This window comes from Saccostrea echinata, unplaced genomic scaffold (assembly GCF_033153115.1).
Source record: "Saccostrea echinata isolate AGI-Se365-2 ecotype Australia unplaced genomic scaffold, CSIRO_AGI_Sech_v1 ptg000030l, whole genome shotgun sequence".
NCBI lineage: Eukaryota > Metazoa > Mollusca > Bivalvia > Ostreida > Ostreidae > Saccostrea > Saccostrea echinata.
Window position 1 is genome coordinate 3,252,020 of NW_026889779.1, and position 72,089 is coordinate 3,324,108.

Here is a 72,089-nt window from a genome sequence, read left to right on the forward strand (position 1 = left end):
ATTGACTGGATCATGCGAGAAACTACCAAGAATAAGCGGACGGAAATCAGTTTGGCTCTGTCAGAAATGATTGAAGACCTAGATTTTACAGATGATATAGCACTGCTAGCTCACCGACATCGTGATATGCAAGAAAAAACAACCAGCTTGCAAAAACAGCAGGAAATATTGGTCTAAAAATTAATAACATCAAAACTAAAATCATGAAGGTCAACACTAAATCAGACGAACCCATAACCCTAAAAATGGTATAAAAATTGAAGATGTCACAGACTTTGTCTACCTAGGAAGTAAGATCACCATAGATGGGAACTCCGAGGTAGATGTACTAGCTCGGATTTCTAAAGCCACAGGAGCGTATGTTGCACTGCAAAACATCTGGAGGTCAGCAAAGATCAGCATAAATACCAAAATCAAGATTTTCAAGAGTAATGTGTTTGGGTCCTCCTGTATGGTTCTGAATCATGGAAGTAACAAAAGCCATTTCAAACAAGCTAGATGCCTTCCAGACCCGTTGCATTCGCAGAATACTAGTATTACGCATTGTTATACCTTTAAAAATTTGTTCCTATATAAATCAATACTAATAAAAGTCTAACATTTCCAATGTTTTACTGAGCGGTCATAAAAAAAATCTATGTTTGACCGCGGAGTGAGATATTGGACCTGTCGATGAGATGTTGGACCGCTTACGTCATATAATGGGCGGTGTCAGCTAAATCTCATTTGCATTCTTTGGTAGTCGACATACATGTATGTCAAAAATAAAATAAAATAAATAAATAAAAGGTATAACAAAACATTTATTGACTGTGTTTTCGGGCAAAATGCGTTTTGTCGACCCCAAGAACCAAACTGTTTGCCTGAGGCCATTAGGCCGAAGGTAAACAGTTTGGTTCTTGGGTCCGACAAAACGCATGTTGCCCTCGAATCCAGTCAATACATGTATATTATTTGCCTTAATATCATCTCAAATAAAGAGCTATACAAAAGGACTAACACCATTCCTCTATCCCAAAGATAAGCTGTGGATAGGAACATATGCAGAATGCACCCAACCTCCATCCCAAGCGTTGCATTGAGATGGACACCAGCCGGTAAGAGAAAGAGAGGAAAACCAAAAGAGACCAGGAGATGATCGGTGGAGAAAGAAATAAAAGAGAACCACTGTACATTGGGACAGGTCCAGAGATTGACACAAGACAGACCAGCTGGAAGTCTCCGGTGACAACCTTATGTGCTGGCCAGCATGAAGAGAACTAAGTAAGTAGGGGATTGAAGGGGGAGGGGGCACAACAGATGGTCAGAGTTTTACGTAAGAATATGAAGGAATCATCTTGAAAAATCTGCTCAAGAACAGCAAAGCCATGATTAGTCATATTATTATAGAAGCATCCTCAGGTAGTGTAGATTCAAGTTTGTTCAAATTTGGGGTGGGGCCACAATCAGAGTTTTACCTAGGAAATTTTTTTTAAAATTCTTCTGCTGAAAATCAGCAGTCATGATTAGTAATATTGATATGGAAGCATCCTGAGGTAGTGTAAATTTAAGTTTGTCCCCCTCCCCGTAAACTTTTCAATACCGATTCCTGTTTTTTTCCTAGCCAATGTGCGCAGGTGAGCGATGCGGTCCATGAGCCTCTTATTAAAATGTCAAATCACTTAATAAAACACAACAAATTTCATTTCCAACATCTGAACTTTTGTCAGCAGTTGGAGACTTTATGAAGCAGTCAAGAAAGGTCCATGTATTAATTTTTTTAAACATTATGCTATAAAACCATTTTAACTTTATGTCATATATGTAATTTTGATCTATGTAGTTGTTTGAACCATATGATATAATATGTAAATAAATATATATATGTACAGTAGCAGTTTTTCCAACCAGATACGCATCGTTCGAGGACTAACCGGTTAACTGTTAATCCTTCGCAGCCATAATATCTGAACATTCCCCGCAGCCGTAGGGGTGGGTGGGGTATATTTAGCAGTCATGGTATTTTGAATCTTCTTCTCTTAATTAGAATTCAAATAGGGGATCTTGACCCACTCACCCCCGGTTTAAAAAACAAATTTATAAGAAGGTCGGTATTTCCGAACAAAAAAGTCTAATAAGGGTTCAATATACATTTCACGTACTTAATAATCTCGACCCCCCACCCTCCCCCCAAAAAAGAAATAAAAATGAATAGGGGGTCGATATTTCGCAATCCCAATATCTTCAACCTCCACCTCTTTACTAAAGAGGTCTAGCGCAGGTTCAATATTTTGCAGCCATATTATCTTAAACCCCCCCCCCCCTCCAAGAGCAAATCCTTAAAAAAAACCTTTAGGGGGTTCAACAATTCACAGCCATACTATTTTAAATCCCTGATCTTTTAACTATTAATGTCTTGAAGAAGGATCGAAATATTCTGGCCATAGTATTTTGAATACTGAATTGGATATTATATAGAAATTTCAATATTTTGAACCTAGGTTAAACAAGAGGCCCATGGGCCACATCGCTCACCTGAGTAACTTTGGCCATGCTGTTCTTTACCAGATTTCCACCCTTTTAATATACCTATTGTGGCCCCACCCTACCCCCGGGGGTCATGATTTTAACAATTTAGAATCTACACTACCTCAGGATGCTTCCAAATAAGTTTCAGCTTTATTGGTCAAGTGGTTCTTGAAAAGAAGATTTTTAAAGATTTTTCTTATACATTTCAATGTAAAACTTGGATTCCCTACTGTGGCCCCGCCCTACCCCCGGGGGTCATGATTTGAATAATTTATAATCTACACTACTCCAGGATGCTTCCATATAAGTTTCAGCTTTTCTGGCCCAGTGGTTCTTGAGAAGATGCTTCCATATAAGTTTCAGTTTTTCTGGCCCAGTGGTTCTTGAGAAGAAGATTTGTAAAAATTTTTCTTATGTATTTCAATGTAAAACTTGGATTCCCTATTGTGGCCCCGCCCTACCCCCGGGGTCATGACTTGAACAATTTAGATTCTACACTACCCCAGGATGCTTCCATATAAGTTTCAATATTTCTGGCCCAGTGGTTCTTGAGAAGAAGATTTGTAAAGATTTTTCTTATATATTTCAATGTAAAACTTGGATTCCCTACTGTGGCCCCGTCCTACCCCCGGGGGTCATGATTTGAACAATTTAGATTCTACACTACCCCAGGATGCTTCCATATAAGTTTCAGTATTTCTTGCCCAGTGGTTCTTGAGAAGAAGATTTGTAAAGATTTTTTCTATATATTTCAATGTAAAACTTGGATTCCCTATTGTGGCCCCGCCCTACCCCCGGGGGTCATGATTTGAACAATTTAGATTCTACACTACCCCAGGATGCTGCCATATAAGTTTCAGTATTTCTGGCCCAGTGGTTCTTGAGAAGAAGATTTTTTAAGATTTTTCTTATATATTTCAATGTAAAACTTGGATTCCCTATTGTGGCCCCACCCTACCCCCGGGGGTCATGATTTGAACAATTTATAATCTACACTACCCCAGGATGCTTTCATATAAGTTTCAGCTTTTCTGGCCCAGTGGTTCTTGGGAAGAAGATTTTTTAATGACCCCACCCTATTTTTGTCTTCTCTTGATTATCTCCCCTTGTGAGGGGACTTGGCCCTTCATTTTAACAATTTAAATTCCCCTTCACCCAAGGATGCTTTGTACCAAGTTTGGTCAAAATTGGCCCAGTGGTTCTTGAGAAGAAGTCAAAAATGTGAAAAGTTTACAGACAGACGGACAGACAGACGGACAGACGGACGGACGGACGACGGACAAAATGTGATCAGAAAAGCTCACTTGAGCCTTCGGCTCAGGTGAGCTAAAAATCTTGGTGTTTAATATGTTACATGACACTGGTGTTGTGTCTTAACATCCCCCCTTTTTTCAAATTGTAAATGAATTGACCAACATCTACATGTACCTCCAAGTTTTCTAAAAGAATAAATTTAAACGCATATATTTATTCCTATTTATTATTTTGTTAAAATAATTCAAAGTTGTTAACAACTGGTATGCTGCAGCACATTGCATAATGTTAAACTGGAATACAGACAAAAACTCACAAAATGGATTGCTTCACATATTTTTAACTATCATAAAAACTGGATTGTACAGAGCTGAGAAGAGGCTGGTCTAAAATATGGAATGTACAGGAAACAATAAGACTAACCCAGTATTTAGACATGTCATATTTACTTATTGGATTTGTAGAATAAACAATAAGTCATAGGCACTTGTTCAATAAAAATAATTGTATTCCACATAATGATGTATGCAGTATGCAGAATATATAATTTTTCATCAAACAAACAAATTGAAATGGAGATGAAGTAAGGACAAAAACAACACTTGTAAAGAATATTAAAAATTATTTTTTTAAAAAATGCCCCCTCCTTCATAGTATTTAATACAAATATATAGCACAACCACCTTATAAACTTGTTCCCCTTTCTACACTAACTGTTGTATATATATTTTATATGGAATGCTAGCTGTAAATTGTGTATGAAAATTCTCCACTTGTACAAGTAAGGCACACACAATATTCCTTCTTTCCCATACTAGAATTCTGCTTGATGAGACGTACTCTGAGATTCCACAAATTAGGAATGAATATTAGAATGAAGAAATCCTGTTACAATACACATACTGATGGAAACTAAAGCAGCATTAAACAAGGAGAAATTCTCCCTTTAGTAGTAACAGACAAAATTTCAGAATGTATTGTGTAATCAAATCACAACCTTAAATGAAAATTGTATAAAATGCTAACAACCTTTCAATAGCACATAATGATGTTTAGCTAAATGCACATTTGTCGGACACACAACCAAAAACAAAGTAATTACGAGGATAAGTTGTGACATAGATACAGCACACAAAATTGATCACAAATTGCTAAAAATACCCTAATTTAAATAGTGTTTCACAGAAATAATAAAAATTATGGTATAAACACATGTATATAGTTATTTTGAAAGAAAAATATAGCACATGCAGTCAAGAAAATATATTACAAAAATATACATTTATATACATTTATAATTATTATTCCTGATTGTAGTTGAAATTCTTTGAAGTCTTTGATTAAGTGTACTTTTCGCAGTGTAAATGTTTGCTACATATACAATTCACTGTAGTTGCACGATAAATCAAGAATAAGTGCTTTATATGCTAAAAATTCACTTTACAGGTATATATGTTGAAAGAATTCTTTATATTTGTGTGAATCTAAACAACACTGATCAAATGTGAAGGAAAAATAAGTGAAATTACATCTGTGAATTTAAACCTAATACAGTATTTTATGGCTAATTTCCAATTAATCAAATACAAAATATAGTCTCCATCACACAGTAAATCAAACCATACACATCCAGGTACATACAGGTATACATTTCCAAGCAGAGCTGGATTTCTTGATTTTTAAGTAGCCTAGGTTTTTTTTTTAACCTCTTGATGATTTTCATATAAAATTCTGCATAGAAACTTAGATAATGGACATGAGTTTAATGAGATGGCATTTTTAATACACCCAATCCACAGGCACCCACTGGGTCGCTGCACTTAAATCTGTCAACGCTTTCTTTAGCTCTCGGTAAGTTTCCTCAAAATCATCGTTTACCAGGGTCAAATCAAAGTATTGTTTGTACACACGCTCTATCTGGGCACTTTCTTCCACAGTTCTTAAAAAGTCCTTTTCCTATTGATGGAGGAAAGGTGATATTAATGCATACTCACAGTTCTGTTAGAGTGTATTACATGGATATCTGGATGCACTTGTATTTCTAAATGATTCACTTGGATCCACAATGACATATTGAATTTTTAGCATTTACAAGTGCAAAGGAAGCTCAGACTTTTAAAACGTTTGAGATTCACTGTATTATTTAAGACAATGGCAGTATTTACAAATACTTTAAGAATTATATTTGGGATCACATTCAAATACATTTGAATTTTACTGTTGTGAAGGACTGAAGGTATAACCCCAAACAAACATGATACTTACCGTCCTCATTTCCACCTGTCCCTATACAGGAAAGAAAGATATGATTTACGTCATTACAATGATTATTTGTCATAACAGTAACAAAATTAATGTACAATATGATAATCAGAATCTGGAGGAAAAATTATGAGTTTTTTTCCTACCCCTCTTTTCCCTGCTACACCCCTCCTTCTTCCCTCCTCCCACATCTGTTTCTGGACTTCAGCACTTGGTGCAGCGATAAATACTATAAAAGGCATGTACTCTGCATTCTTGAGGACTTTCAATGACTGGAAAAAATGAATTGTACAACATATCAAACAAACCTGGCTATGCCCTATACCTCAATAAAAACACTAAACTAATATACATATAAGTTACTGGACATAAAAGTACATGTATATCTAAATTACTGGAAATAAAAATCAGTTTTTATGCTGATATGTAGTAAGTTAGTTTCACAAATTGGTGCACCAAATGTGTTAAAACATGATTGATATATTACTGTAGGGCCCCTTCTGTTTCAGAAATGAATGACATTATAAACTTACCGTTGGGTTGACATCAAGGACACACATCTTGCCCTGCTGCACTGTGTAGTGAATGGAGTCAAGTTTAGTCCCATAAAGATTTCCATTGAACTCTCCATACTCCAAGAATTTGCCAGCCTGAATGTCTGCTTCCATGTTTTCTCTTGTATCAAAAAAGTAACCCTTCCCATGCTCTTCTCCTTTCCTGGGTTCCCTTGATGTGTCTGATATAAAATTTAAAAAGATTTATTTTATTTGTCTCATAGATAGACTTCTGCAATTAAATTTCATTAAAAAAACTGTCACTTTTGTCCACTTTTAGAATAATGACTTAAAAAGGTCAGGGTAGAAGAAATCCAATTTAGTGATGAATCACTTTTATTCATAATGTAATTGTTTGGTTTTTCTTCGGTTTTTACACAGGAGAACAGGATGACAAAGAGTTTGTGACAATGATGTCTGTAAGGCACTCCTTTACCATCTAAGGTGAATTACATGGTATAATTAACTATTGAGGCCTCCTTGCACTAATAAATAAAATCACAATTACATTATATCATTCAATAAAAATCTTACGAGGCATGACTGCACCAAATCGTTTGGGATCATCCCGAATCAACCGCTCCTTCATGGACCTCTTGCCTACATGGCTGGCTCCTACAAGGACTAAGGTCTTCCTCTGGAATGGAGGCATCCTTGTCACCTCCTCATAGATTGTAATATTACAATTATCAAAATCTGAAGAAAGGAAAAGGTATAACAATAAGTAAGATATAAAGAAATGATAAAATTGTATCAGAAACAGCTTTATTACATTTTCAACAGTGAAATACTGTGATTTATTTATTGAATAAGTGATATTCTCTCACAGTGTGAAAGGATACCAAAATGATATTCTCTCACAGTATGAAAGGATATCAAAGTAAGTAAAAAATAATTTCTGGCCTGTCATAAGATAGAGATAGCAACTAAACATCTTGATAGAGCTAAAACTGCAACTTTCATCCCAAATATGATGCTAAAATCCATGCCATGTAATGTTTTCAATCTCACAACTGCTAAGCTATGACGTCTTAACCACTCAACTATGACATCAAGCTAGCTATGACACTGTGTTAAGAAAAGACAGAGGCAAAGGGAAAATCAAAGAAAATGTAATAAACAGAAGATTCAATGTTTTGTAGATGAATATGGAATTCATTTCACTCGTGAGACAGGATTTTTTTTTATATTTTCACTCGTGCTTCGCACTTGTGAAAATATCAAAAAATCCTGTCCCACTCATGAAATAAATTTCATATTCATCTACAAAACATTGAATATCCTCTATTTATTTTGATATGGAGATTCTCTGACAAACATTATCTAATCAATGACTTGTTATTTTCAACACATACCTTTATGGTTTCTAGTTGTATATTTAATGGTTCTCTTCTTTCTTTTCTTCAGGCCACAAACTACAAAAGACAGCAGTCATAGGGAATGGAATTTTTTTATGTTATGTGAACATGTACACAAAGTAATGGAGTATTTTGGTACTGAATATTTGGAATCTTACTATTTAACAGTCATTATGCTAAAAGGTTAAATGTAGTTAGATTACATAATTTCATATCATCAACTGGTAAAAACAATCAACAATTTGGTGCTTGAATCAACGAAGAAATAACACATTATACTCTAAACATTGAACCAGTATCAACTGTATCTTCTTTAAATCATGCCCTGTTTAAAGGCTTACATAGACTGCTTTTAGAGTAGTCATAATCAGGCTGTACATAAGCCTGCCGCTTTTCCTCCAGCTGTTGGGCAGGGATTAGTCCTGTGGGTCCATCCCCTTCCTCTGTTACTATCTTAGCCTGCATGTAAGTAAATTACAAAGCATTGAAAATAAGCACTTTTTGATACCCAGCTTATAGACATTACACTCTTTAAACAAGAAAGTTTTTAAAAAATAGAAATTTTTTATCTACCTGCCACCAGTTGGGATCCTCAGTGCTCATGATGTGGAGAATGTCACCATCTTTAAATGGCAGACCAGCATCCTTGCAGGGTATCAGACGGTCTCTTTGAGGATCGTAATTAAAGTGTGCTTTTACGTATTTCTAAAATATAAACATTATTGCACAATATACAATCAGTTAATATCTTCAATACACAAGTAGGATTAGACTTTATTCAGTCTGACTTAAGAAAGAGAAAACTTCTGATAATTAAAGTTTCTTGAGTAAAAAATAATACTCCTTATGCAACAAGTATTGAGCAAAAATAATGAAATTGCACAAAATTTGGAAAAGAGTTTCAAAAGAGAGAAAATCAAAAGTTTCAAAAATTGTGAGGCAGAACTGGAAAAGATGAAGTATTATGTCACAGAAGTTGTGTGCCCAATATGCCATTCACCAAAAAAAAAAAACAAAAAAAAAAACAAACACACTCACAAGCTGATGACAGATTCAAATTTGGAGAGAAAAAAATTAGCTGTTTATTTATACTTGCAACCTACATGAAACTATCAGGAATAGTCCAAGTAAGCAGAAAAAGAACAGGTAAAAAATGTCACTGATATCAGTGTAGCTTTAAAGAATTTCCTACACGCAGATTACTTATATTTTGTAAAGCAATTCTGATGTTCAAGACAAAGCATGTCTCTAATCATACATATTCCAAGATTATTTCTACTAATATATTCAATATGTGAGCACCATTACATTGCATGCAGATTTATTCTTTGTACCAGTTATAGTCTATAACCAAATGCATTGTTTTTGTCTATTTTACATCGGTAAGAAGATACTACTGTTTTATACCTGGGTCTGTGGTTGGTGCTCAGTAAAGTTCTGGACGATTTTGAGTGTGATTCCAGCATCAGTGCTACGTATAATGTCCATCAGTTGCTCTGGTGTAGAAACTGGGATTCCATTTACCTCCTTAATCACATCCCCGACATGCAGGAGACCTTAAATATATATTGTTTAATAAGAAAACTTTCAGAAATCATTTAATATTGTGCTATCTTTACAAAGAGATATTGATTTAATTCACATTTCAACTTCTTTTACTTCTTTTGGTAACTTAAGGACATTGGCAAGTCAGGGTTTTCCGGAGAAAAAAGGTTTAATACATGGGTTTTTTTCCTTATAAAATAGTGATTGAGAGTGATCTCCCGTTTAGAATTCTCTAAGCGGTGAAAACTAATAAAGCGTATGTTACAGAGGTAAACAAAAGCACGTGCACTTCCTTCAACGGGTAGAATCATCTATACAGCAAGAAAGAAAAGTAGTAATGGCTTTGTTGTACATTGTATTCAGGGACAAAGAGCCAACAGGTCGTCATTTACCATTGTTATGCTCAGTATGCTGGATGTCACATATACTGAAAGGTAGGTCGACCATGCCGACTGAGAACAGTTCTTAGGTCGTGTGAAGGAATCAGCATTTAGTAATTACGAATAAAGTTAAAAATAAATCCATGCCAATATTTTTATGACAATGTGTTTCAATCAATTCAGTCAATTACATGATAAAAACAATCAACCAGTCTCTTGACCAATTTTAGATGTTAAGGGACGCAACTCAAAAATGATGATCGGTGCCGGTATATCCATGTCTTGTTTCTATATATACATTTTCAGCCAAAATATTTAGAAGTCATAGGAAATGAAGATACAATAATGTATATAATACAAAAACTGTATGAAATAAATGAGTTTTGAAGAAATATTATGGTGAAAAATTTTGTAGGTCCCTTTTATCAACATTTTACATAGGAAATGCATTAAGAATTGTAAAAACACTAATTTGACAAAATCTAAAAAAGAATGTTGGATTGGTAGGTAAAACGATCCAGAATATAGCATGTTTAGTGCATTTAAACCTACTCAAAAGTTCTAGAAAAATTCTATACAATAACCAGGAACCTTGCCAATGTCCTTAAGTACAGGAGCATGGTATTCACTTCTTAACATAAAGTTAATGCTTTGCACTAACTGTAAAATATTTGAAACATTCAAGGAACTTAAAGTACATCAACATTTATACAGATTTGAAAGTGTTAACCTACTTTTTCAAGAATACTGATACCATAATTGCAGTTTTAGTTTTGAATTGATCTACAATTTCTTTTGCATTGATTGCCAACATCAGTAACCCACCCTGTTTGTCAATCATGCTGCCTGCCAAGATACGAGCAATAACTAGTTCTGCTCTCTCATCTATTTTCACAGTTATACCCTGAAAAAGAAGAACTGAGAATTTAAAAAAAAAACAGTCATTCTACATCTTCCTTTGTAATCACATGCTGGTGCCAGCATACATTCTCATAACAAAAATTTCCTGCTTAACGCTTAATACTGGTATTAAATTTCTCAAAAAAAAGAAGCAAAGAATAGGTACTTCTTTTTAAAGATAAGACAGTGTGTCTTGGAAACATTTCATATTCTTTAAGTAACTTGAAAAGGTTTGGCTTACCAAGGGTGCATTTTTCTCTCTCCTTATTCCTACCAGACGAACCTGGTCAGGCATGTTACTAAACATAGAAAGTGGGGGAGGAGGAGACATCATCTGAAAATCTTCCTCGATCTCATCGCCATAGTTACGGTCAGCCACATCATCATGTGCCCTTAGCAAAGCCTGAATAAAGAAATTAAGAGCTCATATGTATATACTCCATATTCAATGCTTAGAGACATTTAAGTTAATAAGTATTCATAACTAATTGAATTATTTAAAATATACAGTGTATATGACATCATTTTTGTAAGATTACCCCTATGTGAGGATTAGACAAAATGTCTTCAAGTTCTTGAGCCTGCTCATTGTCATCCAATGAGGGCCCAAGAGCATTTACAGCATCAGTTGCCAGTTTTCCTGCACTCTCGTCTGTAACAGGTTCCAGGGGACTGTCGTCCTCTAATTTATCCTTTGCCTAATAAAAGATTTTTTTAACACTGAATGGAAGAATACGAATACCAAATGCTTGTGTTTATCACTTAAGTTTACTGTTACATGTACTTAAAATTCTTATGACTTCAATGTTTTGAACATAATATATATCTGTCTCATGGGACTGTTAAATGATATTTCATGATGTCGAAATGCCTTTATGAGAATGAACTTTATAAAGCATACACTGCAACTCCAACATTTATCAACATTTATCTCTCATGGTAAGTTTATTTCATCTGCTTTACATGTAACACCCCCTTCCCCCTTCCTCCTTTTTTAAGCTGTGAAAAAAAATCTCTCAGGAAAGAGGAATTCTTTTTGTGTCTGGTCATACTTGGTTTTTAAATGTCTTAATGATTCATTAAGTGATAATGTACCATGAATTTTCCTCACCTGTATTAAGCTTTTTACAGCTGGATTGCTTAAGAAATTTTTCAGAAAATCCAAATCATTTTGATCAGCTTCCAAAATATCTCCAATTTCATCAAGATTATTTTTGAGCTTGTGAATAGAGACTGGAAATGGAAAAAAATTATCATGTACAAACTGAAATAAAATAAGATTCATGACAAACACCTGTACAACTATTCAAGATACACACAGATTAATATTTTTTTTAAATGTTTGTTGTCAATAAGACTGGAGGTGGCATATTGCTCAAATAACAATTAATGCAATATCATACAATTAAAAAAGAAATAAAGCAAATAAGAGCATCCAATATGAAAATTGTGCCAGCATTCTTTACTTTTTAAAAATGCATCAAAAACTGCAGTAAATATATTCTAAATACATGTATCAACAATCAATGGATACTAAATTGTTTGCTGCAGCATTATAAACAAATAGACTTAGATGATCTGATCATAAAACAATCCCCTGTTAATAAAGTAGAAAATCAATAATCAGAGACATAATGATTAATAACCATTCACAAGCCACACCTTAATTAGCTTCAGGTTTCCACTATACACATGATTCATGGAGATATCAATCATTCATAAGCAAAAATTTAACCTACCTAGGCCCGACTCACGGGCTTCTCGTGTGGCCGCAGGCATAATTTGTTAGTGAAGATCTCCTGAAAAAGTAAAATTTAAGAAAAATAAACATTATTACACATTTATATCTACTATAGACAAACTGACAGTGACCAGTACATCAGTGATAGAATCTTGAACACTATCAAATTATATATCGAGCTTCAGTACATTATAGAGAGAAAATAAACAATTAATCAATTTTGACAGCACAGATTGAGCGCCAATGTAACGTATGGGATGCAGTTAAGCAAGTTTACATCACAACCACTTCCTGTTTTCGGCCATGTTTTGTTTGGAGGGGATGGATTTGTACACACACGAAGTTTGTTTACCTTCAAACCATACGTTTTGATCAAAAGCATTAACATAAAGCAAAGGATTAGATTAATCTCTCATAGTGCACTTGCTATGAATAAGAGAAGACAAAAATTAAAGCTTTATGACAATTTACGCATTGTAAAATTATTACCTGTAATCAAAAACTTCACCTGTTGCGGTATGCGACACTGATATGCATTCCTGTTTTTCATTGGTTGCTATTTATAGTACATGATTGGTTTATATATCGAGCCCGATTTCTATTTCCACGAACTTTCAGATAATTTCGATACAATTAAAATTCCTTACGCAGTTCCAACTGTAAAGATTAATGCAATGTATTTAAAAAGGATTTTTCTCGTTAATTAAAAAACATTTAATCTTTAAAGGAGAAATTAGAATCTCATCCTTCATCCCCTTCAAAATGTGATGGATGTGATCTATGATTAGGCCTAAAAGATATAATTAAATGTAATTTATATTTCATTTGTTAAAATATAAAAATTTAAAAATATCATGCCCCACCCTTTAGGAAGCACGAATCCCTCTTTAATTGGAAAGGAGAGTCATCATATATCTTTCTTTATTATTTATTTATTATTTCTTTATTTATTTATTACATATCTTTTCTTTATTATTGTAATAATTTCATACTTGTCTGTTATGGGCTCTAAATTAGAAAATAAATGTTCTGTTCTGTTCTATACTTAATTATCATTCAATTGGCGTCATAATTTCATAGATATTATGAACTCTGTCGGAAGATTACGTCGGGCGATGGGCCAAATGTGAAAAAGAAGACCGTGATACTTTGTCAGAGTGGATTGAAAGTATCAGATGGATGTTGAAATCTCGCATTAAACGATTGAGGGGCAATATGAAAACCATTTATCCTTCTGTCTTCAATAATTTAGAAGTAAAAAAAGAAATTAAATAGATTATATATGTACACGATCAATATGTACTGGTTCCAGCTGACAAAGCAGGTAACAACATTGTCTTTGTTTGTAAGGCTCATTATTCAAATAGTTTTTTTAGAGGAACTTGGATTTAATTCTGCAAGTGGTAATCCAACTTATACTTACGATTCCCTTTCTAAGAAACATATTTCCCCAAATCATTTGTCAGTTTTAAACTCTTTTTAATATTCTCAACAATCAAATTGAATTATACATGTATAGCGGGTTCCTATGGAATTCCATATACGACAGCCAACTGGTTACTGCCAACTGCTCACTGCCAACTGCCACTGTTCATAGATAATATTGCCTGTTTTGTTATTTTTAATATCTTTAACACGCATGCTTAATTGAATAAACCCTATGGTGGATTGCAATAATAAAAAAATTTGCGGATTCAGGAACTTTTTAAACGGTGAAGGCAAGGAAGGAATAAATAGGAGGAAAGAGAATTCCTTCTTAAATACAAAACATCTAACTCCCACATTTCCTTGCAGGCAAATAACTCAGTAGATTTTTTGATCTGGGGAGAGGGGGGTAAAAAAGGCTTATATAAGTCAGAAAAAATGGGGGGGGGGCTATTAGTAGAATCTTGGGTTATATTTGTTGGTATATGCATTTATATCAGAAATACTAATAAAAAATCATAAAGGCCTTTTACTCTATGTAAAAACAGTTGATCTCAGGCAAGGAAGCAATTTCAGTGCATGGAGGGGTGGGGGGCACAACCCAACGTAATTCCGTTGACAAGGAATAAAAAAAGTCACAGGCGTCCTTATTGAAGGAGCACTACTGTATAGTATCTGTTGAAAATTTAGTGGGTACCCCCCCCCCCCCACCACCACCACCATTACGAATATATATATATACATGTATCTAACATTAGCCAATAAAATGATTTACATAAGACACGTATAATAATACCGAAATAGAGGTACTTTTCCTAGGGGTAAAAAGAAACACCGAAAGATATTACTAGATATTTTACACCAGGCAAAAGTTATGTTTTTATAATTTTCAATAATATTTCTAGTATAAATACAAATACCAACAAATGTTACTCAAGACCCTACTAAAAATTTTGTTCTTTTGTCGTATGTGACCCCCACCCCCACCCCCCTTGCGTCAAAAAGCTACCGAATCATTTGCCCTGCAAGGAAATACAGAAATTAAATATTTTGTTTTAAGAGGAAATACTTCTTCCTCCGATTTACCCCTTCCTCGCCTTTACAGTTCAAAAATTCCTAAATCTGCCAAATTTTATTATATTGTAAGAATTACACGCTAACTCTCGATTCCCGCCTACATTTTCCATCAATTTAATTCAATATATTTGGCAATTTGGACATTAAAACTTGTTTGAATGCAAAGAAAATTTCATTAGTATTGAGTACTAATTTTAAAAACCAGTGACAAAAAGTTAATTGCTTTTATTTACAACTCCTTTCATAAGAGGGTAGAAAATTTTATCAATTGAAATAAGGCTGAAAACATCATCAGATTTTCAAATACTCATGGAAATGGATAAATGACTCTTAAATCTCACCGTATGTTTAACATGTTCCATATATGTAAAATTCAATACAGGTAACTCTTGATGGCTCGAACTTCGATCTCTCGAAGTTCTTGATCGCTCGAAGTGTTCTTGAGAAGAAGATTTTTGAAGATTTTTCCTATATACACCTATGTTAAATTTTGATCGTCCATTGTGGCCCCATCCTACCCCCGGGGATCATGATTTGAACAAACTTGAATCTACACCACCTGAGGATGCTTCCATATAAATATGACCAATCATAGCTTTGCTGTTCTTGAGAAGAAGACTTTTGAAGATTTTTCCTATATATCCCTATGTAAAACTTTGATCGTCCATTGTAGCCCCACCCTACCCCCGAGGGTCATGATTTGAACAAATTTGAGTCTACACTACCTGACAATAATTCCACATGAGTTTCATCTTTCCTGGCCAATTGGTTGAGAAGAAGATTTTTCAATAATTCCATTAATTTTTTGCTATTTCGTAATTATCCCCCCTTGGAGGGGGGGGGGGGCGTGGCCCTTCATTTGAACAAACTTGAATCCCCTTCACCCAAGGATACTTTGTGCCAAGTTTGATTGAAATTGGCCCAGTAGTCTGGAGAAGAAGATGAAAATGTGAAAAGTTTACGACAACGCCAACGACGACGACAACGACGACAGACAACGGACAAATTTCGATCAGAAAAGCTCACTTGAGTCTGACACATGTTTCATATATGGATATTTTACTAGAAAAAGACGTTAATGGTTACCTAACAACAAAGCTTTATGATAAACGTGATGACTTCAACTTTTCTATCCTCAACTCCCCCCCCCCCCCCCCCACGCTTTTGCGAAAGCGAGGGGATATTAAATCTCATTCATCTGTCAGTCTGTCTAGCTGTCCGTCTGGCTGTCACAAAAACTTTTACTGTGGCCATCACTTTTGAATGAGAGGGGATAAGATTTTCATATTTCACAAGTACATTACCTGTAATAAGACCTTTCCAAATGTACTATGAATGTTGACCCTGTGACCTTGAAGTTTGACCTCTACTTTACAGAATTTTTTAACAAACATTAACCTTGGTCATACTTTTGAATGAGAAATGATAGGACTTTCATATTTCTCTTGTACATTACCTGTGACAAGACCTTTCCAAAAATACTATAATTTTTTACTCCGTGCCCTTAATCTAAGCTTGACCTAGTTTTCAAAAAATTAACATTGCCTATTACCTTTGAATGAGAAAAGATAGAGCTTTTATATTTGACGTCCATTACCTGTGACAAGACTTTTTAAAGATGCTATGATTTTTGACCCCCTGACCTTGACTTCCAAGTTTAGTAGTGGTGATACTTTTGAATGAGAGATGATAAGGTGTTCATGTTTGACAAGTGCATTACCTGTCTTTCAAGACCTTTCCGAATGTGATATGATATTTGATCCCGTGACCTTGAAGTCTGACTTTATCTTCAAAATAATTAACATTGGTGATAACTCTTGAACGAGAGATGATAGAGTGTTCATATTTGACAAGTGCATTACCTGTGTCAAAAAGTTTCCAGGTGTGCTATGATATTCAACCCCTTGACCTTGAAGTTTGACCTAATTTTTCGAACATTTTATCATTGTTGCTAACTTTTGAAGGAGCTAAGACAAGGCATTCATATTTGTCACGTATATTTGCCTGTGACAAGCATTTCCAAATGTAGTATGATTTTTAACCCCTGGACCTTGACCTTGAAGTTTGACTTAATATTCAAAAATTTTATAATTACTGATAACCTTTGATTGAGAGAAGATAGAGAATTTACATTTAACACATTACCTGTTTTGAGACCTTTCCGATTGTATTCTGGATTTTTACCTCGTGACCTTGACCTTAAAGTTTAACCTACAGTCTTTAAAACTAATTTTAAAATGGTAATAACTTTTGAATGACAGAAGATGGGCTTTCATATTTTTACATGTACATTACCTATTACAACACCTTTTAGAAAGATATATCATTTTTGACTTCGTGACCTTGAGCTAGAATTTTGACCTTCTTCTAAAAAAAATTTGACTTTGGCTATACCCTTTGCTCCAGAAGAGATAAGGCTTTCATATTTTTTCACGTGTGCTTTACTTGTGACGAGATCTTTCGGATTGTATTATGATATTTGGTTTATTCCCACTTAGCCAACATTTTGAAAAATCCTATTCCCACATAGCCAACATTTTGATTTTTACACCTGAGTGATCAACAGGCTATAGTCTGTTTTCAGGTATATATGCTTTACCTGAGAATTACTACCTTTGAAAAAAATAGTGTAAAAATAAATTCATATGAAAACTTCAGTCAAAACATAAAAATAAAATTTAAATTAAAAAAAAATGAAGTTCTAGAAAAAAAGAATTAATTTATATAAATGTAGTAAAAAACAAATATAAATCTGCATTTTTTTTAAATTAAAAATTGAATATTGATAAAAGAAAATATTGAAAATTAATTAAGAAATAAAGTATTTTAAATGATACCAAAGAAAAGTGTATATTACATTGCAGAAACAATTTTGAATATTCTAAAATATATTCATCAGTTGAGATTAAAAATATTTATCTGAGTATGTAATATTCGACTGTGATAATGATCACAGTAACAGAATCTTTTGATACAAACTGATTCATTAGGCCAAAGTTTTTATTTTTTATTATTTTTTTTTTTTTTGGTTTACGATTTTCTGTCTCAAAAAAATGCATTGGGTGGTCGAAAAATAAAAATAAAAATAATTTAGGATTTAACAGTTTCATTTTAAAATACCAGCAATGTTTATTTTAATAAAAATAATACACGTCAATAGTACTTTTAAGTTTTATTGTCTAGATCACATAACTCTTTTTTATTTAATTTTAATTCATTTCTAACTTTAGACTGAATGTCATTTTCATTTACATATAGTTCTGATTTTTGTTTGTCAATCAGAGCATGGTTCATGATGCTCAACTTCTTTTTGTGCTCTTCAGTGATAAGTGATGTGTTATAAACCTCGGTATGCCCACAAACTAAAAATAAGGATCCAAATTTAAATTAAATTTAGATTGAAGAAAAATACAATTTAATTGTTTAACAATATCAAAAGTAATTGACATTGAAATAAAGGTTATAATAATTTGATCATGCATCTATCAAATTTAATGTTCAACCTGCGGCACAAAAGCCTAATAATTCCTCAATCAAGTCCTTCTTTAAATTTTTGTTATGTACCTGCACAGTAGGCAATGCTCATTATTTTCTTAGTAATTCAAAGCGCTTTGATCTCAATTGAGTATGAAATTTGCAAAGATTTGTATATTGAATTTACTTCTATAAATTAACAAATGTTTTATACACATTTGAATTTATCCAGTGAAATACTGGTCAGCGTTACTTCAACTAAGATGTATCTCTCAACACTAAATTGGTCTAACTATTATCCATGGATTTATCAGCCTATTTTGGGAAACACCATTTTTGGGGAATTGGGAATAAATTATCGGCTATTTGATGAAACTGGAAAAAATTTTAAAATGTTACTTAAATCCTGTATTCAGGGGTAATTCATTTAACATTTCAGCATGAACTCTAATTTGGGCAACCAAACAACAATTAAATATGATCCATCTTCATCATACAAGATCAATTACGAATAATAGACTAATGAAAGTAAATTGGACTTCAATGAGTGTAAAGCAGTTACACAACGTAGGGTTGTACATGTGTGTATGAGATTTCAATTTAGATCATATAGTATCTGTTTCTGGAGATTATAAACCTCCTGCAAAAATACTAAGTACACATTTTCTAAAAGTCCTCTTTTAATATGTATTAATGCATTGGAAATATATTTTTCTATTTGAAATAATGCCCAAAGTCCTTACCATTCACTCAAAGGTCAATTGAATAGGTGGAAATAACTTAATAAATCTATATAATTACACAATATCATCATTTTTAGAAAAACGGAGGAAATTCGGATTAAAAGTTGGGGATGTTTTTAAACATGTGTTATAATTGTAGCTTTGCTAAATGAGTTAAATAGATGAAAATTACAAACAGTCTGACAATTTTACTTTGTGTTTTTTCAAGATAAATAAAAATAAAAGCATTGTTCACCAATTGGCAAAAAATACTGCCAAATTGGGAAAAACTGAACTCATTTTCAATTGGGCAATTGTACATGAGAAGGCACTGATAAATCCCTATTATCTACAGGTGTAACCGTGTCTGCTAGGTCGATCAGGATTGGGCATTATTTTTATTTTCATGATTGGTGAAAATTAGGGTCGGCGGAATCGTAAACCAAACGAAAAAAAAACTTTGGCCTTATCTGATTTAAAAAATCAGCTAAGAAAATTTCATGCTTGATATTCACAAACCTGTCTTTTTTAACTATATATGATTCTAATAGGGCCTATATATTATTTTATATCATAAAAATGAAATTTTTTTCGGGGGGGGGGGGGGGGTTCCTGTCATTTTGTTTTATTTTTACTCAGCCATGGAAAATGTTAAAAAAAACTATAAATTTACTGAAGAATTAATGTTTGTACTTTTTTTTTAAATTTCATATACAGTTTGAATATTTAATTCTATGTTGCAGCATATTATGTGTTTTACATTCAAACTTTAAAATTTTAGGCTTGATTCAAGTTGAGCTATAATTTATTTAAAAAGAAGAAGGATATAATGATTAATAATTTAAATATATTCAATGATCGATTTTTGAATATTTATTTTATAATAAATATATTTAAAAACGTTTCCCGCCAAAGATGTTACAAATGTGACAAAGAAAATTAAAAAAAAAAAAAACAAATTGTGATACAACATAGCAATAAAGAAGAATAAAACTGTTAATTATTAAAAACAATTAAATCACACTGTAATTAATATATCAATTATTATTATATTGTTAAGAAAAGATATTTTTGTACTTGCACTGAAACTCAATTCATCAAAAAAAATATTACATTCCTCATGGTGTTCTTATATGTACATGCTACAAATTAAATAAATTATTTTATTCGGCTTATACATGTAGCTTAAAACAGACTATAGCCTACCTGTAATTCATTTCTTTTGTTCTCAGTCTGCACCCCATTCCCACTTAGCCAACACACATTTACCTGTGTTTTACCTGTATTTTTTCAAAATGTTGGCTAAGTGGGAAGACACCGATATTTGACCTCATTACCCTGATCTTGAAGTTTAATACAGTTTTGAGAAACTTTAATCTTTGCCATAACTGTTATTAATTCAATAACTCATATGTCTTTTTTGTAGGATGCACTGATATTATATGGATAAGAAAACATTATCATATAATAATTTTAATTTTACTTATTAATTTTTTATTTCGAAAAAGCAAAAATGTCTGATTCTTCTTGAATATAATATGAAATAATCAAGAGCTTACCTCAGTCTTCAATGCTGAAATCATATTTCAAAAGAGATGTTTACATAACGTAAGTCCCGTAAGTAAATTTTTGGTGAGGTACGCCTCCTTAATTTTTTTTTTGTTTAAAACTACATGTACGAGGTTTGAAATGCATTTTTAGAATTCACACTATAATTGAACATCTTAGCAGGTAACTTTCATTTCAACTTTCAGCCAAGATGTTTTTGCTGTGGTTTATATACATGTACATGTATAAGGTTTGTAAATCCTACCCTGGGAAATAAACATGGGGAAATTTGGTTCTAGAATGTGATTCCCCCCATCGAGGGGAAATCCTACTCTAGAGCACAGTTTCTGGGGGAAAAGTGGATATTGGGCCCTGTCCCCCTTTTTCGAGTACAGTATTTTGCTATAGTAAGTTATCCTCTAGATGCTGGTCCCCCCCCCCCCTATATACACACTTTTTGTTGCTGTAAGGTCGAGCACTGGCAAATTCCAGGATTTGGACAGTTAATATATTTTTTTTCCTTTTCCTTTTTTTTTTGCTTGTCAGATTTGGGAAGTTGCGCCCGCCCTCCCCCCACCCCTTTCAAACTTTTCGGACAGTTAAGGTTGTTGTTTTTTTTTTTTGCTTGCTTGTCAGATTGTTTAATGAGGTTGATTTTTGTAGTTTCTGGGAGGAAAGGTGGCTATGGGGCCCGGCCCCCTTTTTCAAGTATAGTATGCTATAGTAAATTATCCTTTATAGATGCTTGTTGTTCTCCCTCCCACTTTTTGTTGCTGTAAAGTCGAGCACTGGCAAATTCCAGGATTTGGACAGTTGATAAGGTTCCCCCTTTTTTTTGCTTGTCAGATTATTTTGGGAAGTCCCCTCCCCTTCGGACAGTTTAGTTTTTTTTTTTTTTGATTGCTTGTAAGATTTTTTTTGAGAGGTTGCCCCTCCTTGAAATCGTTGCTACAGGCCTGCGAATTACAATAAAATATGGTCAAATCAAAAAGTCTCAATTTGGAAACAAAAATAGCGATGTTTTGATTTTTTAAAGCTAATCCTTGATAATAAAATGTATTCTGTTACTCAAGGGATTTTTCACTTTTTTCAAGAAAAGGAAAAAAAAAAAACGGAAAGGGATAGAAAACCCGTGGACTATCTGCACCGAATGACTTGCAGGAAGGGTTCGTTATTTTCATGACACTCAAGACAGAGGATAAGCGAGGAAAGAAGCATGTTACATGTATGTTTGTTGGATCAAACTTAGTTGTTGGACGTTTTGAAAAAATACATATAACTTTTAAGTTATTTAATGCTTACAACAGAATTTCTTGAATATTGTGCTCGTATTTAGAGCTATTGTTTAATCTCTCGAAGTTGTAGTGCATGCAACGAGTTCTGCTGCAAGTAATGGTAAGGATAGACCATGAGAGTGAGGGAAGGGGGCTGTAAGTTACATCCTCAATAAAAATTGAAACAAATGCAGGAAAATAATAATCGAATTAAAGTAAAATTTGGGTTTATTAGGCTGTGAAAAGAAAAAAAGGTGTTCATTTTGTACTGTGTGAAAGCTTCCTTACTAGCTTCCTGATACTTCTTTTATGTCACATGACTTTCAAAGCATAGAAAATCAAAGTACTGAAGGTACTGATGGGAGTTGATTTTAAGGAAGATTTATGTTTTTAACCTTGTTTACAGCTTTTCAAATTATGTACAACATTATTGATTCTTAATTTGGTATGCGAGTATCAAAAGACTAAAAAAATGTCACGATTCTAAGGAGTCAAAAAAGTAAGGCTTGTTTTGATTTGACCACAACTTTTGAATGATATGCAAACACGTGTAAGACTTCTTCATTGCTCAAATTTTTTCAGTAATTTAAGGTATTTTCCTTACCAAAAATTTGTTTAAAAGTGCCAGAGCGACTTTTTTTTCGTCAGAATGTGATTCAAGTTGTTGATTCCGCTCCTATACATGTATATATAAAATCTTAGAATAAATGATTTTTAAGTGTACGTTTGAATTTACATATAGAGAAATGGAGTACGTTTTGCTAATTTGCATAGGCGCCATATTGTTTTCAATATGGCAGATTTTTGTTCAATGCATTATAAAAGAAAAAAAAGCATAGATTAAAAAATATTAATTCGGAATAATTTCTTCCTCATTTGATTCTATCTTTTATTGTGTCCTGTATTGTTCGTTTACAAAATGACGAAAAGTTGAAAGTTCATTTCGAGTTTGAAAATCTAAAGCGAAGCTTCATTACAATGATATTCATGTAGAAAAAATGTGATGAAAGAGCTTACAAGGTCTTTATCAAGCCAATTTATAAATATTTGTCATTTTCCGATTTCATTCTCATCCTGCGTGAAGTTGTCAAATTTGCAATTTCAGTTTCTAAGATACATGTAATCAGATGTTGTTTTCTTTTAAACTGAAAATCCTGTTTTAGACAGAATTCAGAAAAACCTAACAAACACTCCCAGTGTGGAAAATGCAGGGGTTTTTTTGGTTATTTTTTTTTTACCTGAGAAAATATTGAACTTCATTATTGTCATACGATGAGGGATACGATCAAATAATTACTTATATTTCATTATAAAAAGATTGATAATTCATTATTATTATTATTATTTTTGTTGTTGAAAAAATCACAAAAATAATGAATATTCATTTGCGACGGTCACGTTGTCATTAATTCATGAATAAGGTGTACAACATTTAAACATGTGATGTACTCTGACCAAAGTTAAATCACGACAAATACCATCTATATTGGTGATGAGAAAATTAATGGAGCAACATGTATACCAGAAATAGAGATTCTTCTCAAATTTATGCCCTCTTTCCAGATTTGTATTGTTTGATAGATTTTTAGAGATCAATCACTGTCTGTTATCTTCACCTTTTTCATAGTGACTTGGATTTACAATATACATCTTCACTCTTGTAAAGGTGGAAAAGACTTACCAGATTTTCAAGTCTATACCAATAGCTTATCTTTGATCTTACAATGTCGAAGTGTAGGGGAAATCTACCAAATTCAGATAGTACAGCAAAACTATTTGCATATTTATGTACATCAAGTATTAATTTGCAAACTTTCAGTTTATCACAGAATGATTTGGATAACATCCTATCTATTGTACCGCCAGGGATGCTTTTTTTGTAGTAAATGGATTAAAATAAACCCAAATTTCATATGCATACAATAATTAAAATAGGGTTAATTGAATGATCAAAAAAGTGAACAATGGTTTTAATGTCTAAATTTATTGAAACTATGAATTTTTTCTTCCTTTTTTAAAACTTAATTAATTAATTTATATTTTTGATAAAGTTAATATACTTTGAGCAAACGATAAGAGCATGAGAAATGATACACTTAGGTATATATTTGTTTAAGATACACTATATATGACATAACAGTGTATTTACATATAAATAAATTTCGTTCGTTTATAAATTAAACCTTATTGCGTGGCATAATTCATTTTTAAATGTATCATTTTTATTTTTTATTTTTACTTTTCGCTGGAATCTAACTAAGATTGCAGCGAGATGAAATATTTCATTACAGGTACATTAAACCACAAAGCAACATATTTGGTCTTTGTTCGCAAATATATACGAATCACACGGTTTTGTTTTAGAAGGAAATGGGCTATTTCAACACCCCACTCCACTCCAAACATACTCAATGTGCCCAAAATTAGCAAAATTCTGGATCCACTCCGAATTCCGTTCTATCAACAGTGAACTAATTGTTGAGACAATTATGCATGCACAGCATTAATATTCCTGCAAAAATAAAAATATTAAATAAGCCATCTCAATTACACATCTAATAAAAATTAATCCTGTGTATACTATCAATAATTATCATTCCAGGCACAAAAGTAAAAGGCTGCTAAATAAGTTAGTCAAGTAGGTCACGTCTGCTGCAGTTTGGAGATTTAGAACTTTACACATATTACAGATACTGGAGGCCCGCTGTGATAATCAGTCTTGCTCGCATATGTACATAAACATTATAGGGTTTACATCAGTTGTCTGTATCAATCTGATTTTGTGTTCTCTGTATAAACTGACATGCATTTAATCGTATGTCTGATTATTAATCCCGTTATTATGGGACTCATATTGTCGAAGCATGGTGTTTATGCATTGTTTTAATCACGAGGATACCTTCAGCCTTTCCCTACAAACTGATGAAAATGACGTATCTAAGCTATTTTAGGAGCGAGTTTCCTATCTTAAAATTAGAATATATGCACTATTTTCTTATTCGCAATATCTGTAAATCTATTTTCTTACATAAATATTTAGGCCTGCCGTTTACTGAGATTATACATTGCATTTTTAAATCTTCACACCCTGCTCAATTTGTAGTTTAAACTCTAATTTCAACATTTCTCCCATTTTCACAACATCCTGCATTTAATTGAGGACACCCCCTTGGTAGCTGTTTGTCATTTGTATGTATTGATGCGCCTCTGGCGCGCTGACTATGAGGAGTTGATAAAATCAACTCCCAAAAATCTCGGACTCACCCGCCCCAAATGAGTAAAAACAATGTATTTGAGGAAACTCTAGTATTGTTTACAGGAAAGAGAAGTGAATTATACAAAAAATTGCCAGAATGAAGGTTTATTTGTACATTTCCATTTATGTAAATTGTACATGTGGGAAACCAGTCTGGATTCAAGTGCGAAATTACATTATTTACTTCCAATTAACTATAAATAACCTCAGAAATATTTATAATCATTTGCATCCCTGACACATTATTTGGACAGCTTCTGTGCAAAATTTGATGTTTTACATACTAGTACATTCATTAGTTGTTCAGTCCAACACATAATTTACATTTATTGGAATTACGCCGATTGACTGGTTAACTTAGAATCTTCATGTGTGTAAGAATATTATCCACAACGAGCCTATGGACCGCAATGCTTACCAGGGTCACATTTCTCTCATTCTTATTGCAAGTTTTCTCTTGCCCTCTTATTTGAACCTTCTTGTAATGAACAAGTCAACCTACTATACTCTCAGAGAGTAATGAAGCAATAAGTTTAATATATAAAGCTTTTATCCCTTGACTTCAGCCTGGTGCTGTTTAAATACCAAGCTAGCCTTCATCACAGCAAATAAAAAAAATATAGCACTACACTTATCACTCCTCAAGACAAAAATATACACTGTACATATATAGATCTAATACTACAAAAATAAGATATTTGTATTTATTTACCTGCTGTATCTGTACATCTACTTGATTATTGATATTTCAAAGGGTGAAGTAAAATGTTGATGTAAAACAAAATGGCATTTTTGAATGCCTCTAATCACAGGGTATTATCCATAAAAGTTGATCTACACAAATCATGATCATTGAAAGAAACATGGCTCTATATTAAGTAGCTGGATGAAAACATAAAATGCATCTAGCATGAGAAAGATTTTAATATTGAAGACCTTATGAATAAGACATTTGTTAAATTTAAATAAAAAAAAATAATTTATATAGATAAATTATTGTTGTTTTTTTTTCTTTAATCTAGCACCAGTTTAAATACATGTATTAATAGTGCAATATAAAGGCACATAAAAAATCTGATACAAAAATATCCAATAATTTGTAATAAAGATATGAATTATTTACAATATACTGTAAACCAACTTTTAGTCGCCTGCGAGAAATATTCGCAAGTTTCGTGATCTTCTATAACTCGCGAATATTAATCCCTGCGAACCATTTATTTTGCTTTGTATTTGTATACAATAATTTCTCAGTCGCGAAAATTAATCATCGCGGATTGATTTCAAACTGACGAATCATGAATAAAAGATGATGCGAATAATAGTTGGTTTACAGTACTTTCATGTAAGATAAAGTTTTACTGACACACCCCAGCACCTGTTGTACAGTTTGATCCTGATTCAACAGTAAACAGTCTACCACTTGGCATACACACACACATCTTGTACACTGTTATGTTAGTGTCCGCTGAGTATTGACTGCTGTTTGGAGTATCCTTGTTGATAAACGTATGGTTGGATGCTTCAATGTTGATGTTTCCTACCTAAATTTAACAAGGAAAGCATGATTTTTCTTCATCATACCCACCCAAACAACCCTCTCAAAGTGTTTTTTTTTTGGAGTGGATGATCATCATTTACATTATTCATGTACAGATTTAAAATGCTTTCAATTTTACAAAGAATGTACCGGTATTTAAACAGCATATGATGAAATACATATACAAAGGGAATTCAAATTTCTCTTTTACAATGGTTCAATCTAATTGAAATTATAATTATAGATGTTACATGCACTAGCCTACTCGCTGCACAAGGCATATAGCAAGAATGTGAGCAGATCTAACATCTAATTTTACTTAGATTGACAGTGGTAGAAATGATACGTTCATTTAAACAATAAAATGCTTTCTTTGGTTGATAGTATGGGAATTGATGTTGCAGCTGTTGCAGAAAAAATGCATAACCTGCGTAAGCGGGTTATGTGATTTTTTTCCTGCAATGGCTGCAATGTTAATTCGTACTAACAAAGAAAGAAAGACATTTTATTGTTTATATTTATATCTGTGCAAATATTCATTCAAAATAGGATTTAGTAGATGAAATAATGTATTATTGATATGCACGTCACTGTACGTTTCATGGAAGGAACAGCCATTGCTTCAGAAATGTGTAAAGGTGATATGCTTGGCGGTGTTTACGGACTGATAAATGGCAATGGTTTTCTTAAGAAATAAGGGAGATAATATTCAGTGGATGTAAATATTAAATGATGGAAGAAATGTCATCATTAAGCTGAAATTGTCTTTTCTCCCAGAGATCACCTCTTATACAATATTCAAAGACATAAACTTTAACCGGATGGCTATACATGTGTAGCTGTATTCATAACTGAGACAAGAATGACTTACCTTAGACTGAACAAGAAGATTACGACCTACATTGATGTGAATATGTTTATCCCGAGAGACCATATCAAAACTCTCCATTCCTGTTAGAAACATTCTATCGGCCTCCATAACTAATCTATCCACCCCAGGCAAACTCTTTATCTGTATGTATTCAACATCATATGACTTATATTAAAAATAACATTTTAAACAAAGGCTACTCTGGTATTTTAAATACATGTACAAAAGCTTGCAGAATAATATCCTTGTTTTACATGAAAAATAGATGACAAAATGATTATGATTTTTAAGATGAATTCTTAGTTTTTAAAAGATAGATGATTCTAGTATTTGATATATATATGACAATATACTGGTAAACTTACATGACCAGTTGAAAGAAATGGGACATGCAGATTTAATCCAGCATTTTGAACATTGCTCCATTTTTGAGATTTGGTTGAGAAGAAATCGGTTTTTGTTTCCAAGTCAGAAACCACAAATTCATCCAAAGAATGGAACTGAATTCTGTTTGGATTTATTATACCTAAAGATGCAAAGAATCAAGTACTTTTTGGCACAATTTTAGCTGTACTAGAATTTACAAATACCTCTTTTCATGTTGTAACAGATACTGAATACGTTTATATATACACTCAATGACAAAATAAATGTATATTTGAACAATTTACTTTATATATTTAAAATAAATGTGTATTTAATCAAATCATTTTATGTAACTGTTTTAAGGACACTTGCATCAGAACATAAATATATTGCATCTATCTGCCTTTTACTTATACTTACCTTCAGCATCTTTCTTCTTTAAAGAGGATGCATTTAATACAATCTAAAACAAAATTTTATGTATAATTCATAATAAGTTTTCTTCCCATATATGGAATAACCATGAATCAAACTTTTCACAGAATCCTTTAAGTTAATATTTCAAAAATTGTGACCTCCTTTGGAATACTTAATTGCTAAAAAGTTTAAGTACATTGTGCATATACCAGTACTGGTATACCTTTAAGAAATCTGACAAAATGGTGAATGTGGATCAGAAATAAAGCACTGAAAATTTTGTATTCCATTGCATTTTTTTGTTTATAAAAATATACCATGAGATCATCTCTCTGTTATTTGTTCCTTTGACGATGCAGTGTAACATTTTATAGGAAGACAGTCTTGGTCATTTACATGAAAATGAGTTACTTCCCATTAGTCAACTTTGCATTTCCCAAGCATTGGTTATCAATGTTTTTTTTTTAAAGTTTTGTTTAACACATGATAGAATTTACATAAACGGTAACCATGACATGCATATTCATTTGAAATTTATGTTGCACACATCCTGTATGATATTTTATGTAATTATTCTAAATGTGATCAACTGACAAAGCTTATCTTTCAATAAGGTGAAAGAAGAACCATACCTGTTGTCCAGAATCAATGTTTAATGAAGAAGCATGCCTGCTGCCAATTCCACCTTGGTACAAACTGATAGAGGGCAAGGTAGTCTCTGCCAGAAATCGCAGCAGATTGTTTTCTGGGATAAACTCCAGCATTTCTATTCCTTCTGTGCTCACTCTTAGCATGTACAGGATACCTGCTGTCATCTAAATAATTGATAAAAATACCCATATGATTATACAAAACTGCTTTACATCAAGTTATGGGAAAAAAATTATTGTTTTCTAATTGTATCTAATTCTAAAAATCCCCTTCTCATGAAAATTCTCTGTTTTTTTTTTTTTTACTACATTCATGTAATTGAGACATTTAGTATTTTTTAAAATTTATTATTACATAATATATTACGTGTTACAAAATTTTACAAATCAAACTCCTGTAATAGCCATACAAATGACTACATGTAATATTCTCTTCACTGTACTCTTCAACAATTTAATTTTACCAGTATATTAATATACAAAAGAAAAAAGCTATTAATTTATAGCCGTCTCCCTCAATACAAACATCTGATAACCCTTTTCTTCTTTTTTTCATTTTTTTGTTTTCAGGTAACTTCTGTTTGCAGGTGTGTGCCCCCCCCATCCCACCCCACCATGGCTCAACTTAATATTGTTAAACGCAGGTAAGGTAAGAGGACCTGGTTCCATTTGACTTTAATTTTTCCTCCAATTAAATAACACCATTTGAATTTTTCAGTGCCTTTTTATGAATTTGAGATGATATAAAGATGTGGATAGACGATAAGCCTACTACCTTTCTTATTTCACAATAATACATAATGTCATCATTTTTTCCAGATTTTGCTTTTTTCAATTCAAAATAAAAAGGGTATGTATAGGACTCTGTACCAAAAATTGGTTCCATTAAGCCCCGGGCATGCATGGTGCAATGGCACCTTTGTCTATATGCACGATTATGGGTCGTACTTACTACGCACACAAGGGAGTTGGCAGCCCTATATTAATATTTAGTATTTACCAATATATTTAGCAGAGCTAGAACAACCAGAATGAAGATAAGGCAATACAGCAGGTAGACTTTACGACCTCTGACCCCAGTCCTGTGGAGATACTGCTCATCAATGTTGATGTACCCGGCATTGAAATTACTATTGTGTTCCCTGTTAACCCGCCGCTTTACAAAGTATCTACCTCTCCTCGTAACTACTTGATTATCTGGGCTCTGAAAACATTCTGAACAATCAGAAAGGAAAATTGGATAATTCTGTTGATGAGAATTCAATACCCTCTATAAAGAAAAATTATGACAAGTGAAATAAAGCTGTATTTTACAAAATTGTACATAAATGAATTCTACTCACATCATCCAGGTCCATTTTAGATATTTTGATTGCCGAACCCGATTTTCAAATATAAGTTTACAACTTACACCTTGTCCTCGTTTTTACAAAAGAACTTACGACTAAGACCAAGATGTAATTTTGTAAATAACTTTCTGATTTACATTTATTTGAAAATTGTTTTAATCTTTTAAATAAAAAAAAATTAGAAAGATATTTTTATGCAAGCAGTTTTTAACAGAATCATTCATTTTGCAAGATTTTACAATCAACCTAACTTTTTGGTCTTAGTCGTAAGTTCTTTTGTAAAACGCGCCCACGGAAGGCATACTGTATTTTTGATGAATGAATAACTGAGAGTAAATTTTTTACACAATTTTAAGAAAATGCACTCACTTTTACCAAGGCAAACCGGTTTCGATAAGCTGCAGAGTGTTTAGTTCTCTCTTTTTCAAAAGGCTGCAAAGTCTTGTAATTAAATGCTTCATATTTCGTAGGCTAATATACGATAATTCCGCATCTCGAAAGAGATGGTGTGTAAGAGAGAGAGAGAGAGAGAGAGAGAGAGAGAGAGGACATTATTTAGCCCACCCACACCTTTAAACGATGTATATGAATCATTTGTTTAGAAAGCCCAAAATTCATAGAATCAATTAATTGTAAGCTTACTCATCTAGAATAGATCAATGAAGAATGTAAAGCTTACACTATCGACAACATATTGGAATCAAATCATGGTAATGAGGTTATTGTTTTACTCATCTCTTCTATACATTGCGTAATGTACAAATTATATTTTTACTGATAAAATGTTCTGTTCCTCAACCGACTACTTAATCAAACGGCCAATGTTTCACAGCCGAGCACTGTCAGGATGCTTTGGTATAAGGGGTTTTAAAAGGCAAGGGGTATTTTGTATCCTCCGCGAGTAAACAGTAACTTGAATATCACAGTGTGATTTTTGTATGGAATATTGTTATATACAAAGGAGAAACGAAAAACTCCAGATTGCTTTTGATGCCGGGGCAGCACCAGTAAAAATCAGTTAACCGCTGGGCTAATGAATGCAGAAGAGAAGCGCGAACCGCAGTGCAGACGTCTTTTGACAATGCTGTGTCAGTTAATGGATTGCCAGTGTACTTTATCAAAGACCAAGGAATAATTTTGTGTAGAAAATTCTGTTTCTGGAGACTTTCCTATCAATCGGTGTCAACATGAATGGATATACGGCAGTGACTAATTTTAAAGACACCACAAAGACAATAAATATTGACAAACAGGAGCCTAAGATTGGAATTCATAAAAATGACTGTAATTTGGACATTCCCGAGTCAGACAGTGGGGACGATTCTGAAAATACTTATAGACCTTATAGTGACACAGTGGATACTGACGCCAGTAACACCCAGGACGAAGGGGACCCGCCGTCACCGCCTGTGTCCCGGGTAGCGGACAGGTGCTTGTTGAACAATTTGAATATAGTGAGTAGTATAATAAGCAGCGACTCGGACAGCTGCACGGAGGGGGAGTTTATCTTGGACCGTGGTGGGCAGACGACAGACGAAACCAGCACGTCGTCTGAATCTGATGAAACGCAGATGTAAGTACTGATTCCAGTATAAAGAAAGTGAGAAAAGGAACCTTCTAACCACTTCATGTGGATTTTAAAAAATCCCTCGGGGGGGGGGGGGGGGGATTGTATAATTGTGTTTGAATCATTGAATTTTTTTTTTAAACACAAAAAACAAACAATTAGGAGCAAATTTGTTTTACATAAAGTATTTCTAATCATTAGGCATGTTAGATTTATATCAAAAACTGATCTGCTGCATATTATGTGTCTCTTTAAGAGTAAATGTTATCACCATTAAAAGAGTAACTTCAAAAAGAAAACATGTGAAATGAATACATTGTATTAGGGACTTTAAAATTATTATTTACGGTGTAGTTTTAATGAACATGTATTCATGAAAACATTATTACAGGAAAAACAAACTATAAACAGATGTTGGCTCATAGAACGAGCGCGCAGGGGGGAAGAGAAAGTGTTACCAAAATGATTCAAATACTTGGAATGTAGTAATTTCGTTAAAACAAATGTTTCACTGAAATGGATTCGGTACGATTAAATGTTAATGTTGATCAAGGGTTATCTAGTTTTGTTTTATGATGATTGCGCTGCGACACTAATTGATTCGGTATTTTAAGGCAATTACTCAGAGAAGCTTTCTCTGGTTTTTGTTACGAAGTACGGAGCAATTAAAGAATTCCCTAGGGTGGATAACTGTCTGTCTTCCAGGTCAACAACTATCTCTAATGTCCTTGTCAGGTTTGGAAAGTAGATGATATGTGTCTTACCTAAATTATCTATCTTGAAATATAGACATTAAGAACAGTAACAAGTGATATGTTTTAAATCAATGTCAAAGTATTAAAAATAGAGTTGTCGTGTACATGCTGTCCAAAGGAATCCGGATTTCTAACCAACAGTCCATTTTACTTTGGAAAACTTAAGGTTCATAATCGTAGCAAGTGTCAGAGTAGGAAAAAAATGTCTTTAGTAATTTGCTGAAGATCAATATCTCCGATGATATTCCAGATATTTGCAGTTGCACGCATTTTCGTCAAGAAAGGTGCGAAATCGGTGAAATTGCAGAGATCACTTAAATGAAATCCATTAACATCGGATTTGTTTCGTTGCTCTGGGGCTTTTTCCGTATGTCATCCTCACCTCGCTGTGTGAACTTCTGACGGAACGACCGGGACACATGCCGGCCAGACACGAAGGTGGCTAAGTGGATCCCCACGGGTCCCCAATCGATATCACTCACAAAATTACCACACTACATTTTATGACAGCATTGAAGATTATGGCTTATAATTTGATTGAGCTGGAAGATTAGAAAGCAGACATTCGGGGAAAAAATCAACTTTTGAAAAATTTCGAGTTTGTCTATTTTTTTGTCTTGAAAAATTAAGAGATTTTCAAAATTCGAATATCTCACTATCAGGTGGCAATGTACATGTACTGTATAAGATTTCTTGGGGCCCAGTTGGGGACTCATGATGACATTGCATTGATAAATTTACTCTTGTTTCCCAAATTTACATGTAATTCAATATCATTCCATATTATTTCTTTATTTTGATGGAAAACTAACCGTAGAGCGAGATTAAAACCATCGGGTCAACAAAGTCGATACAACCTGTCAAAGTCTACAGGATTGTTATTTTAAAATTTTCCTTAAAAATAGTAACATCTTGTTTCTCCCAAGTGCTAGATAAATCGATGACCTATAGACACGCCTTCACCTATCAGCTTATATGAACGTTTGGTCGGAGTACGAACATTAATCTCTCCTCGCGTCCATCATCCTTGTTTTTCAGTTTTTGTGGACTTCGATAACAATTTTATTTAATTATGTCATTGAAAAGACCTTGCTTTAGGAACCCGAAACTTCCGCCCATTCTTCTTGACGGAGACGTTGTCATACAATTTATCAACATAAAACTAAAGAAATCCCTTAGAAAGCCAGTGTTAGATTCGTCGTTATCGTAACCCTGGTCTAAAAGACATGAAAATTAAGAAAAGGTTGGAAAATTTAGTATTGGTGTATTAGACCCTTCATTTGAACGTTCTAATACAATATGGAGGGGTTAAAGTAAGGAATTTTTTACACTCTGGTCTGTTTTGTGGATCAGTTGTCGAACAAGGACCTGACGTTAGATACTAAGAATTGATTATATGTTATGGGAGTTATGAACACTTAGTAATTAAAATCCTTCAACAACGTTCCATTTTTTGTGTTTGACTGGATATACTTCGAAACTCAAGATTGTCGAAGAGAAAAGGGTACTAGTATAGAGCTGATAAGCAAATTATGATGTTCTTTGAACTTTTATGAAACAAATTTAGATAAAAGATATATATTACTATGTTATTTTGATTCTGCTGAAATATTATGATGCTAATATTAATTAAATACAAGATTATTGACGTAAGTGCTATGTTAACAAATAATTTACTTTACATAGTCTGGATAGTTTCCTAATTTGAGAATTTCGTTTGTATACATGCAAGTAATTCATTTCTGTTGATTTACATACGTACTATACATGTACTTATCAACTTATGCATCTAAGAACTAGCGCTCGATTTAGCTGGTAAATCAAGCAATTGTTCAATAAAACAAAATAAATCACACACACACCCTCACACACCAAAGAAAAAAAAATGAAAAAAGAAAAAAAAAACAACGAAACAAAGACCCCCCCCCCCCCCCAAAAAAAAAAACGAGAAAAAAATAAACAAAAACAAAAACCGTCTGATAGGTTACAATGTACGTGTAACGGTAATTAAGCCTAATTAAAATGCCAGATGAGAAAATTTTTCAATAGAGCACATCGTGATGCCTGTTCTTGTATTGAAGAATATAAATAAATTTAAGTGTACTGCATGGTTCTCAGCAAAAAAATAAATTTACATTTGTTTTCCTTTTACTGCGACAGATGGGTGGGAAACCGAACAAGGACCAGTGGAAGCGTTTCCACTCCTCCACTTCCTAGTTTGACCAGCTCCAATGCCAGTGACAGTCGTGTCCAAAGCCCCAGCAACCGGAATAATACAATTCCACGGTACTCCTCCCGTGAAGTTTCCTCATCTGGAAACGCGTCAGTGGTGACGTCACAAGCGGGCACTGGCGACGAAGCTAACGTGGGCAGAAGTCACTCATGGCATGAACTTCCAAGTGACGTTGAATGTCAGATTCAGAGAAGGTCGTCCAGAAACATCAGTCTTTTACGCCATAACCCAAGGACTGGAAATACAGAAACAATTGTGATTGAGACCCACCCAAATGGAGATTCAGGTATCAGAATTTATACTTAACATGTATCCATGAATTACGAAAGCCGGATAGGCTAACGAGTTAGTTATCTCGTTATAACGAGTTAGTTATCTCGTTATACGAGTTAGTATCTCGTTATAACGAGATAATTATCTCGTTATAACGAGTTAGTATCTCGTTATAACGAGTTAGTTATCTCGTTATAACGAGTTAATTATCTCGTTATAACGAGATAATTATCTCGTTATAACGAGTTAGTTATGTCGTTATAACGAGACAGTTTTCTTGTTATTTTGAGACTTAATAGCAATATAGGAATAAAAATGGCTGCAGTTTTAAATGCCATTGAATTTTTAGCAAGTAATTATCAGTCAAATTTAACTTGAACAATTGATAAATGGTTGAAAATTTAATTTGCTCTGGGGTTTACTTATGATTAAATCTTGAACTATCTCGCTGTCAATAATCATAGCAACTCTAAGGCGAACACATTTACACATTTTCGTGAACTCCTCCTAAAATTGTTGCATTAGGACGCGATATTTTTCTTAAAATAATATTGCCAAACATACTTGCTTCAAACTTTGGCAATTTATTTATGACAACTATTTCTGATGAATGACACTATTTCGATATGTTTTGGACGACTTATACACTTTCATATATCAATTTCTATACCGCTAAAATTAAATATCAGAGACAATATAAGTGCAACATATCGTTTATATAGATTACAGTGTTATACATATGTTACTTCTGAGATTCAGAAATGTTTTGAAGACGGGGGATGGTGAGACATCAGCAGTTAGATCATAGGCGTAGTAATAGAGGGGCTAATGTCCACACCACCACTTTTAAAAAGGGGGCGGTCAAGAGTATCTTTGTGCCCTTTCCTCCATATTTTTTTTTACCTGAGTAAATATCTCCCGAAAATAATGGCGAATACTCGTAGTTGGAATATCAAATCTATTTTTTTTCTTTTTACTTGTCAAATATTTTACTTGGTTTACCCCCCCCCCCCCCATTGAACTTTGTGACTTAGCTTAATATGCATATTGTCCACGATAATGGGGAATGGTGAAGCAAAAATGATATTACATCCTTTTAAGTAATAAGACGTTAAATCTGATCTGCTGATATTGACATTTTATTTAATATTCTGTCATGATTCACTGTTTATATTTTTTGCGGGGGGGGGGGGGGGGTTCCAAGTTGTGGAGATTCACGGAGACCTATTTGAGATTCACGTCTATTTGGCGGATCCTATATGTTTACCACATAGTGTCAGAACGTCATACCAGAGTTTACAAAACAAAAAAAAAAGTTTACAGAGTTTACAAAGCCAGTTGACTTTTATAATCTTTTTACTTAGGATTGATCAACGAATAGGCCTAATACTACATATGTACATTTATATTATTAATACAACATTGAAGCAATGTCGTTAATTATTTTCTTCATCACAATATTTATTATGTAAACTTTACAAGCATATAATTTTTATTTCAAAAAGAGATTGATGCTTTTTTTTTTGGGGGGGGGGGGGGTAATAAATAGAGGATATTCAATGTTTTATAGTTGATATGGAATTTATTTCACGAGTGGGAAAGGAATTTTTTTTATATTTTCATGAGTGCGAAGCACGAGTGAAAATATCAAAAATCCTGTCTCAACATACAATACACATTTCTTGGCAAAATTTATGCTTGAAATACACCTTAAGTAATGCTTATCATATTGTAAACTTTGATATTAAACTTTCATTCTATACCCAAAAAGGATCACATGTCAACTGTTTTTACTAATGCTGACCTTCACCTTTTATCGTGGCTTCCGTAGAATAAAGAGCTCCAAAAGTTTTTTTTTAATTCTACCACATTGATAATAACGCAAAAATTACATATTGTAATTTAAGATTCCATGCCAAATTGGTAAATTAAAATGTTTATTTCTTTTAATAAACAGAAGAAATATATAAATTATTAAGTGATAAGTACAGTATTAGTTCTTGTTATTCATCATATTTATTATTGAGGGGAAGGAGGGATTGATGATAAAAACAACGTGAATTTTGTTTTTTGTCAGACATTGAATTTTGATCTTGCCCCTTTAAGACGATAAAATTGAACTGGTATTCTTTGTTAACAGGCAAGGAATTATCAAAATATGATCGTTAAAGCCTAACAAATGGTTTCATATCCACATGATTTATTCGGAATATTTAAAATAATGGGATTATTTCTATGCATTTTTTATTGCGACAAATATTACGCAAAACATTATTATAATTTTAACAAATTCAAGAAAGCTTGAACAGGGCAGTTAAATCAGCCAGAGTATATCATTTTTTTCTGATCTCTTTGTACAAGTTGACAAAATTTTGATGTTATATACATTCCATTTGAAGATGACACTAATTCTGTTTTGCACTTTTAAGGTATAACACAACAACATGAGGCGGTCACAAGTTTCCGTATATTTGTCTTCGGTCTTTCCAATAAACAATACTAATCAAACACAAAAAAAACTAGTATGCTGTTCCATAAAATCTTTATCACGCACACTTCAAACAAATTTGATCGACTTGCTTCTGTATATTTCCTATAAATAATGGTCTATTCTTTACTTAGATATATCAATTCTAGATCAATTTTTATCTCGTTATAAATTATCTTGTTATAACGAGATAACTAACTCGTTATAACGAGATACTAACTCGTTATAACGAGATAACTAACTCGTTATAACGAGATAACTAACTCGTTATAACGAGATAATTATCTCGTTATAACGAGATACCTAACTCGTTATAACGAGATAACTAACTCGTTATAACGAGATAACTAACTCGTTATAACGAGATACTAACTCGTTATAACGAGATAACTAACTCGTTATAACGAGATACTAACTCGTTATAATGAGATAATTATCTCGTTGTAGCGAGATAACTAACTCGTTATAACGAGATACTAACTCGTTATAACGAGATAACTAACTCGTTATAACGAGATAACTAACTCGTTATAACGAGATAACTAACTCGTTATAACGAGATACTAACTCGTTATAACGAGATAATTAACTCGTTATAACGAGATAACTAACTCGTTATAACGAGATATTAACTTGTTATAACGAGATACTAACTCGTTATAACGAGATACTAACTCGTTATTACGAGATAATTATCTCGTTATAACGAGTTAAATATTTTTTTGTCTTGTCAAAAATGAGCCTATCCGGCTTTCGTAATGAATAAATGGCCAAAAAAATAAATAAATAAATAAATAAATAAATAAATGAAATAAAATTAATAAATAAACATACCCCGCTCACTAAGAAGACAGACACAAAAGATGATACAAGTACCCGTGAATGAATAGTACATTGTATTTTCAATACTGTTTAAGTGAGAGGAAGTACATTTATATAGAGGATTTTCATGTTTTGTGGTTGGATATGAAATTTATTTCACGAGTGGGACAAGATAATATATTTTAATATATTTTCATGAGTGCGAAGCACAAAAAATAAAACAATACTGTCTCGTGAAACTACAAAATATTGAATTTTCTGTTTATTACATTTTCTTTGATTTTTCCTTTGATCTGTCTTTTGGTACCTCAGTGTCACAGACTGTGACATCATAGTTGAGCGGTTGAGACAGCTTCGCAATTGTGAGAATGAACATTGGATTTCAACAACATTGTTGGAAAAACTCTGGCAGTTTTAATCTCTGTCGGGTCGGTATACATTCTGCCTTACAAGAGTTAGGCCAGGGAGTATTTACAACACAATTCAAGAAGGGAAGGAAAATCTCATGTTTTGCCGCACTTTGATAATCTTTCACATTGTGACAGAATATATCATTTTGATATTCTCTCATACTGTGACAGAATATCACTTTTATTCATTTAAATAAATTACAGTATTTCACTGTTGAAAATATGATAAATTTCTTTTTTTTTTAAAGAAATTCTTATGGACAAGTTTGAGTAAAACAAGCTATCTGTTTTAGCATGGGATGGTGTAACACTACCAATCAACACAAGTATTTAACAAAGATGTCTGTGTCTGTGTGTGTAAAAATTAGCAACGAAAAGTACTAATTAAATTAATCAATATCCTTACTTAATTACAGAGTTTCAGACTGGAATAGTAAAAATGTGAATATAACCCTTTGCATAAAAATAAAACACAATGATTCATACGATGAAAATTCGGGTATATTTCGACCTTCAGTCGACCGTAGTTAAACACATCCACTTTAAAGCTACAATGGGATTAACAGCGTCAATCCTATCACTGAAACATCTCCCCTGGTATCGAATGCCTGACACCTTAAAACACTGACACAGAGACACATTTTCTCGCATCTATTAGAGCTCGAAATGTCATTTAATATAGATATATAAATCTTTGCAATTGGATTTAATGAAAGTTCGTTCCTTTCAAGCTCTATGCAAGTTAAAACGTAATTAAAATGAAATTGTGGCGAGGAATGATTTTTTGTAAAACTCGTTATTATGGACTGTTGTAAATCAAACAATTTTTGTTTTGACTCATACGATAGAGGTAAGAAGAATTTTCTCCTAATTTCGAAAAATAAAGAACATTGTAAAACATAATCAATTAACTGTCTAAAGAATAAGAACATAAAGCGTTGATAAAATATTATTTTTCTTGTATAAGTTACACGAAAATAATTAAAATACAAGTTAAAATTCTTTTTTTTCCCTTTGAGATCTGAATTTTCACTGTATATCACCAAAATTAGTTTGGGATTAATTTCATTGAAATTTAAAGTGACAGTACGGCGCATCTCATCAAAAAACTGACTAGATAAAATTTTTCGACAAGATTTGGAATTTTTTTACTACTCATAAATGTATTAACTTTCAGAAAATTACAACTTTTACAATTAAATAATTTGGATTATTTCATTAAAATTAATAGTTATTTATGGGACGTAAATATATACATCGCAACGTGTTCGGGGTTCCACATTCCATGCTATGCAAGCATGCGTAGTTTTCATAAACAAAACAGCATGGTTAGAGAGGGAATCCCGGTAGGCCTGCTACATTGACAAAGTCGACCAAAAAGAAAAAGAAACTGAAAATAGAACTTGAAAAAGCAACTTTCATGACTAAAATTTAGTTTGGGGATTAATAAAATCGCTGGATAAGGAAGAAACGGGAACTCGGCGACACTCACGCAGGGCTCTCGAAGGTTCTATTCGACAGGTTTGTTGATACTTGTTATCATTTCTCATTTTCCCGTCGCTTTCAAAGAAAAAAAAATAGTGTAAACTCAACATTAAAAATACATCTTTGACTTATAAACATTGTTGCCATTTGAAATGCTAATTTTTTTTAACTGTGCAGAAAAATATTTTGTTTGACATTTGCCGCGATAACGTATGATTAGTTGGTTTTCCCTTTCTCGGACCCCAATACACAAAACGTAAACATTTGTACTTTTAATTCTGTTAAATTCGCCTGAATGCAGACTAAAATCTTTACGATTATTATTTTAGATTATTTTATCAGAAAGTTATGATAATTTGTGTTTTTGAAAATTGCTTTCACCTAATATTCATTATAACTGTAAACTCTACAGTGTAGGCACGTGCCGTTTTAGAATTCACGTGGTACAAATAAACAGATCTAAGATTGCTCCAGTTCGTACGACCCTTGATTTTCCGGCAGATTCTAATTACGTTAATTTTGTTTGAGTAGAGAATATTTCTGTTTCTCAAACTGCTTACATCAACTTTATACCTTATTTCTTAATGACATATTGGGTAAATTTGGATGAAATAGCACACATTTTGCAGCCGTACTGTCGCTTTAAGCAATCAAATATTATGCTTAATTTTTCTCCATAAAAAAATCATCAAAATCTGTGAAACGTATTTCAGTATGATATATACATGTACAATGTATATTATTGTTCTGATTTTTTTTTTCTGAGAGAATTCTTCGACAGTAATGCTGTTGTTATTTCAGTTAAATTAATTGACCATGAAACAAGCACATGGTTTAGAAATTACTAAGAAACATGATCTTAAATGTATTTTACAGATACCACACTGTTTACTAGGTTTATATGGAAATGAAATATGATTTTCAAAGCCAAATAAGTAATAATATAAAAAGAAATGCATTCTTTGTTCTTACCCCTATAATCATACTGTGAGAGTGTAATATCATCTTTATGTTGAAGAATTGATTCCCCGTAAAATATTCCTGCCCATGCCAGTTGTAGATTCGTGTCTTTCACTTGTTTAATTTCCTTCATGAGAGCACATTTGGAAGCAACATGACCATCTCACGCAAACCCCGCTTAATTCACTTCTTGTAAAGTTGATGTATTTTCCAAACCATCCAATTATCATGTCGAATTCCTGAAAATCTAATGATTTAGTGCAACCTTAGAGTTTAACCTCATACGTTACAAATAAAAATGATATTATTAAATATTCCTTTCATTTATCACAGCATCAATTAAATTCTGTTTATTCGAAATTTCTGAGACTGGTACTTTGTGTAATTGCAGGACTTGGTCACGATGTCCATTCTAATTCTGAAGAACTCTTCTATCCGGATTCGCCATCAAATGCATCATGGTCCATTCTAAAGAAAAACAATGGCCGATACAATGACGTCAATATTCCTGTTGATTCCACTCTCATGTGAGTAGTGGAAATGCCGCTGAAAACATGTTCATTGTCGTCTACAAATAATTGTACATGTAATTTATAATATTTAGTGGATTTTTCTGTGGTTTAGAGTAAAATGATATGAAGTCAACTTGATCTAGTCCTGCACTGAAGACAAATTCAGAAATTTGGTCTTTATATATATTTTTCAATTATTTTATGTAAATTTTGGTTATATAAATGTGGTGCTCAATAGATTTTAAAAAATTGCTGTCACCGTCTTTCTAAAGTTTTCTCCGGAGGCTTATTCCCCACCTCTTCCAAAGCAGGGCCCTTTTGTAACAAAAGACATAGCATGTACTACTAAGGCTAAACATTTTTTTCTTGACCCTCTGAAAGCCTTTATTATTTCACTTTGAGAAAATGCTAGTATAAAGGTGTATGACCGATTTTTTTTTACATTAAAATAACTGCTTACATTAATTAATCGCAAAAAACAAATAATAATTGTAAAACACATTTTTTTTTAAAAAAAAAAAAAAATCCTTTAGAAGATCTTTTATAAAATGAATCTCCCTGACCTGTAAATATGCTCAGAAATTTATTCAAACATATTTCAAATACCATGTGCAGAATTAACTTTGCCGTTGTAGATGATTATAATAAAAGTATGTTGCACTGGATTTTTTTCACAGTAGCCAAACGTTGCTTTCACGTTTTAACTGTATTTATTCAAATTAACCCAATTTTCTTTTGTCAGGGACAACATGTTCACGAGCATCAGCGGATTATATGCTATGGCGGTTGTTGTATTGGGTTGTGTTATTCCTATATCAAAGATCTTCTCCAAAGAAACTTTCATCTTTTCTTTCCTTTTTGATGTATGTTTTATTTTATTACATTTTATCTCAATTTTCGTTCGTAATATCGTGTGAAAACTCTTCCAAATTACGTTGAAGCTAAGATTTTATAACATGCATCTCTTGTAATTATAATTAATCCCGTGAGGCTCTTGGTAACGTCTTCAAGCAGTAATGTTAAACTTCAATCAAGAATCTATTCATGGTTTATTTTTATCTACGTGAGAAAGTTTTTTTTTTTTTTTGGCAATATTAAAGATGTCCAAATAATTTTTGGGAAATAAAAGAAAGGTAAATTATGCGATTTTTTAAAATCATAGTCTTAAGTAATTATTATTTCAAATCATTATGCATCATAAAATAAAGGAGAATTTTTTTCCAAACTTTTTGAACGTAAAAAAATTACACCTCTTTTTTTTCAGGGTTTTTATATATACATATACACAATCAGTGTATTTTTTCTAATATATGCGTACGTCTACCTCCTCCAAGATAAATCCCTCAAACTTCGGAAAAACCTTCGTAGAGGACAGTACACCACAGCTTCTGGGTCACGTGGTAATTTAAAACGGAAGTACTCATTTGATGATTCCCGAACCTATCATACCGGAAGTTTCTACCTGAGACTCGGTGCAGTAGGTAAGAACACTGCTATTAGTATATACGTATGCTACGTCAAAAGCCACACTTAAATTTTGTAGCGTTCAGATATATTGATAAGGAAGTGTGACACGAATGCTAAACATGCAAATAAACGAATGACCATATCAATTTTGAAAATTTTACAAATTAAAAGAAATGTATGAATACAAATTTGTACCTGTAATTGCTGTAAAGCTGTGATCAAACTTTTTTTTTCTCTCTATGGGTTACGCTGAATATTGAATGAAGAAAAAAATATATATCTGTGCATCATGTGTATATAGATTTGTTTTAAATGTCTGGTTTAAAAAATAGTTTAGAGAGACGTATCTTTGAATAACGTAAAAAAAATAAATGAAAATATATATTTTTTAAATATATATCGTAAAATTATTTTCTCACATCTTTTGAATATAATCGTCATGTAATCATAATTTGGAACTAATTCCATTATTTCTAGGCTTTGGTATTGGTAGTATGATACAGAGTGGGCTTCATTTTGGGGAGTTATTTGACACACACCCAGACCCCCCTTCCTACCCATGTAAAAACATCGCTGAAGGAGCCAGACCTATTTTACATCTCATATTCACATTTGTACAACTTTATTTTGTATTCTTAAATTCCAAGGTGAGATAATATTTTATTTTGTTCTCTTCATTAAGTAAATATAATAAAAGTTTAATTCTTATTATATAACTTCTCGCTAAAGTGAATGTATAATATTTTTTTAAATATTCGGAAGATTGATATTATTATCCAACCAATGCACAGAGTGAATTTTAAAAAGCAGAACAATTATCGTGAAATAAAACCAGTTTTTTTCATTCTATATTTTTTCTCTCCCCATGGAGATTCTTATTTATTAAATATAATTAGTAATTATAGTACTTATATTTTTCTTAGCTGCAAAATTTGTGGTTACCAAACTCAGTAAAATAACCCCACCCTATGAATAAAGAAAGAAAGAAAAACGTCAAAAACAAAGAACAAAAACAAAAAAAAAAAACAAACAAACAAACAAACAAAAAACTGGGCATAATAAAAACTGCACAGAAGAAATAGAATCTTACATTTCAAATGTAAGGAATATTACAATGAATTGTTATAAAATGAAAATTTTCTTGAACATATGTACTTGTATAATATAAGGGACTAAATTAATGTATATATTGAAAGATTCTAAATAACTTTTCTATATAGAGGAAATTTAGTCATACATGTACAGTGTATAGTTATGAATCCAGGCTGCAGACTATCATCCGTTCATAAAATAATAAATGTTTCATGCAGTGAAGATTTTATGGGGTGGAAAGTGTTGATACTAGATCCCTCGCCTGTAAACTATTGGCCAGACTCTGTACACAAGTCAAATATGATATATTGTTTACAGATAAAATTATCTTTTGCAAGGAATTGTTTAAATATTCTGTAAATCATACCTCATGGCCCGATACCTTGGCATTTCTGTTAACGCTGCAAAGGTGCATCCTCTGATAGTAAGGTGAACCATATGGTGATTAAACGGTCACCCGTAGTCAGTCTGCAAAGGGAAACTTCAAAGAACATTTTAAGATATTAACATTTACACATGCTCTTCGTTACTATCGGCGGGAACGGAAGGGCAAGCAAAAACCACCTAACATATGTTGTGATTTTTATCGACTCCCGGATGTTTTTAAATTTATCAGTATTTGATGGAGTAATAGAATATAGGAAGTTACCTATCCAAGGATAAAATGTATAATAAAAGCTGTCTTTAATTTTAATTTGATGATATTTATTTTAAATTTGAAATATATAAATTCTTGAAGAACATTCATAAAACATATTTTTAGTTTGGGAGCATTAACACACAATAGTTCATTTAGAACACATGCCAAGACCTTGTAGGCAATATGAGCGTTACATACTTTTTTCTTCTTGCCAAGTTAAAATTGTATATAATTATTTTTAGAAATTTATAAAAAGATTGTCACTTTTGATCAAAGGAAGGTTTTGCGTTACTCGTATTAGCTATTTTCTTTGTAAACATCAGATGATAGAATGGTTTTGTGGATTGCTTGTTTCAGATGTGCATACATCGATATAAAACAGTGGCAAGGTTTGGGTTGATGCACATGGTGGCAACAAACCTTTGCGTCTGGGTCCAAAATATTGTCCAGGAGACCTTGCGTGAAATCAGGCCTCTGTATGAAACAGGTGCAGGCACCAACGAGACAAGAGGTAACAATATGAAGCGGTTTGCAAGTTTTCATTGCGGCTTTTATTATTTACTTTATATATACTCAGTAGTTCCTTGGTTTTTGTTTTTTTTTTAAAACTATTTCTAAAAGCAGAAAATTAAGAAATATAAATCAAAAAGTCTGAGTCTAAAATGATTTTGAGCGTACAGCAAAACGCCTTTAATTTACGACTTCCCTTTCCAGATTCTGTTGTCCAAAATCACACAGGATACCGCCTAGGTTGTAATAGGAATTCTTTGATGTCGGACGTTGTGGAAACCTCTAGTTCTTACTTGTATCCATGTACCATTGAATATAGTCTCATATGTGCAGGTACTTTCAAATCATTACATATTTTAAATTTACTATAGCTAATATCCAAACTTGACAAGAAATCGCTTATATAACTTTTTTAAAGCATTCACACTACGTAAATTTACTTTGCAATTAAAATTCATTTTGTTGTTGAATTTACACGACGAACTATTAAAATGAACACGTTTTAAGAAGCTGGCAAGCACAATGCCTGCAAATAAGAAGGTGAAAAATTAAATCTTAATTTAGCAAAATTTTCCTTGATATTTCACCTAACATTATTGTGTACTTACATTATTGTGTACTTTATGTAAAATCTCCACAATTTGCAAAAATCTCAAAAAAGATCGAAATTATTAGTTTGTGAAATAGCATACACATAAAGATGGCAAAAATATCATTTCCTCATAATACAATTTTTCCATATGAGTGGGTCTTCGCTCCATTTTTTTGAAAGTTCATCCTCAAAGTCGTAGATCATCTTTAAAGAGAATTCATTTTTTAAGCTGTTTAAAACGGAATTTTTAACATGACCAGAACATGTACTAATCAAATGATTGTCAACATCTTTATTTTTACCTAAAATGTCTTCAAAACATCGTTTTTTTTATTTAAATAGGAATTCTGTATGTTATGTGGAGGAATATCGGAAAGGGTGGGCGGACACATGAGGAGGTAACAAGTGAGGAGGAAAGCAAAGCTAAATCTCACCGTATGACGGTCGACTGTTCCCGCTCTAGTCGTGGACTCTTTTTGGGAATTTTCATCCTCGTAGGAACAGTCATAACTATGATAACATTCTTTGTTCTCATTAGGTCGAACAGTTATCTTAATACGGCCGTCAAACTGGAACATTTATCTGCTGTGGTCATTTACGTAGTGACGTCAATTGCCGTCGTATTGGCATTCCACAGAATGCAGACGTTACGAGTAAATTCTGAGCGGGAATTGGACCTGGAGGAGTCGTTGCTTCTTTTGGGTTTAGGAGGTCTTTACGTGTTTACTTTTTTAAGTATTATTGCCGCTTCCATGAAGAAAGGACCAACGGATTACTTAGTCATTTTGTCCTGTGTTTTCAGACTGTTTCAAGCCTCATTGCAAACAGTCTTCCTTTTAAGTGGAATGCGAAAGTCGTCATGGCGACGAGAACAAGAGAGACAAAAGCCTGGGCGGGAATATGTTACGTTCTTGTTAGTTAGTAACATTGCAATGTGGGGTCTCAATACGTTTGAAATTCAGAGATCTAGGGCTAACCCAGTGCAACTTGAATTTTATGGATTTGTGGCCTGGACAATTTTTAATCATTTATCTGTCCCACTGACCATTTTTTTCCGATTTCATTCTACGGTATGTCTGTCAAATATCTGGAAAAGTGCATGGAAAAGACGGATGCCGGCAGTTTAGGTGTCTTTCATTTACTTTTTAGCACAGTTATCAAAATTATCAATAGAAAAATGCGTTGTATTTGCTTTATTTTGATGCTACCATCTTTTCATAATCCTCAAACACTGATCATTGTGTCTAGTATTATATTCATAAACACATCAAGTATTATATTCATAAACACATCATTCTTTTATGAAACTATGAGTCCGGATATGGAAATAATAATTATTTTTTTACAACTATCATAACTTTTTAATGCCAAAGGGCTTCAAAGAAGTTGCTATTGTTCTAATGTGTTCAATTTATATGTTGTACTTTTATTTCACAGTTTATTTTATGTCATTTGAAATAAATTCCTATTTCATTGATACTAGTATCTTTTAAAGCGAACGTAAAAATCTGTTTGTAAACTTGAGATAAATATTAAGAACTTAATACATTTCCTATTTTCAACTGCATTTACAATGAATAATTACTCAGCACATTCGGCAAGAAAACATAAAAATAATGTAATATTGAAGAGATGCAACGAATCTGAGACTTTTTAATTAAAAATCCATCTTTTGTTAAAATGGTTGAAGTTATTAGGGCAGCAAACTATTATGCAAATTTTGACAGGATGTGCCAAATGAAACTTGAATACCAACATGCATTCAGGAGATAATGGCAATCGGTCTTTTTATATTGTAATATATAATATCTGCATCAAAATCTTAATAAAGCAGTGGAGAATATAGGTATATGGGCCAACGTTGGCCCAAAATAGTTGAAACAAGACGCCATTTAAAGTCATGTGTGCACTGTGGATACGTGCCATTTGTCTTGTTTCAAGTAGGGCTGGTCCAATGACACAAAAAGGTTACCTTGTGAGGCCTGTCATTCAACCTTGGAGGACTCATTTTAAAAATATAGCTATTACTTTATTATTTATATAAAGCAAATGCATTTTTTAAGGGAAGTCATGCAATTTAAAGACCCCACAGTATAACTGATATATATACATTGTATACATGCTTATAATAGTTTACTTTCACATTTATTAAAAAGAAACTAATTTTGATTTTTTTTTAACTATAGATTTAGTCCATGGTTCTTATAGATATGCACATCTTATGCCTGAAATGCACAAATTCAGTTGTACTAAAGGTTAAAATAAGTTAAGAAATCCTAAACAAGAAATAGAAAAAAAGACAATCAGGCACCTGAGTTTTTTTAACATCTTAATCAAAGACCCACAAACTTGCAATATCAATCAATATGTCAATAAGATGGCAAAACTATTTTTGTGGATATTTATTTTTTATTGCTCGTAGCTCTTTACTATAGTCCTGAAGAAATATACTGAAAGTAGATTCCCGACAATTTGCTGGTGAAAATTACGAAGCCCAAAAGCAAACTGCCCATCCTTACTTATGGTATAACGCTTATAAACCTCACTTACTCGTGGTCAACACCCCCCCCCCCCCTCCCGGGTAAATCCCGGGTATTCTACTGCGGGTAACTATTTTTTATAAAACGTTTAGTGCATGTTTTTTTTTTTAATTTTCCATATGGAATATATTGTAAATGTGTATTAGAAGAATAATTTATGAAAGAAGACAACTAAAATTATCCTTACATCTGGGGTGTATATTCGGCGGGGGGGGGGGGGGGGGGGGGTAGAGGTTCCTGTTCACAAGCACCGGTGGTACACATGTATAAACTTTTATGCAAACACCTGTAAACATCTCAGTCTATGCTATTTTTATGTCATAGGTATAAAACATTAAAATGACCTTTCGATTATTTCAGATGAAAATGTAAAATTTACAGATTAATGTGTAGAATTTAAAGATTAAAGTGTAAATTTTACAGATTAAAGTGAAAACTTACAGATTAAGATATTTATTTTACCGATTAAAGTATAAATTTTAAAGGTTTAAAATGTAAAATTTACAGATTAGAACGTGTATCTTACAGAAAAAAGTAAAATTTAATAAAGTTTAAATTTTACAAATTAATGTGTAAAGCTTACAGATTAATGTGTAAAATTTGCAGATTGATGTGTAAATTTTACAGATTAAAGTGTAAAATTACAGATTAAAGTGTAAAATTTACAGATTAAAATGTAAATTTTACAGATTTAAATGTTAATTTTACAGATTAATGTGTAAATTTTACAGATTAAAGTGTAAAAACAAATTAAAGTGTAGAAATGAAAAACAAAAATAAAAAGTGTCAAACTGGCACTATAATACCCTTCCGTAGTTTCACTTACCTTAGCTTAGGATATTCCTAAGTTATGCTGTAACTTTAAGACAGGTAAATCAATACCTATGGAAGAAACTAGAAATATTACGACTGTATATAAAATAATACTGAACTAGTATATGAATTAAGACTTTTGCAGAGAGAGGGATCTATGGATGTTTTCAAGAGATCATGTCATTTGATCATGTCAGAGATGTTACTCCAAGGAATATATGTCCATTGATGAAACAAAAATTGCAAAAAGAATGTTTGACTTTCCAAGAGTTTGTGGATTTCCCAATGTTATTGGCGCAACAGACGGTACACAAGTTGGGATAAAAGCCCATTCATATTTGTAAACAAACAAACAAACAAAAAATATCATTCCATAAACACTATGACTGTCCGAGAAATGTCTATGTCATCACCTGCATACAGGGTTCTCAGTTGATTCGATATGCAAGAGCATGCTGTACGTATGAACAATTTCTAAAACGAGGTAAGTTATTGACAAACAAGCTGATGAAAACAAGAATATCAGCAGTCTCGTTTAAAGTCGTCATTTCGTAAGTTCTATGGTTGATACAATGACCTTGTCAGCAAATACAATTTATCATTAAGTCAGTTATTTTCAAGTGATACTTTCTATCTGTTAATCAATGATATATTTATAAACTGTAAAAGTTTTAACTTTATACCTCACATAGTTTGTGTTGTTTTTTAACTACTGTCCGATTTTGTTATCACTGCCGTCCGATAATATATTATTGGATTGCTAATTATTATTATCGGACGGCTACAGGTAAATTTTTAGACTGCAAGAACAAAGGCATGACGTCACAGCAATGTTTTAATTTAGTATATACCATGGAAATCAAAAACCGATAAACCTTGAATTATGTACATAATTTAATGCTGATTGTGTAGTGTGCACAAAGTCATTGAAATTAAACCAAAACTCTGAAAAAATCTCTTTTTTTACCAACCATGGCAACAGTGTTCAAGGAAATCAAAAACCGATAAACAGAATTATGTATCTTAGTATAGTCTACATGTGCTCCAAGTATTAATGAAATCCAGGGTCAAGGCTGTAGGAAGAATAGAATTTTGAAGGATTAAATTTGATTTTACACTATGTTAAGTTTTCACGTAAGTTTATGTTTTTCTTGCCCAATGGTTCTTGAGAAGATTTTTAAAGATATTTTTCCTATACATTCCCAGGTAAAACTTTGATCCCCTATTGTGGCCCCACCCTAACCATGGCGGTTATGATTTGGACAAACTTGAATTAACACTATGTGATGAAGTTCAAATAAGTTAAAAATTTTCGTAGAGGCTCGTATATGATAATTATACCCTCAGAGGTATGTTTACCTGTCTCAACAAATCAGTTGAGGGTTCAGTGAGTTGTTTTCAAATTATTTAACATGAATTTAATTCATTTTGCATACTGTAGACAGACGTGTATTTTTTAAGGAATTTAAGTGAAGAATTTACGTGTTCTTGAGTAATAGGAGCTCCAGGTAACATTTGTAACAAATTATGAAAAAGACTTCTGGTTGTGTCCTTTTGTAATTAAACGTAGATCGAAGACATGATTGTGAGTACTCTTTTTTTACATATCTGGGAGGGATATCATTGAATTACACATTTTAATTCCCAAAAAGTTGATCAATTTAAAACAACAACTTTTCTTACATTATTCCCTTTTAATTTTTGGCCCAAGTAGATGTCAGAAAGAAAGAACGAAAAGGAGAGATAGAAAATACCACAGGTTTGTAGCCTTATGCAGAACTTCAAACGTATGTTCGCAAGTGCTCGGAAAGAGCTACAATATTTGAAAAGCAATTTTTTTTCATGCATTGTTTTCAGAATAATTCAAAGCTGAAAATGTATACCATGTCACCATAGTATGACTATTATCCATGTTGAAAAAAAACTGCATATTTACGCTGTATGCCTTGATTATAAATAACTAATCAAGGTGTTTTGAATACCAAAATCAAGATATACTGGTAAAACTAATTCAACCACAGAGCTTAATCAATTTAATGATGCAAGACCTGTTCAACTCTTAATCATTCTTAAAATATTTATATCATCATTCCAGATTCAAGGGAGAACAAGGAATATGACCAAGAGTCTATACCTATTGACTAATAAACATGTACATGTATGATGGAAGAAGAGTAAATAATGATGACAAGTCAGAAGTGGGGTTTATATTCGCAAATTTTAGGCGTTTTCAACTATAAAGACATGCAGAGATAACTCCTTCCCATTTTCCCCCTTCCCAGCACCTAGTTTGTTCATGTATAGAAACCAAAACTTTGTTTTGACATTAAAAAAATTGTGAATATATACAAAAATGGGTACAAAGTTTAATAGTGTACGCGTGCCTCTTTGAATGATTCCGGGAGGGTGGGTTTACCAAAAATCATGAATGGAATATCGAGCAAACTTGTCATTGATGCACTTTTGAATTCAATGCAGGTCATACTTTGAATATTTCAAGTTCATTTTTGAGTTACATGATCATTTGTCGTTTGAGGGACAGGGGGTGGCCAGGGAGACCTTCGGGGGGGGGGGGGGTGCCATGACCTCTTATGCCCTTATGCCCCATTCTGTATCTAAACCTGTACTTACTGCCTGTCATAGGCATTGTTAACTTCTTTAAATATAATTCAATTAAAACACGCAATGAATTTATTTCTACTGATATAATGATGTGTACACCATGTGCAATCTAATAATGATAATGATAAAACTAGTACTCGTAGGGTGACACAAGTCCAATGTGAGGCGCGGGTTTAAACATTTTCAAAAAGGTGTACACATGGTACATACACATATTTCATATAATAATTACATAACGTTTTCATACATAATTACATAATTTTTTAACATAACTTTGTGCTATCTATTTCCAAAAACAGGCAAATGGTGGGAAAGGGGGGGGGGGTGACAAAAAGGTTTTTGCCTACCCAGATACTGATAAGAGTTTGCACTATTTGATCAATTCTGAATATTTTTAAGTTCATCAAAAGTGATATGCACTAAAACAATAATAGTTGTTTTGAAAATGAAATATATGGAGATAACGAACATTAAAACATTGCTGTGACGTCATGCCTTTGTTCTTGCAATCTAAAAATTTACCTGTAGCCGTCCGATAATAATAATTATCAGTCCAATAATATATTATCGGACGGCAGTGATAACAAAATCGGACAGTAGTTAAAAAACAACAACAAGAGTGAAATCAAGGTTTAATTTGTCCAGAAACCAAAAAAAGGTTAGGGAGAAAAAATTCAGGGAAAGCGAACGCGAGGAAATTAAGTTGTTTTACAGTTTATAAATATATCATTGATTAACAGATAGAAAGTATCACATGAAAATAAATATTTGAAAAAAAAATATTTTTTGAGAAAACAAATTCAAAAAAATTGCATATTTTAAAAAAATGCACCTGCTTAATTCTGTACTTTTAGTGAAAACCATCATTTGCAGAAATAATATATGTTTATCAATGAAGGGCAAGTTGGACGTGAATGGTCTCTGAAAGGCTGTTATTGAAAGCATGACCTGTATATAAAGACAAGACCCCTATAAAATCCGCCATTTGCAATGTACTTTCGGTTTCAAATCTTAACATTTGGACAAAATAAACAGGGAAAACAACTTTCCAGAGGCTATCGAAGTCCAACTTGCCCTTCTTTGATAAACATATATTGTTTCTGCAATGATGGCTTTCACTAAAAGTACGGAATTAATTAGGTGCATTTTTTAAAATATATGCATTTTTTAAAAAAGATTTTTTCTCTATAAAGATTTTTATAAGTATTTGTTATCAAGTGATACTTTCTATCTGTTAATCAATGATATATTTATAAACTGTAATAGTTTTTAACTTTATAAACCACATAGTTTTGGAGCTATTGTAAAAATAAATTTTTGGACATCTTGACCTTTGGCAAAACCTTAAATCCATTTCTGATAAAGAACAAGTCTGCGAATCTCTTCATTTAACGAGGTTTGTTCGCCAATGACCGCACTTTTAAAACCCAAGATTTTCATTATATGATCCAATCAAAATTCTAAATAAAAATCCGCATTTTTATTTAAATGCATTTAGAAGATATCATCCAACGCTGTATCTGTATCAATGTCAAACGCACTTGATGAAAAAAAAATATTCCAAATCATAAAAAAAAATCCTTCATCACCTGACCACTGTCCATAGTTCCTGCTAAGCCAAACGACTGCCATTGAATGAATGAAACAAAAGAGTTCACTCACTGATTTTACTGTCTTAAGAAAAAAAAATTCTCTTTTCTTTTGTCTACTTATTAGATGGTTTCAGGTGGAAAACTATTGATGTCTGAACTCCTATTGTGTATTTATCGGACTCCTCCAGGTAACTTTTGGACATTTAAATAGCAATGTTTTAAGTAAGATATATGCCTCATACAATTCTATATGTAAAATTATCAGACTGTTTTCGGCCCTAACGGGCCTCAAACAGTCTGATAATTTTACATATAGAACAGTATTCGGTATATATCCATTACGTAGATTGCAAATGCAGAAAAAAGTCACTTTTCGACCCCTATTTGCCCCCAAGATGAAATTGATTTCCGAAACCTTATTGTACATCTACAGGACACCATCAATTATCTTCAAATAGATGATTAGACTACTGAATAAAATGTAAGAGGAGTTTTGGGAACCAGGGTCTTTTTTGTAAAAAAAAAAAAAAAATTTTCAACCCCCATTTGAACCCAAGGATGAAAATGAAAATTCCAAAACCTTATTGTACATCTACAGGATACCACCAACCATCTTCAAAAGCTGATTAGGCTACTGCGTAAAATGTAAGAGGAGTTCTGGGAACCAGGTTTTTGTAGGGAAAAAAAAATTTTGCCATCGTTTTCCCCCTAGGGTAATATTTAAAATTCCAAAACTTTATTCCACATCTAAAGGACACTACCTATCATATTCCAAAAGATTAATTGGTTTCTGCTTAAAATAAAAGAGGAGATTGAGGAAGAAGAAAGTGTGACAGACGGACGGACCAGGATAACAATATACCCGGACTTTCTTAAGAAAGTGCGGGTTTAAAAACCCTTGTTCCCAGAACACCTCTTAAATTTTATGCAATTGCCAAATTATATTTTGAAAGATTTTGGAATTTCATTTTACACCCTAGGGGCCATTTGGGGATTGAAAACGACGCACAATGCATTATGGCATGTGCATATCTGCTTTGAGAGTTGGAATCTGAAACATTTTTAAGACATTTGAATAATTATTAAATGAGACTGTAGCTTTACTACAGGGCTACTATAGGGCTGGGACAACATATTTATACGTATATGTAAAAATACAGAAATATCGAAAACAAATTTTCAGTTTTGTTTATTTTTGTTTACTTAACATTTAGGTCTACTATGTAAACAGATTTGCTTATATTATAACTATAAATATGAAATACATATATAATTAACATCACTTTTGTTAAATAATTTTGTTCACAACAGATAAATGCCTTCAATGAATAAATTATTCTTAATTGTGAAGAAAAATTTTGTTCATTTCAATACAATAGGAAAATTTTATAACTCGTTTAAAATAGCCTGATATGTATCTGATTGTGACACAAATATCATGAAGCATATCGATGAAGAAGAAGTTATACCATTTCAGCCCTACTTTACTGGTTAGTACATATATGATGATATATGATGTATCTTTATGAGAAGTGTTTTGAAAAAAAAATAATTCTATTTTTAGTAAACAGAGCAACATAATGTTTTGAAATATCAGAGGTTTTTGAAAATTCTCTTGGTCTCTTACAAGGAGAAGTTCTGTCCCCTATCCTTTTTTCATTGTATGTAACTGATTTTGAGTTGAGATCATAAAAAATGGTAATGTTCCTCTTGAACTTCAAGAATTGAATCTTTTTACTTTGATGTATGCAGATGACATGGTCTGTTTTGCGGAATCTGTACAAGATCTACAACAAATGTTAAATACTTTGTATGATTACGCCTCGAAATGGGATCTGACCATTAATGTTGACAAAACTAAAATTGTTGTTTTTAGAAATAAGGGAAAGGTTCATGATAATGTAAAGTGACATATACATAATGAGCAAATAGAAGTTGTAGATAAATTTATGTATCTCGGTGTTTTATTGAACTACAATGGAAATTTTAACGTAACTCAAAAACAATTGGCATGTCAAGGAAGAAAAGCAATGTTTTGTCTAAAATCTAAGGTTAGTCAATTGAGTTTAAATACTGAAACTATGTTCTCACTTTTTGATACATATGTCAGTAGCATACTAAACTACGGCTGTGAAGTTTGGGGAAACCACAATGCATCTGATATTGAAAAGATACATCTGGAATTCATTAAGAATGTTTTATATGTTAGAAAAAACACAAACACGGCCATGATATATTTTGAAACAGGCAGACTGCCTATGAAGACTGTACGGCAATTCCGGATTTTCAAATTTTGGTTTAAAATATTAAAAAGTAAGAATTGTATTTTGAGATCATGTTATGAGAAAATGTTATAGGAATTTGAACAAAAAGGCCTACATCGATCGTAGCAAGAGTTACCGAGAAAAATATCCCGCCTTTAGCCAGATAAAATTAATCTTTAGAAGCCAACGCCCTACCACTAAACTACCGTGACCGATTCACTATGTAACGAGGCTTTCATATAAGTTTCGATTTTTCTTGCCGTGAGGTTCTTGGAAGGATTTTTTTAAAGTCTGCACTTAATCTTATCTCCGTTTGAAAGAGGGTGTGACTCTTCATTTGAATAACCTTAAAGTCTCTTCACCCAAGGACACTTTGAGGCAATTTTGTTTAAAATGACCCAAAAGTTAATTCTTGAGAAGGAGAAATTGTAAAAAAAAAAAAAAAAAAAAAAAAAAAAAATTGTGACGAAAAAAAATATTTTACACATTGTTTTACAGAGAAATGTTTTACACTAGAAATAAAACTTTTTATATATCTAAATATTTCATCACACCTCTAGCGCGTTTCTTGATATGTTAACTAGTAAGATAATGACAATTTAATCCTGACTGGTTCAATTTTGTACAGGTCCATTTATGACAATTGTACTCTGAGGGGTATGTTAACCTGTTTCCAACAATTCAGGTGAGTAGTTTTCAAATATAACAGCATAACAAAAATAACAGTCATGTATTTCCTAAAGGATTTAAGTTAGGAACTTACACGTTCTTCAGCAATAGGAGATCCATGTGAAAGAAGATGGGTGAACAAGGCGGGCGAAGTGCCTATAGTGCGACGAACATGAAGTGAAAAATAAAATCTCAATTATATCAAAATTTTCTTTTATATTTCACCTAACATTTTAGTATACTTTATGTAAAATCTCTACAATTTACGAAAATCTCACAAAGACTGAAATTATTTGCATACGAAATAGCATACACACACTTAAGAGGACAAAAAGGATCATTTTCTCATACTTAAACAAAATTTTTCGATATGAGTGGGTCTTCGCTCCATTTTTTTGAAAGTTGATCCTAAAAGTTTGCATAAAAATATACATTTTTTGGTTTACAAAAACATGGAGCAAAGACCCACTATACCTTAAAAGTACACTTTTATGACAAAGCATTCGCATCTTTCCGAGAAATACTTGAAGTCCACTAAGTAACGGGTCATATCACAAACATGATTTAAATGCCACTATTCATCAGGATCTGTGTAGCGTAGTGGTTAGCGTGGTTAGTCTCGAAGCAATTTGATTCTCCGGATTTTTATTGTTAGGGGGTTCGAATCCCACGAATACCATTTTTTTTAAATAAAAGAATAATTTTTTCCGAGATCTTTTTTTCTCAGAAAAGTTTTGTTGATCATAATTCCATAAATTTCAATGAGAACTTTACTTTAAATACTTAATTCAAAAAATTGATTATGATTTTTTAAATATCTGAAGCTATAGGCATTCTGCACGCCTTGTTCACCCATCTTCTTTGTAACAAATTATGAGAAAAGACTTCTGGTTGTGTCCTTTTGTAATTAGACGTAGATCAGGCCAAAATAAAAAATACCTTTGTTTCCCCTAACGCGACAGACCCACTTAAATCGCGCCGACTGAAAAGTTTTTTTTAATAAGATTATTCAAATATTTTTTTTAATTGTTTATCAACTTTATAAAATACGATTTTATCAAAATCTGTTTTTACCAGAATGGCGGCTTTTGTTCTACTCTGATTTGGCGCCCACAACATGTGCTCACAAAGGGTTAGTTCGTGTTATAGAACAAAGGCGACGTATCGATCTTATTATATATCTTTAACTTATTAGAATCCTACACTCTTGAAACATTTCGTGAATTGAATATATCATGACTAAAGAGTGTTTCGATGGTATTTACAAATGTGTCTACTAAAATTAACGTACATGTACGTAGTAAGCATGGCAAAGCCTGCCTCAAGAGCAGATGAGGGGCCCACCTTGTGTATACATATCAATAAACTTCACTGGATTTCATTCATTTGGATCTAATAAACAGTTCATGTATGATCCTATTTTTACTATATGGGACCATAGCAGTTGTAAATATGTCTTTGTATATTTATTTCATCTTGATAAATATAATTCAGATGTCGTTTCTTCATTCCTTTTATTTATGGGTTAAACTTCGCGACTTTTAACAATAGATAAATGGCATTTTAATCATTTTTAGATATGGTTTGGTTGAATTAAATATTGTTTATACATGTACATTCTTTCCAAATAGTGTAGAAATCTTTAAAATTGGCTTATGGTACAGCCTCCTGAGAGGTCCAACGTATTTTTCTTTAGTTAGGCCCTTGAAAATAGGCTGTTTTTTTGCTTTAAAATCCCTATAAAATTGTTTGTCCGACAACATTTGAATATCTAATGGTGGAGGGCTCCAAATTTAGACTTTTACTCGGCACCTATGGCCATTGATCATTATGCATCAGTAAGGGATCTTTTTGATGCCAACATCTATACTACGGTCTCATTCGACTGACCAGTCTCCACATCCCACATCAGGAACTGTGACTTAGAATAAGCTCCTAAATTACGTCCTGACTCTAAAACGAAACACTCTATAATCACTGCGCCACGCGAAGCCCTTGACATTTTGCCTGTGTAAGCATTTGAAGATGATAGACTGGTAGGTTTGAAAAATATACTCGGATGTCCGATGGTTGAGTATTTGCGAATCTTGTCCTTTTGTAAATATTCGATTTCAATAAATTTACACTGGCCTGAGATATTTCACAAGTTCAAATGAATAATATTTTTGAATTAATTTACCATACTTGTTGCTTTTGAATTTCATATGTATGATACTCAGTTTAAAAATCGGTTTCTTTCGTTTTTTCTTATTTAAAAAGATATTATTCAATTTTTTAGAATGCATTTTCATAACTGCCGTCAGAAAAAAAATAATTTACCTACCTACCTACCCAACTTCAGATTATAGGGTCGGGTTAGGGGAAACAAAGATATTTTTAATGATGGCCTCAAAGACAAGATTTTATGTAACTTATTTTTTATATTTCTGGGAGGGATATCATTCTAGTTGCAGTATAAATTACACAGTGTAAAATCCTAAAAAGTTTATCAATTTAAAAAAAAAATTGTCCTATAATTCCATTTTAATTTTTGGCGCAAGTAGATGTTAGAAAGAGAGAAAAAGGAGAGAGAGATTACCCCAGGTATATACATGTAGCCCAAAGCAAAACTTTAAAAACTTTTGATCGCAAATGCTAGGAAGGAGACAAAAAATTAAAAAAAAAAAATTCCAAGCATTGTTTTCAGAACGGTTTAAAGCTGAAAATGTATATCTTTATCCATGTTCAAAAAACTGCACATTTAGAAAGAAGTATATGATTAATAATTACATGTAGCTAAATCAGGGTGTTTTGAATAGCAAAATCAAGCTACATGTATACCAGTATAGCTAATTCAGCTACTGCAACAGAGCTTAATCAATTTTAAGATTGTGCAAGACCTGTTTAATGCTTAAGCATTCTTAAAATATTTATATCATCATTCCTATTCAAGGAAGGGATACAAAGGAAAGCCATACAAAAAAGCCATACGAAGGGAAGTCATACAAAATATGACCAAAAGTCTATGATCTATTGACAAATAAACGTGTGTTGGAAGAGGAACCAATGTTAATTACAAGTGGGAAAAGGGATTAATAATCAAAATAATAGGAGTTTTCAACACTTAAGATCAAGCAGAGATAATTCCTTCCCCTCCCCCCCCCCCTTTCTTTCCCAGCCCCCAGATTGCTTATATACATTGTATATAATATACAGTACTTTATTTCAACATAAAAATTGTGAATCTATCTATCTATCTATCTTATATATATATATATATATATATATATATATATATATATATATATATATATATATATATATATATATATATATATATATATATATACGTCGGATTATAAAGAAAAAATGGAATTTTTAAAAACTGAATTTTATTGATGACGGGAAGATTTTTTACTGTTACACAGGTGTTTGACCTCATGCTCACTGTCGTCCTTCTAAAAATAAACAAATTAAAAAAAAAAATAAAATATTACATGCATATATGAAACGGTTTGTAAAAACAAAGTTTGTCAATATCAAATGCTTAAGAAATTTTTAGCGTATAAACAGTAGATTGAACAACCTCAGTTGTTTTTAGTAGGAAAACTACTAATTTTCACCAATAAAAATTGAAATTCTCGGAAACATACATATTATAATTAACGTTTTTTAAAGATGTTTATCAAAAATTACTTCCAAAATAATAAAACCTTTTTTATCTTAACGCAAATACATTCTTGAATTACTGTTTTGGATGTTAACTTTTTTTAGAGACATTCAACTATTCTTGTCTAATTAATTTTGTTCTGTCGAAAAAGTAATGGTCTTTCTTTATTATCTGACGCGAAACTAGAATCGATAATAAATTTATAATAGCTTTCATGGTCACTTTCTGATAAATTCCAGTTTACTGTCTGACCTCCATTAATAGTGTGCAATTTAAAACAAAAACCTTACGGAAGTTAATTAAATTTCTGCTACATGCTACTACGACTTCGTATGAAATAAAGATTCATGCATTTCTTTGCGAGAAGCGGTTTGTTTTCTTTTTATAAAGGAAAACATATTTTCTCTGATATCCATGCAGCAATTTCGGAACATTTATACAAGCGTTATTAAGATTTGCAGTGAAAAGGTTTTTAAACATGACATTATCATGTTTATATATATCGGAACTCTTAACTGAATATTTAATCGTTAAATATGTATGTTTCTATGTTAAAATCTTAAAGTTAATTGATTGTATGTTGTTTTAAGTCCCATTCCAAGTCGAGAAATTTTCACTCATATAGAGACGTCGCCGTATACCGGCGAAGGGCTTCAAATTTAGACCTATGCTCGACACTCAGGGCCATTGAGCAGTGAGGGTTTTAAGTTCTTATCCGAAAGACCCGCGTGACTTTCACTTGTAGTGCCGGGCGCTTGGCGATGGAACAGTCACTACCTTTGTGTACGTCGCAGGTTTGGCGCGGCGCGGCAAACGAGAATCGAACCCGGACCTCCCGATCATGAAGAGAACGCCCTACCACTAGGTTACCGCGACCTGTCTCTAAGAGTTGAAATTATCTTTTACTGTATAAATATGATGTTACGATGGTAAATATGTAAGCTACATAAAAAAAATTGTTATTTGGGAACATTTTTGTGGAATGACTGATTTACAGTCTTTTTCAACACGTTCTCATTGAACTAAATCTGCCTTTTCAATATTTCAAAATGAGTCCAGAATTATCAGTCTATGCATAAAAGCATTATCACAATACCTGCATTGATATCTTTAACTTTGTCATAGACATTCTCAGAGTCTCTACTTCCCAAAACGTCATACTGTGCGCTGTCAACACAATAAATGAATAATAAACTGTAATATAAAAAAAAAAATAGATACATACAAAGACATTTATCAAAAATTCTTCTCAGAAAGTTGAAGCTTACTTGTTCTCTTGGTGTGTAGTTTCTGCAACAAAGAAAAAAAAATAGAGAAACTAGTTTTTGTAAAGATTTGTTCGTAAATACAGGTCTATTAAGTGCTTCATACAGTTTACACAAAATCTATTATAAAGTAAACCACACACTTTCAGAGGTTCGATTTCCGCTATATTTCATTTCAAATTTCGAATTGATTGTGAAGTTTCACATTTGTATGTTTTATTCAATCAGTGAAACATTTCCGTCTCGTTAATTAAATGATGAGTTAAGTAGAACTGGTAATAAACCATAAATGACTGAGAAGCTACAAAAGTAACCCGTGGACAAAATCGTTGAGATATACCCGTATGTAATTAATATGCACAGGCCATTTGATTGGCTGCTGCTTAGAGTCCTCTTTAGACTGGTACCCTGACATTGCTTAACGGGCGCAATAATTCCTAGTGGCAGCGACTGGAATCATGGGCAGAGAACCAGAGAAATCTCGATGGCAAATCAACCAATCACAGTTTACGTTACGTATGAATTTTCGGCAATGACAAAAACGTTTCACACTTAACACACCCATTGGGGGGGGGGGGGGGGATCCACACATCTGTGCATTTCGCATTTGAGAAAGGAATTCTTATATTATTCCTGACTGGTACTTGATGCCCGTGATCTACACGACTTGTCTTCTATCGTTTTAAAACAAATTCGCACCTTTTAACGGGCGTCACTATTAGATTAAATAGCAAATTAACAAACATATTTTCAAAATTGAAGACTTCCAGCTTTCTGATTGGTTGTGTATAAGTAACGAATTTTAAAATATTTAACGTCATTTCGGCGAGTTTGCCCTCGGGTGATGAGTAAAAGACGAGATCACCCGCGGGTATCCGACGATGTGAAAAGTAAAGAAAATTATTAAATGAAATGCTACATAATAAGTGCCTAGCTTCCATCATATCTCTACATGCGTCATGCATTTACTAGAAATGGTGTATGAAAAACTATTAAGTGCATGTATGTAGCCTAAAGTCTTTTACCGGAACGGAAATCGACAAGCTTTTTATAAAGACTAAAATCAATCCCAGCCCTATAGGTTGGCGCTACATTTACACCCAAATGTTCCTTTATATTGGTATTATACTGAAATACATGCTATTGAGTAACGGCTTACTTCTAGCATTTCCGTCAATACCCTGATATTGGTGGTCATCAAAACCAGAAACATGCATGACGTAATCTCCATTTTTGCTGAAAAAGAATTCCGATTATCATTGGTTTATTTATCAAGTTTTTTTTTAAAATTAAGTTTGCATTAAAAGAATATACGCATATTTTTAATAAATGTCCTTTTATACCCAAGAAAAATTAATAACTAATTTTAATTGAAAAAAAATGTCTATAATGTAGACCGATGTTACATGTACACAGGCCAATATTTTGAAGAAAAATGAGTGTTTCTTCACTATTCTGAGAGAATCGCCTATTTTCATTTGCACTTACCCATTTTTCTCGACATGATTTCCTCCTGAAAAAGAAAAGAAATATTTTGGAGATTAATTAAATACGTACATACAGTCAGAATGCAAAAAAGCGTAAAAATAATCAGGATTGTTATCTTGATTTTTTTAAAAGTAAAAAATAAATAACGATAATAACAATTGCATTACTAAAACAATAACAACAACAATGAATTACGTACTACGTTTTTTGGAAAACTTGTAGAAAAATAAATATGCGATTAGTCCTGCACATATGCAGAAAAAAACTCCAAACAACGATCCAAAAACGATAGAAAGGTTTTCTGAAAAGTAAAGACTAAAGATATATATTTGAAATTATAAATAAGTCTGAAAAGTATTAAATCGACCTAAAAAAAAACTGGAAAGGATGAAGTCGGGACGAACATCTATGAGTTGTTCCTACATGTAATTTGAACATATATTCAATGTGAACTATTTCTTGACGGGAACCTTACTAACAAATGCAGATCTTTTGGCTAAACAGAAAGTGGATATGTTCGTTGGTACATCCGGAATACCCTGAATAGTAGGGCGCTCTACATTGAAATAACTGTTACAGATTTTAAGTTATTCAAATTTCAGATTCCCCAGCAATTCAAATGACAAATTAAAAATAAAGGTATTACATATAATTGAATTATATAATAAAACAGATAATGGTTTACTTTAAAGATTGTTGTGAAAGACCTCTGCTCATTTCTTGCTCAGTACAACTGTGTAATATCCAAACAACTCCGATAGTAGATACCTCCAAAGACTAAAAGCAAATGTAATACTGATCGTGAAAACAGTAATTCCGTATTCAATCAATAGAGTTATATGTATCTGAGGTCCAGTGCTAGTTCTTAGGAAACTCCTGGCTACAAGATCATAAATGAAATATGGAGATAACATACAGTATTCAAGCTCAAAGTCCATTAAAACAATACAAATCGAGATCAGAGCAAACACGGACCTCCAAAAACATCAGAGGTGGGATCAGGTGCCATGGAGGAGTGAGCATCCCCTGCCGACCGGTTACACCCGCCGTGTGCTCCTTGTCATGATCGGGAAAAAACGGAAAAATCCCTAGACAATTCAGCGTGTAAATAATGGCCTAACAATCAGTACATGTATGTAAAATGTCAATCAGCATTTGACTTAATGATAGGTAGTATTCGATAACAAGGTCTTTGTATCGAGCATAAAACTTGCGAAATGATGATTTCAAACGAGACTGTTGATTTCCTTGTTTCATCAACTTGACAAGTTTGTCAATAGCTTGCCTTGTTTTAGAAATTGTTCATACGTAGAGCATGCTCTTGCGTATCGAATCAACTGGGAGACAAAAACTCAATATGCAGGTGTTAAGGGTATATTTCTACACAAGTAAGGGAAGTTGACGATTGAAAAGTTGAAGTCATCACTGAGAACAGACTTAAGTCAAAATTTTAAATAAATGTTACGTCTAAAATAATTATGATAACCAAATAAATTTTCATCAATTGTTTTTATTTCAATATTACAAAAACATACAATTGTTGATGTTAACACGTGAAATAAAACTCAAGATACTGAGAATCAAAATTCTGAGTTAAGTCTATTCCCAGTCTATGGTCTTGGGGCCAGACATTTGATGTCTGAGGGTCAGCGGAGAGATCTAATCAATAGTTTATATTCAAGAATTACTGATTGTTGACTAGACCAGTAATTAACTTAAGTTTCGTTCACCTGAAAATGAATTGCACTTACTTTAAACTAAGATATTAATCTTGCAACAAGAAGAATGATAGATGGTTTGTAGTAAACAAGCCATCTTAGGGCACATATTTAACTTCATTCTCAGAGACTTTGGAAGATGGAAGATTCATATGGAGACCTTATACAAGATAGCCAGTATCGAACCAGTTTGGATATAAAAACACCGTATGCAGGTGATAATTGTAAATTTCTATTTAAGTAAGGGAGTTGATCACATTTAGATTTGTTGTTAGTTTGCCTTTAATGTCTTTCTTTATCTAAACATCCAATATGAAACAATATCAGACTCTATTGTGTCTTGTATTTTGAGTTCAGTGGAATTGAAAAGTTTTCATGTTTGCACCGAGGGTGTTTGATTTGGGCCACGTATATAGAGTTCAAATACAATCTCCCAATCCCCACTCGTTGTTATAAGTAGCAAACGTTGTGGACTCTTTAGCTTTCCGTAGTTTTTCTTAGAAGACTTGGACTTGGAACACACTTACAAAAATGAACATGGAAAGACAAAATTAAGACAAGATGCACTGCACCATATGTGTTGACTTTGGCCCGTTAGATTCTAAGAAAAAACATAATCAGAGCATAACTTGAAAACATTTTAACAAAGAAGACTTGAAACTTGGAACAGAGATCATTGAGATAAAGTTTAGATCCACTGCATTACAATTTTTGACTTTGACCTATTTCTTCAAGATCAAATAAAAAAAATGGCCAAATCTTGGGAACCCTGTGATTTAGGACTTCAAACTGAGTACATGCAAAGATGAGATTAAGATTAGATGCATTGCTGCATTTTGTGAAGTCTTTGACATTCAGACTTCAAGCATACAACATTTAATGGATATTAAGAAAGGATGAACTGCACGAAAAGATGATTTAAAACTTTACTATATAGTTATTTTGAGCAATATATGAAATGAGGAGAGAATCAACGATAATTTAGACTTGTCCTTATTATTACCCATATAATACTCTTGCATTCTTAATATGGAACGAAAACTTCCTGTGAAAAATTATTAAAGAATAGCAGATGTTCAGAACATGATCCTTCTTTTCAACAGCCATTGACTTTGATCTTTGAAACATGATTTACCCCAGTAAAGCTTCTAGGCAACTCGATATGATCTTGACGTTTAAGATTTGAATTATGACATATCTTAATGTCTTCAGCGACAAATATATATATACGTTTCAATTTATTAAAGGGCATTTTTTCACACTGAATTGCCTCCGATTACCAGATCATGACAAGGGCTCACGGCGGGTGTGACCAATCGACAGGGGACGGTTTCCCTCCTTGGTACCTGATCCCCTTTAATGTTTTCAGGGGTATATGTTAGCTCTGTTTTTAATTTGTATTGTTTAATTGGACTTTTGAGCATTATAGCTTTTGTTCTCGCAAGAGCATGTTCAATTCACGTACGAACAATTTCTAAAACGAGGCAAGCTATTGACAAATAGGTTGAAGATACAAGGATATCAAGAGTCTCGTTAAAAGTCAACATTTCGAAAATTCTATGGTCGATACAACGACATTAAGTAGAATGTTAACTGACGTTTTTCATACAAATTGTTAGGTCATTACTTTCACACTGAATTGTCTACGGATTTTTCCGTTTGCCCGATCAGGACAAGGAGCACACGGCGAGTGTGACCGGTCGTCAGGGGATACTTACTCCTCCATGGCACCTGATCCCACCTCTAATGTTTTAGTGGTCCGTATATGCTCTAATTACTGCTCGTTATCTTCATATTTCACTCAGAAGTTCTGGATGTACCTTATGATCTCAATAATACTGACCTCTAAAATATGTATTGAATCACAACTGTATCATGCATGTAGTCTTTAGCAACAACACACTTGAATAATATACAACTAAGTTCAAGAATTATAGCTTTAGCAATAATTTATTATCTCATTCTTAAGTGATCTTGAGCTTTTAAATCTACTATATACGACAATGGCAACTAATGAGAAATTTTAACAGATTCGAATCAAAGATTTTTGTTACAGATAGAACAGCTGAAGGGAAAGACTAACAAACAAACATGCTATAACCAAATATGTCTCGTACCGTTGGTGGACACACAGTTTGGTAAACTGTGAGTTGATATTATTCTTCCTTCTGAAATTAACAATAACAAAAAAAACATTAATGTCATACAAAATGGTGTGAAAATAAAGGTACAGATAAAGGAACGATGCTGACTAACACAGTAAAAACAAGAGGTCCATGGACAACAGTCCCAACCTTGGCCCTGAATATGTTAATGTGACATTTTTTAAAATATGATTTATTGTAGCCCTGATACTCTTAGGAAGATTTAACTTTATTTTATTTCCATGTAAACTTTGAATCCCTATTTTAGCCCCACCCTTATCCCAGAATATGAATCTGTATTCCGTAGGAATATTTGGATATGTCATGCTTGATTGTGGCACCGCTGCTTTTGACAAGATAAAAAATCTTAATCTTTTAAGTATATGTTTGATCCCTTATTATGGCTATATCCTATCTCCCGGGCCATACTAGTATTGAATCTGCACCAAATTGGAATGCTTGTATAATATAACTTACTAGTAAATTATAGCCCTGCTGTTAATGAGAATGAGTTGAAGTTTTTTTTTTTTCACAATCCATGACCCCCGGGGAAAGGGTGAGGCCAAAATGGGCGACAAAAGATTTATATAGGAATATATAGGAATAATCCTCTTCTCAAGAATAACAAAGCCATGGTTTGTTATTTTTTTTTATGGAAGTATGCTCAGGTAGTGTTGATTTGCGTTTTTTTCATTCATGAGCCCCGTGGCCAGGGTTGGACTACAACAGACGATCAAAGTTTAACATATGCATATATAGGGAAAATCTTTAAAAGAATCTTCTCAAAAACAGCAAAGCCATTATTGATCATATTTATATGGTAGCATCTTCAGTCTAGATTCAAATTTGTTCAAATCATGACCTATGGGGGTAGGGAGTGGCCATAATGGGTGATCGAGTTTTATATAGGTATTCAAAGGAAAAATCTTTAAAAATCTTCTCAAGAACAACAGTCATGATTGGTCATATTTATATGGAAACATCCACAGGTAGTGTAGATTCAAGTTTGTGCAAATCATGACGTCCAGGGGTAGGGTGGGGCCACAATGGGCGATCAAACTTATACATAAGAATGATAACAAAAAATCAATAGACATTTTTTGAAGAACAATAAAGCAATGATTAGTCTTATTAATTAAGTAGAAGTATCCTCAGGTAATGTAGATTCAAATTTATTCAAATCATTATCCCCAGGAGTAAGAAGGGGCCATACAGGGGATAAAAGTTATACAAAGGAATATTTGGGAAAAAAATCATTAAAAATTTTCTTCTTAAGAACAGCAAAGTCATGATTAGTCATTTTACCTCAGAAGTATCCTCAGATAGTGTAGATTCAAGTTTGTTCAAATGATGTCCCCCTGGGGTAGGGCTGGGCCACAATAGATGATCAAACGTATAGGAAAAATCCTCTAAAGCCTTGATTAGTCAAAGAAATATGAAAGCAACCTCAGTTTAGCGTAGATTCAAGTTTGAAAAAATCATGTGCCTAAATAAGAATCGGAGTTTGACACATTGTGCACGAGCTGAAAGCGAGGCCATGTTTGTCAATTCCTGACAGCGGCTTAGGCAAAGTCACACAAACCTAACACTGTTGTTATAACTATGCTGACTGTTGCATTAACAAGACAATTTAAATAAATCCCCTATTCAAACGCCAAATATCATTGATAATTTTCTTGCACATTCATTTATCAAAAGTTATATGAAATGCGTTTTCATGACTTGTGGAATGTATATTTAATTTACAATACTACGAACAGTAGATTTTCTCTTTAAATCCTTGTCAATAATGACACTTTTTTGCATAATATTTATATTTTGTTATGTGTCAAATGAGTGAAACTACTTTAAAATACCTAATATAATGTAACGATTTTTGTTGAGCAAGCGGTAGCGAGTTCAACTGACATATGATCAGGATTTCGATCCATATTGTGGGTGTTGTCAATTTTTCCCTAGAAAAGCATGATTTCTGTCCGTTTTGTTCATATTTCATTCTTAACTGGCTGTATAAATCCTTTGTTAATTGAGCTAAAAAAAAAAGATTGGTATTGATTATATAGAGACAAATATACAGGAAGCGTAATACCGTAATACAGTCCTGTTGTTCATTAGAACAAGATTTTTAAAAGACTGTTCTATATACGAAGTATTCCAAAGTTAAACTTGGATAGCTTATTTCAAAGTTCCAATTTCACCCAATGATTTAAAAGAACTGGAAACTGCAACACTTACATTACTTGCAAACATTCGATCCCCTTCTCAAGCTCTACCCGAGCCCGGGGTGGGGGGTGGGGGCCGGGGGCAGAATTAGAACAAAGAAGAAGGACGGTTGTAATATAAATCTAGCCCTGTATTTTTAGCTCACCTGAGCCGAAGGCTCAAGTGAGCTTTTCTGATCACATTTTGTCCGTCGTCCGTCCGTCCGTCCGTCTGTCCGTCTGTCTATCTGTCCGTCCGTCCGTCTGTAAACTTTTCACATTTTTGACTTCTTCTCAAGAACCACTGGGCCAATTTTGACCAAACTTGGTACAAAGCATCCTTGGGTGAAGGGGAATTTAAATTGTTAAAATGAAGGGCCAAGTCCCCTCACAAGGGGAGATAATCAAGAGAAGACAAAAATAGGGTGGGGTCATTAAAAAATCTTCTTCTCAAGAACCACAGGGCCAGAAAAGCTGAAACTTATATGGAAGCATCCTGGGGTAGTGTAGATTCTAAATTGTTCAAATCATGACCCCCGGGGGTAGGGCGGGGCCACAATGTGGAATCAATGTTTTACATTGAAATATATAGGAAAAATCTTTAAAAATCTTCTTCTCAAGAACCACTGGGCCAGAAAAGCTGAAACTTATGTGAAAGCATCCTGGGGTAGTGTAGATTTTAAATTGTTCAAATCATGACCCCCGGGGGTAGGGCGGGGCCACAAGAGGGAGTCCAAGTTGTACATTGAAATTAATAAGAAAAATCTTTTAAATTCTTCTTCTCAAGAACCACTTGGCCAGAAAAGCTGAAAATTATGTGGAATCTTCCTGGGGTAATGTAGATTCTAAATTTTTCAAATCATGACCCCGGGGGTAGGGCGGGGCCACAATAGGGAATCCAAGTTTTGCATTGAAATATATAGGAAAAATCTTTAAAAATCTTCTTCTCAAGAACCACTGAGCCAGAAAAGCCGAAACTTATGTGGAATCATCCTTGGGTAGTGTAGATTCTAAATTGTTAAAATCATGACCCCCGGGGATGGGGCGGGGGCCACAATAGGGAATTCAAGTTTTACATTGAAATATATAGGAAAAATCTTTAAAAATCTTCTTCTCAAGAACCACTGAGCCAGAAAAGCTGAATCTTATGTGGAAGCATCCTGGGATAGTGTAGATTCTAAATTGTTCAAATCATGACCCCGGGGGTAGGGCGGGGCCACAATAGGGAAACATTGAAATATATAGGAAAAATCTTTAAAAATCTTCTCAAGAACCACTGGACCAGAAAAACTTAAACTTATGTGGAAGCATCCTGGGGTAGTGTAGATTCTAAATTGTTCAAATCATGACCCCGGGGGTAGGGCGGGGCCACAATAGGTATTACAAGGGGGAAGTCTGGTAATGAACAGCATGGCCAAAGTTACTCAGGTGAGCGATGTGGCCCATGGGCCTCTTGTTTTTAAATATGAAACTGTTGTGAAAAATTAAAACATACGTTTTCTAAATTGTTCAAATTCCATGCAATAAGATCATACTTTTTCCCCATATATATTTATTCATTCATATGTATTCATTTAAATGAATCTCATTATTCAAAGTCAACTTACCTAAGGATATATTCAGATACTGTCTGGCTGTTCCTGTTTCACAGAGACCAGAATATCCAGACTCACACAGGAACTGTGTGTAGGTGTCATCACTGGTGAGGTTGTATGTGATGGTACTGGAACGAGTATACTGACAGCCAGCAGACAGTGAGGCCTCGGAGTGGATCGGGGTCTGTGGAACCCCCGTGAAGGTAAACTCTTGGGACTTCTTAGCACACCAACGGATTGTCTGCAAGATTGCATAATGTAAGATCAATTAAAATTTTAATTATAGAATAAGATTTTCTAAAAATTATCCATTCTAATAATGTTATTTACAAACACGTACAGAACTTGCGTCACTGCCAATCTGTCCAGTGCATGTCAGTTGTATAGCCGTGTTAACTGGAAACTCTCTCAATGCCGTGTTAGAAAATTCACCAAGTATCCTCACAGCTGGCATTTCAATCACTGTTGGATGAACTGAATTACAAAAAAAAATCATAAACACATTATAAACACATTATTATATTATTTATTGAAAATTATGTTAAATGTATGCTGGTAATTATAATGCCGCATTGTGGATTGTGTACATACCTGTATAAGTAACATAATCCTGACTTGTCTCTTGATTAACTGCAGCAGTTGTAAATCCAGACATTGCACACATGTATCCTGTGAAATCCCATGGACACAACACTCTGTCTTTAGGAATCGTTAACTTTAGCTGTGCTGTGGAAGGTGAGCTGACAGTTCCTATTGCTATTGCCCTGTTTTGTAATTCCATGTCCTGCCATGTTATAGTATCTTGACCATTACTTAAACGAACAGAAACCACATCCTTCATTGATTTAGTATTTGTATTGTTTTTTTGTAACAGTATGGTATAAACTGTATCCATTTGTGTTGGGTTGACGGTGGAACAAGTTACAACCATATCATCTTGCCCTAAATTTACAGATTGTGGTTGGATTTGAATTCGCAAGTTCTGTGCTGAAAATATATAATGAGTAGGAAGCAAATTATGAAACATTTTAAAGGAATCGGACTCATACATTGTGTGAATAGTTAGAGTATGCATTCTTATAAATGATATTTTGTAAGTTATATGTAAAATTTTTCGAATATGGAGTGAAATGTCTTGACTTTATATTAGCTGCAGAACTGTAGCGTTATGGTTTTATATATTAGTCTTTGACCATAACACAGTGCTGCAGCTAGATTTTATGTATGTAATGCGCATTTTGTCATAATGTTC

General features: G+C 32.9%; 3 protein-coding genes and 1 long non-coding RNA gene across 4 annotated transcripts in view; 1 reads left to right on the forward strand and 3 right to left on the reverse strand.

Annotated features, from left to right (window-relative positions):
- Positions 1-3,972: 3,972 nt before the first annotated feature.
- Positions 3,973-30,517, reverse strand: LOC133197113 (protein PALS2-like). The gene is made up of 20 exons (XM_061332964.1): positions 30,466-30,517; positions 30,123-30,326; positions 29,105-29,287; positions 28,476-28,518; positions 28,055-28,215; positions 27,690-27,830; positions 26,699-26,822; positions 11,873-11,994; positions 11,301-11,459; positions 11,003-11,164; positions 10,687-10,765; positions 9,344-9,492; positions 8,510-8,641; positions 8,278-8,395; positions 7,934-7,993; positions 7,113-7,274; positions 6,558-6,760; positions 6,171-6,296; positions 6,028-6,048; positions 3,973-5,718 (listed from the first exon to the last, which is right to left on the reverse strand). The coding sequence occupies exons 1-20, from the start codon at positions 30,478-30,480 to the stop codon at positions 5,542-5,544; spliced, it is 2,541 nt and encodes an 846-aa protein (XP_061188948.1). The 5' UTR covers positions 30,481-30,517; the 3' UTR covers positions 3,973-5,541.
- Positions 30,518-31,434: 917 nt separating this feature from the next.
- Positions 31,435-47,664, forward strand: LOC133197115 (proton channel OtopLc-like). Its single transcript, XM_061332966.1, has 9 exons — positions 31,435-32,044; positions 34,954-35,312; positions 41,856-41,991; positions 42,719-42,839; positions 43,241-43,457; positions 43,921-44,090; positions 45,533-45,686; positions 45,890-46,018; positions 46,620-47,664. The coding sequence occupies exons 1-9, from the start codon at positions 31,659-31,661 to the stop codon at positions 47,402-47,404; spliced, it is 2,457 nt and encodes an 818-aa protein (XP_061188950.1). The 5' UTR covers positions 31,435-31,658; the 3' UTR covers positions 47,405-47,664.
- Positions 47,665-61,694: 14,030 nt separating this feature from the next.
- LOC133196214 (uncharacterized) lies at positions 61,695-63,414 on the reverse strand. Its single transcript, XR_009722295.1, has 4 exons — positions 63,379-63,414; positions 63,180-63,204; positions 62,851-62,927; positions 61,695-61,716 (listed from the first exon to the last, which is right to left on the reverse strand). It is a non-coding gene; the product is annotated as an uncharacterized LOC133196214 (long non-coding RNA).
- A 3,487-nt stretch (positions 63,415-66,901) lies between these two features.
- Positions 66,902-72,089, reverse strand: part of LOC133196217 (uncharacterized) — a 24,238-nt gene continuing 19,050 nt past the window's right edge. The window contains exons 2-5 of the mRNA XM_061332129.1: positions 71,429-71,824; positions 71,178-71,311; positions 70,850-71,078; positions 66,902-67,065 (exon numbers count right to left, since the gene is read on the reverse strand). Of these exons, the coding sequence (XP_061188113.1) occupies positions 66,992-67,065; positions 70,850-71,078; positions 71,178-71,311; positions 71,429-71,768 (777 nt within the window). The 5' untranslated portion in view covers positions 71,769-71,824 and the 3' untranslated portion in view covers positions 66,902-66,991. The remainder of the gene's footprint in view (positions 67,066-70,849; positions 71,079-71,177; positions 71,312-71,428; positions 71,825-72,089) is intronic.

Excerpts from the sequence above, each read along its gene's own strand:
- LOC133197113 (XM_061332964.1), bottom strand. Across the intron at positions 7,275-7,933 it reads TACAACTAGAAACCATAAAG|ATTTTGATAATTGTAATATT; the intron begins GTATGTGTTGAA and ends TCCTTTCTTCAG. Across the intron at positions 6,761-7,112 it reads ATTTGGTGCAGTCATGCCTC|ACACATCAAGGGAACCCAGG; the intron begins GTAAGATTTTTA and ends ATTTTATATCAG.
- LOC133197115 (XM_061332966.1), top strand. The coding sequence starts at position 31,659 with ATGAATGGATATACGGCAGTGACTAATTTTAAAGACACCACAAAGACA. Across the intron at positions 35,313-41,855 it reads CCACCCAAATGGAGATTCAG|GACTTGGTCACGATGTCCAT; the intron begins GTATCAGAATTT and ends GTGTAATTGCAG. Across the intron at positions 44,091-45,532 it reads TTGTATTCTTAAATTCCAAG|ATGTGCATACATCGATATAA; the intron begins GTGAGATAATAT and ends TGCTTGTTTCAG.